At 38.9% G+C, this 72,089-nt stretch overlaps 2 protein-coding genes across 6 annotated transcripts in view; both read left to right on the top strand.

Annotated features, from left to right (window-relative positions):
* The first annotated feature begins 27,606 nt into the window (after positions 1-27,606).
* LOC109031414 (glutamyl aminopeptidase) lies at positions 27,607-66,493 on the top strand. Of its 5 annotated transcripts, none has more exons than XM_019042907.2 (14): positions 27,607-27,836; positions 51,021-51,430; positions 53,521-53,668; positions 54,305-54,581; positions 55,038-55,208; positions 57,008-57,105; positions 58,030-58,164; positions 58,762-59,051; positions 59,535-59,635; positions 60,453-60,580; positions 61,126-61,329; positions 62,079-62,152; positions 63,075-63,220; positions 63,536-66,493. In XM_019042907.2, exons 1-14 carry the CDS (start codon positions 27,813-27,815, stop codon positions 64,033-64,035), a joined length of 2,706 nt encoding a protein of 901 aa, XP_018898452.2. In that variant the 5' UTR covers positions 27,607-27,812; the 3' UTR covers positions 64,036-66,493. The 5 variants fall into 5 exon arrangements, with proteins under 5 accessions (XP_018898452.2, XP_072158932.1, XP_018898449.2 ...); XM_072302831.1 differs by lacking the exon at positions 27,607-27,836 and adding an exon at positions 38,274-38,435; XM_019042904.2 differs by lacking the exon at positions 27,607-27,836 and adding an exon at positions 40,768-40,968.
* A 1,342-nt stretch (positions 66,494-67,835) lies between these two features.
* Positions 67,836-72,089, top strand: part of LOC109031416 (tetratricopeptide repeat protein 5) — a 10,206-nt gene continuing 5,952 nt past the window's right edge. The window contains exons 1-5 of the mRNA XM_019042908.2: positions 67,836-68,190; positions 68,677-68,813; positions 69,678-69,822; positions 70,664-70,881; positions 71,336-71,578. Coding sequence (XP_018898453.2) covers positions 68,736-68,813; positions 69,678-69,822; positions 70,664-70,881; positions 71,336-71,578 — 684 coding nt within the window. The 5' untranslated portion in view covers positions 67,836-68,190; positions 68,677-68,735. The remainder of the gene's footprint in view (positions 68,191-68,676; positions 68,814-69,677; positions 69,823-70,663; positions 70,882-71,335; positions 71,579-72,089) is intronic.

Here is a 72,089-nt window from a genome sequence, read left to right as displayed (position 1 = left end):
GATGACCAGGGCGTCTACGAGTCCGGAATTTTCTGAAAGTCCGGAAATAGTGCTGATTTTTCAAGGCCGGTCTGGAAGTACTGAAAAAGTGCTGAAATTTTACAAGACGGTCCGGAATTTTCCCCCTTTTTTGTCATTTTTGTCGCAAGTTGAGCAGGAAATTCGAATTTTTGAAAATTTCCGAATTCCGTCTTATTGAGGTACTGAAAAAGTACTAAATTTTTCTGTCAAGGACGTACTGAAATAATTGGGGATGGACTGAAAAAGTACTATGTATAAGTACTGATTTTTGGCCAGCCTGTCTTAGTAGACACCCTGATGACGTCGAAACCCGAGATTTCCAAAGTGCAATATCTCGTTTAATATTGAAGGTAGGAAGTTGCCGTTTGGACGGATGTCATTATTTTCAGCTAGTCTACAAGAATAAAGCACCAAAGCACGATTCTGTGACCTAGCAACCTGCCCCCGAATCGCGCGGAAACCCCTTACAATACACGTACTCATCTAAACTAACACCTCCACACATAACCCCAACCAGACCAACCAGGTGATCACTCCATTATCCCCTTGTGATTACTGTTGCCTAATCACTAGGACTTGAAAGTACATGAAACTATGGTCTCAAATCTAGCTCATTACGCGCTGATATACGATCCCCCTCGCACGGCTAGGGAGAGTAGTCAACGCTGAGACCTCATGTCCCTGAGCCTTATGGTGTCCTCCACCCGCCTCTGTCTCCTACCTCACCCCTCCTCACCCACCACTCAATATGCTGCTCCCATCACATTAGACATATGTCTCTTAGCCCACCCACTTCACTCAAGCGAGCTCAAGACGGTACACCACAAGACTTCATCTACAAGGCGACTTAACTCGTACCAGTGAGACTCACACATCGATCTCGCTGAAGAATCAGACTATACCGATGGTCCAGCACTCCTACTGCACACGCAACTCTAGACCCGCCACCTCACTCTGCTCGCACCCTAGCTCACACCACCCATGCACCTCACACTCACCCCCCAGCACGGTATCACGACCGCGCAACACCGCCCCCCGCACTCAATCACACACCCGCATCACTCGTGCTACCATCAAACTATCTCACCTGCCGCGTAGTCACAGCCCCCACTTCGCGCCCCCCACGAGCCCCTCCCTAGAGCCCAGTCCTTAGTGTTCAACACGGACAGCCCCACTACTCCATCGCTGAATCCGCACCGCCACGTCCACCTGCTATACAGACTGTTAACATCTCCATGCATATGTAATCGATATTCTCTACTGCATCACCGGCTGCCACGACCCCCTCTCGCCCCCCGACTACTAAGCACCCACGGCCAGTCCCTACCCACCCCAGCACAGCCCCCGACCTCCACACGCCGCCACCCCCGAGTCCGCTCACTCGTGATCGTGCCTAACTTCTACTCTCCTCGTTTCCTCTAGCTACTCACCTGTGCACACTCAAATACCAGCTAACACCGCCGTGATGCCTTCTCTACCTCGCCCCCCACCACCTACCCCAACCTACGCATATGCTGATCACGCTCCTCTACATCCCGTCCCTCACCCCACCTAGATATATAACCATCAAATCTCACGATGCATCCCTGCCACCACTAAGAATCTCTCTATACTCACCTTGAGCTCGCTCCACGCCCCCCCCCACCCCCGTAACTCCTCACATGACTCATGTCTACCAGAGAACGAGTCCATACATACCTACCTGTAGTAGATGATTAGACCTCCCACACAGAACAACCCACTACACACAACGATAATACCCCCTCAGTAATCCACTCTCTGATCTCTCTCACCTACCACGCGCTCTCACACATACACTCAGGTCTCATGGCCAACATAGAACTACGTCGTGACCTTCCCTCGATACACCACTGTAGAGAGATAATACACTCTCTCATCTCGTCTCGCGCCTTTAGACCGCACCCACCATAGCCACAGCGGGGTGGGAGTGGGCCCACCCCCGACTCGTATTTAGTGCAGAAGATACCGACGCTCTCGACCCTATTGCAGATATAACACACTGCGCACAACCCCAGGAGGTCCCCCATCAGTACCTTACTATATGCTCCCCCCGACATCCGACGCGCCCGCTCATCATCACGCGACGATCCGCTAGAATCCCGTCACTCGACGCCGCTCACCCGCTCACCCGCTTCGTGCAGAGACGCCCGGCTTACTCACCACCTCATCAACATCTCTCCATCCGAAGCCCTTAACTTGCCTCCCTAAAATAAACCTCTAAACCACAGAGTACATACACGCACCTCTCACGCACCACGCTACCGCCTCTACACTCCAGCTCCACACTCTCATACTACAGAATGGTGAGTACACGCAGTCACCAGTCTCAACCTAGAGCTTCCACACCTCAGAGATGCATTGACACCCCACAATAACTCTCGCACTGAACTTTTCCACACTCGTCCGACCTCTCAACCCCAGTTCGAATCGCGCTGAGCTAGTATTCCTCCGTCTCGACGCAAGGCGCCTTACGACAGAAACAGACCACGTCATAGTCTGGCCACGAGAACATCGAGACTTGCTCCCGCTACTAGATGAGGACATATCCGCGCACAAGTTCCTCCGCTGCCTCCCGCCACACTTCCGCCTACCCATATCCTCTCTACCCCACCACTTAAACCCGTCCCGCTAGACCGACACTCCTCCCATACTCCTCTAACCTCAAGCATAGACCTCAATACGCCCGCACCCCAGTACACTAGCAAGACTACAGAGTCCTACGCTCCAGTCTATGACCTTCTCACCCGCGGCAATACCTGTAGACCCAGAGACATCGCCTCCGATTCCAAGAACTTACTAGAAGCGTGTTCGCCCACCGCACCCACCCCCCCACCCCCCAGGACGAGCGTCAATGCCTCCTAAAAGAATTAAATACTAGTTGACCCTGCGACGAGCGCTGTGAAGCCCCCCCTACCGAAGAACTAACGTCCTTAAGAACCAACGACAGGAACTGTTCAGAGTTACTTTACAAGATGATCTACTCAGAGAGATATTTACCCACTCCCGCAACTCTACATGAGAGGCATAGAGTTCATTCCAGTCTCCTCTGCGATGCATAGAGACCCTCTACACCTGACCTCCGCATCAACATGACGCCACCCGCTACGCTCAACCCCTAGCCATGACCTACATCGGAACGACCCGTAGAGAGTAGCCTGACAGACTGTCCCTCGGAGAAGCTCTGCGCACGACCTCCCCCAGAGACTCCCTCTCGTCACATCATGCCGATCCTCTGACTATGATTATACACCCCACATCCTAGTCACTCACATCTCCCCTCTTCTCGACCCGTAGTCAAGTACCTGTTGTAGTGTGTCTGCTCCTCTTCCCCGTTCTCAGCTAACTGGAGCCTATCACCCTATAAGTATCGCACCCTATCTCTCTCCTCATCTCATTAACACCCACAACAGCTCACTATGAAGCATAGAGGTGAGTGACTCTGACTATACCAGATGCGATATCGAGCAAACATTCATACGCGTCCCTCGTCAACAGACATGATAGATGCTCCAATGCACTACCACCACTGAAGCACTCCATTCTCCTACACCACAACAGCAAGATATGGGTCTTGCGAATTTCTGCTACATAGACAGCGCGAACTCGTGTACCATGGCGCAGCCCCTCCGAGAGTGCATCCTGATGTATATTGTAGGCCTACCATCTCACGCCCCACCAGAGCTCCGTTTGTTGACTTATTTAAACCGCCATCGGCCGACACATTCTAGTGTCCGTGAGTACCGCACTTACCTCTTAGAGTCCTCTGCCAGCAAGTCCCACGGTAACATCTCTGCAGACACGGGTGTATCTACTTGATATAGACCAAAACACATGAGTCTCGATGTCGTCTAGCCCACTACACTCGTTCAGAGATCAGCACAAACAGTTATCTATAAGACTACTCACGCGAGAGCTCTCTCATTGTCTTCCTACCCTCCTTCTCTCGTGATATTTCTTCTCCGTCCTGACTCACAAATCCTCTCTCTTCGCTCCGATCCGAATAATCTTCGTTTGAGTCCTATTCCAAATACCGTCACCTAGATTCTCCACCTATTCAATGTAAGCAGTCAATCTCTTCCCTGACCCGAAGTCTCCTCGTCACAGTAACTCCCATATGGATCTTTACATCATTTCCCACGTGTTGTCCAAGAGTCTAGTTCCAGATGACTTAAGCATCCATCATCTCACACGAATTCTCTACCATTGTTTGTGTTCTAGCCAGCACCTCTTCCTCCTCACCTAGTGATTATGTATGCCCAGTTACCTGAGAGCGCTAAGAAGACGCGCTCGTGTTTGTAGCGCGTCCACACACGTTGTGACCATGTGTTCAGTACTATCCCTGGAATGCATCAGAATTCAGATCTGCGCCCTCACCAGCCGATCGACAAGCGGCCATGAGAGACCGAGGCCGTCACACTCTATCTCTGCCCACTCCACGCTCCTCGACTCTGACGTTACTCCTTCTTGTGACGAGAGTCACTATGGATCGATAAGCACTGACTGATGTGTCATGCTATATACTAGCATTCTTACTCTGTTACTGTCTTCCCCGCCGTCCTGAGCGCTCCCCTCTGTCTACCCGCTCACTACATTGCTGAGACTCTTATAGTTCCGTCTGACTTTCGGAAACTAACATAAGGGTGAGGTAGCCCCAATTTATGTGAGAACCAATGGAAGTGCGGAAGAATAATAGAGTCAAGATGACTCTCAGGTGTGGAAGCATGAAACTATGTGTTGTGAGCGCAGAGGTGAATTCACACCTAGGACAACACTCATTAGAGTATTACCTGTACTTCCGTGATTCCCACGCAGTGAGTAATCTTCAAGTAGTAGAGATGATGAATGTATTGTAGTATTCCACGAAGTAATGTGGAGCTAACAGTGAACGGCGTGGTTGTCTGTCTCCTGAGTAATACTGTGTCTGTCTGGGCTGCTGTAGGACGGTGATGAGAGTTAGAAGGGTTGATTGGAGTGGAGGGAAGTGCGCTCTGGTACATGGTAGGACTCAAGTCGAAAAAACCATGAATAATGCCGCGTAACTTTCTAAAAATGCGTTCACGATTAATTAATGACAAGACTGCAGACTACTTGATTCGATTCAACCATAGAGTACTCTATGGATTAAACGGGAGAGACCGGGATGTGAGGGATACACAAACTCCTTGATCAGGTTAGTGTTGCCAAATGTCTTCAAAAAATATACTTTACTACGTTACTACTGTCTACTTTACATTGTTTTTCCGTAGAAATACAAGTATAATTTGCCCCAAGTGGCGGCACTAGCCTAGTGGTGCGTAAAAATTGCGACGATCTTTATCATTAATTCATGCATCGTACCCTTAACGCTCGAAGAAAAAAAAAATCATTAAATCATTCAAATCAGATTTTTAAGCATCGCAACCGAGGTACGCATGTTTGCAGTTTCACCGTCGACATGTAAAATTGTATCCGTAGTAAGTCCAATCATTGTCCGTTTATATGTTTCCTTTATATGTTGCACGGCAATTACCAAGCCATCAGTGAATAAGTAGAAAAGAATAGATTTCAGAAATATAGGAACAAGATCAAAGTACTGATTATTTTGTCTTTAATGAGAGTGGACATTTTTCCCTCCATAAAAGATTGGTTGCAACTGACGAGAGCGTGTGGTGGAAGCCATGACCTCAGTTGGGTTCAGTTGGGTCACGCAACTAAACAAACACCGTGACAAAGCGTTGAGTATCACAAAAAATGAAGGCGCTCTGAGACGAGATCATGCTTTTGAAGGCTTTAACCCATCAGGTCTTCATTAGGCTGATTCGCATCGAAAAAAATGTGAACGCTTGCAAATTGCCGACGATTGGTAATTGCCTGCGACATATGCAATAGACCCACAAAATGGAAGATAAGAAAAATATGAGAAATTTGAAGGATGTTGAAGAAAAAAAGAAGGGTACGATAGGGAAGCACAAAATATGAATAATGAGATGTGAGAAAACGGGGAGGAAGCGGCACACGTTGCTACTGTCACGGTGATCTTGTCGTCGCCTACCTGGCACAAGAGCGTAACTGCACTCTGCAATGAACCCTGTCTTCCATACAATTCAATGCTTTTCCGGGCTCATCTCGATGTGTAGTTACGCCCTTATGACGACGTTGCCAAGCGACGTTGTGCGACGACTCGAAATCCTGCGAGTATCAAAATCATTTGGTGAGGATTGATGGATGATGAATCGCGGTTGCCTGTGCCCTTTGGATTTTATTCATAAAATTGCCGCCCTCCTCTCAACGTTTTTCATCAAATAACGCGTTGAGCCATCACGTGGTGTGTCGAGTTTGCAAACCGCGACACCCCGCGCCACTATCACCCCTTCAGTGTCAAAGTTATGCTCCGAAATCAAAGCTTAGATTCGCCGAATGATGGCCAATGACCAATGTTTAGGGTCATTTTCTCACCAAACCTACTCTAATTCGCAAAAAATCGCCTGGCAAAGAAACACCCTGGCATTCATTAGTCATCCTAAGGCGAACTATTTGTTCGGTTTCAGGGCATTTCGTCAGCCATTTTTGTCCGCGCACCTGTTCTGTCCAGTAGTTTACGTCCACGCGTAAAATAAGCAACAGTGACAACAGTGGACAGTCCAAGCGTTACCTATATTTTAGTCCGTATGTAAGATTACATTGACAAAATCAAAATGAGAAATTTAGAGAGAAAGACGTGTTGTTTTGGTAAATCATCTTTTGAATGAAACGTTACTTTCTTCTTTTGATTCATCTTTACAAATTGTCATGGGTGAATATATTTGGTTTTATTCCTATCCTCAAAATTTTCGATTTACAATATACCGTATGTATACCTTTTTTTCTTCTTTTTTTTCTCTCTTTTTTTTATTACTACTTCAAATAGCCCCAATAGCTAATCCTGCGCTTTTAGTCTCGACCCCCCTCCGACCCTACTGAATTACCAGAATAAATCCTTAAATATAAGTCCTAAGTCCTATAAGTCCTTTAATAAATGAAAATATTAGTTTATTAAAAATATTTACATTTTTAGAACGTGCCAAATATTTATAAAACCTTTTCAAAGCGATGGCATCAATATGAATCTCAGTGAGCCATAGTTATGTTGAAAGAAACTATACAAAAATGAATAAAAGAGGGAAAAACCAAGAAGCGCGCGATCTTTGGTTTTAATCCATTCGTACATCGATCTTTTAGAGTCAAATACGTCAAATTTTGAGCGTTTGGTTGCGCGCACACCACGCTGCAGCACAGGACTTGAGTATGCTAGGTTTTTCAGTAAATTCTCAGTGCAAAAAGAGCAAAAGAAAAATGGTGAAAAATGTGATAAAAATTTCAGAAAACCTCGGGACTTAGGAATCGATTCTTTGCCAGGGAGGAGAGGGAGCTGTTACGCATTGAAAATTCTCAAGGTCTTTTTCAGATTTGCTCTAAAGTGAAGATGCGTATTCGTAAGTCCTCAGCGGCCTTGTTTTTATGCACGCATAGATCTTCGCGACACAGTTTCTCATGACAGCTCCCAGCTATCATGATACCCTAAAGTAGGGCCTCCGCTCCAAGGTCCTCTTTAATATTAAATTTAATGGAGCCCCCTCGCAAATCCTGCAGTACTGAGGAAAAATGCCGTATGAACATTCAAGCATTGCCAGATCTCCTTCGATAAAATGTTTATTTTTATGGAAATTGATGCATATTTCTCCTTGAACTTTTCACATGTTTTAGAGTATATCATGAACAAAATTCGTCTAAAAAATTCGATGTAGAATATTCACAAAGTTCCAGGTAAATTCGGTTTTTATTGAATGAAACATGGCAACATTTGGAGGGACCCAGGGCGTTTTTCCTTGGCACGGTAGAGTAGCAATATTCTATGATGTTGCGCAAGTTTTGTCATAGGGTTGACTTTTCCTACAGGAAATTCGGATCGTCTCAGAAAATGTGAAGCTGGAATTTTCCTGATCATGATTATGCGTAGTCCTTTCGGTTTCTACGCGTTGATTCGCAAGAAAATTTTTCCTCTCCTCGAAAAATATCCGTGAAGCAGTTGCGTGACGATTGTTTCGATTGATCTGTCATTTAAACCTATGGAAAAGGATCGATAATAGAATATCCTAATAATCGATTCTTAACCGTAGCTTCAAATGGGGGAAAACTCGATAGTAGATCATTCACGCCTCGCCACTGCTGCGAAGGAAACTATGAAAAAACGCTCCACCCATCTAGTAAATTTCTGGCCTTTTAATCCATAGATGAGACTTCTAGCATCGAAACCTGCGCTGAAACTCCGCAACGTCCTGATATTTTCTGCAGCAGTCCAATCTAGTTAGCAGTTTTCTAGTACAAAGATCGAATGGACATAATTTCTTCAAGAGAAGTCTGTTCATAAGACCATAACACATCATTATTTAACTCAGCAATAAGAGCTCGCAAGTTTTCTCATTTTCTTTCCAAAGTAAAATTGCAACAGAGTAAGGGAATGGGTGAGGTAATGGAGTCCTGGGGAGTGTGGAAATTTAAATGTCGCAGTGCAGTGAAAATAATTGGTTTTGGGCAACAAATGTTGATTTCCCATTTATCTATGCTGAACACTTTCTCGTACTTTTGAGAGAATTGAGACAAAGTTTCAAGTTATAATTTGCATTATTAAAGATGCTGGAATCGTTTGAATAGAATCGTTCCTAAGACTGGCAACAGCGCAGGGAAACTTTATCTCAGGATCTCTCGGAATCCCCAATTTCCCACTCAAACTTTGAATCGCTTTCGAAGGATCAAGTTTTAGAATTTTTCCTTTTTCCTCCCTCCCTCTGCGTAAAAAAAACTCTACGTGACTTGTGACTACGTTGGCAAGTAATCGCTCCAAGAGATTCCGAGAGGTGTGGTGAATGTTTTGAAGGTTTGTATTCTGGCAGTTACTTGTTTGGTGTGAGATTACAATTCAAAAAATTGCTCTCTCCTCCTTTGACAGGAACATCAATCTTTGTTGTACCTTAACATACCGAATACGTACGCTTTCATAACTACCTTAGGTATTTCAGCAATAAGTTTCTCGTTTTTTTAAATGGCTTTTTTGTTAATGATAAGTTGAATCAAGTTATTTCAAAATTAGCAACAGAGGAAAAGTAAGACGTGAAGAGTGATATAAAAAGAAACACTAGTTTTAAGGATAATTTAAACAAAAACAAAACGTTCCAAAACAGAGAATATGAACAATTAATCCGAGTAAAAATTTTGTGTGAAGTTGAAGATGAAGAGAAAACATAATTACTAAACTTATTTCAATAGGAAGCCCATATAACTGAAAGTAAACAAAGTACTTACTCCCACAAAAGTTGAGATAGTTATCATCATTCAAATCTCTTCACATCTGAAATACGTATTTCAATACTACTTATTCATCTATTTATTTTATTTAATATTATTTTAAAGGTCCGCATTAGTGAGCTCTTCATGTCACTTCGATCAAAGAATACCACAGCCGCCAGACGTATCAAAGATGTCGAGGCCGAGGCCTCTTTCTGCTATGTATTTTCCGTGTCTTTTTTAGCGCCTTCAAAATGCAAGCATGCAATCGATCTAGCAATTCTCTTAGGCAGGATCAGATGTGCCTTCAGCAGGGTAGTGGAGGATTATACCTCGTTTGCTCGCTTTTTTCGGCACTGTTAAAGGGAAATAGTTTCTTTCCTCCGAATTTAGTGGTGTTTAATCGTTGATTATGTATATTGTGTGGTGCGTTCGGCTTACAAATAGTTCTGTCACTCGAAGGATTTTGGATCTGCCGAAAATTTTCTTCCGAGAGCATTAGGGAGCCACCAAATGGTGACACTAGGTATTGTCCTCAGATATAATGCTGTAAGAATTCTCGAACGTTCCTACATTTCCCCAAAAACATTAATTTGCTGGAAAACTTTTTAACTTTTTCTTTTGAAAATGCTAGAAGATTTTGCTCGCAATTTTATCGGATACATCTGAAAACTCACGGAAGAACTATTTTTAAATTTTGGTATATCTGGGAATTTTTGGTAGTATTCGAATGTTCACACGTATGAATGCTGTGTTCCACGGTTAGGCAATATTCTCTGGACGGGGATCAATGCTTGGAATTCGAAAATGCAGGCTTTCATCATAAAGGAACTTTCTAACACGAATAGAGAAAATCTTGGAAATTATCGGACATCACGACCGTTGCCACCAAATTAGCGAAACTGAAATGTACCCAAAAGCCCAAAATTCAGGACCGAATGATAACCATTTTGCACAACGCTTGTGAATGGCAGTTTTACCAGGAGCGGCAAACTTTCCTGAAACATTTTCTGAATTCTAACAATGGGTTGCTTATCTATCCATGAAGGTCTTCTAATTCTTCATTCGACCGTGATTAACTCCTCTGCTCGTCCTTCTGTCGTTTTGACTATAGTGCAGTGTCCATGAAGTCTGTTTCATATAAAGATTTACTGTCTCTCTATAAACTTGATATGTTTAAATTCATTTACTCAAGCTTTCTTAACACAACCCTCCTCTTGTCCAAGTTCAAACGACGCAATCCACTTCTTCCTTTTCCCAAACTGTAAAAATTGTTTTTCGCGGCGAGGAATATATTGTGAGGCAAAAACGCAAATACTTGACCTTCTCCGCTTTTCTTGCGACAAAGCATCGAACCCGCGACTTTCGCGACAACCGATGCAGTCGTCGCCCACATGATGAAGTCGGTCTCCTTGCATTGATATGTCTGCTAAAGCTTACATCGTAGTGGTCATTTCTGTCGCGCAACGCAAAAACGCCGTAAACGCCTTTTTACATTTTTTGGAAACAATGTATCATCGCAGAAGAACTTGTGTACCTTGGGACAATGTTTTTACAGAATCCTTTTGCAAATACTATTAAGGTTTTAACCTGAAAATTTGAGATGCATGGGTAAAATAGTTTATATTTTATAAAGTGTTAAGTTCCAAAAAACGAGGGAAAATCTTGATGGATTTACGGCGTTTTTGTTCAGCACGGCAGAATTGAGATGCTTTGATTTAGCTTTGGGTCATTACCATCCTTCACATTAAAAATAAAAATTTAGCCTTTCTTTTAGCTTAGTGCGGCTTTTACCAGAATGTTCAAGCACAGCACGCCTTATTCAACAAAGACCACTGTTCATTAGCTACCAACTTAACTAACATTTTTTATTGAAGCAATTTCGCAATAATTGTTCTTAGCTTGCAGGGCCGGATTTACCTACTTGCCGCCCATGGGCCGCCTGTATTTTCCCGTCCCCCTTCTCATTCGTTTTGAAACATCAATATAGATCGTATTCGACAATGGGTCGATGTATCGTTTGGTTCAAAACAATAGAACATAACCTCAAACAAAAAATTTAGGATTTAATTCGGAAACGCTGAAAATGATAAAATTCCTAACAATTTTACTTTTCATTGTCATTTGGTATTCGAGGGAATAACAATTCGATCACATAAGACCCGTTACCTCAGATTTCTAAATCGACTTTTGAGGCTGTGGTTACATATTGAACCAGTCGATATCAATATAATCTCACCTGTGTGATCTGTCGAATACGATCTATGAAAACCATCAAGTGAACGTGCCGGTAGAGAAGGGGTGTATGAGACGCGTTTACTCGTTTTGGCCACATTTTTTGTGAAAGCCCTGTAAACACTAACAAAAGTTCAGTTCCGTAAATCCATCCCTGTTTGACAAGGCCTTCCATTTATAAAAAACGAACGAAAAAATTATGAAAGAACAAACATAAACGTGGTTAGTAATTTTAACTTCCGCCGCTGCCCAACCGCACTGTGTTGGCGCAATGCGTGAAGTATTCACGCAGTCTTGTAGGCGCTATGCGTTTCAGGCCGACTGCTGGTGACCGCAGTGTGTTTGACGCAATGCGTGAAGTATTCATCCAGTCTTGTAGGCGCTATGCGTTTCATGCCGACCGCCACGCGCTGCGCCGCACCGCTCCGTTCCAGGTCAAATTGCGTGTTTGGTTTCTCTCTTAACTCGACTAATTGAAGGTGTTGCCTCTTGTATCAATCACCGAAAGTCGACAAAATTAGAAATTACTATACTTTCACTCTCAAGAAATGAGAGATTTTGTCGCCTTTTTCTCGTTTGTAATTTATTTTCTGAATCCGATTCTTCTCTCTCTTTTTTGATACCTACATTCAAAAAGATTGCAAAATTTGCCGCCCCCTACATTTTGCCGCCATGGGCCGCGGTCCATGTGGTCACCCCTTTAATCCGGCCCTGTTAGCTTCTCAGTAATAATGCATTGATCCTTTTCATTACAGACTACTTCGTGGATGAGAGGCGAGGTTTCTACGATTTCTCTGTCAGCGAAATCGCCAAACCTTGTGTTGAAAGGAACATTCAAAACATCCAACTCTTTCAAAATGCTAGGTGAGTAAAGTGAAATGTTTTTTTATTCATGTCAACCTGCAAAATGCCAGCATCTAGGAACTCTGATAGAGTACGGAAAGTAACCAGTTAAAAGCAGATTATAATTTGGTCCGTCTTAAAATAAAAAAAATCACCACTCGGGAACTCAAGGGCTCGCGTCTGCAGAAATAGCCCTGTCGATTTCTCTCGATTTTGGACGGGGGAACAATTATCAGTATCTCAATTCGTGTTAAATAATCTCGTAACTGTTTTTTCCGTTATACCTCCCCCTTCATATACGTCTCCTAAAATAGGTCAGTGCCACTCATTTTTTTTAAAATTTACCTCTTGAAAGTAAGGAGCGAGCTTACAGTCTCTTTGAATTTTCCAATTTTTTTGCAAAATCCCATACGGCAAAAAAACCCCGTTTCGAAAATGCCAAAAATGAGACCCACTTGAAATGATATTTTTGGCGTTTGCTATAAGACTTGCTGAACTCGCGAGCAGATCTAGGCGACGGTCGGCTTTCGGTAAGCTTTTTATCCCCGTAGACAAGGTTTTTTGAACTATTTGGCTTTTTCCTCGAAATTTTACCTAGGAACAAACATACTACGTATAACCCTGCAATGATTCCTTACCACTGCCCACCATGAGACGACTCAAAATGAATGCTTTTTCTTGTTCGCTCCTATCTTCCTCTCATTTTCTGTAGTATGTCAGTTTTTCGTTTACCACTTTGCTTTCCTCCGTTTCTCAATCCCTCTTTCGTTTTTCTTCTATTTTACTTGTTCATGTGGCGAAAGCTGGCTTTTACGCGAAAAGCCAATCTTGTCGGAACGCATAGAGAAATAATGCGTCTTTTTAACGTCATCCGAGAGGCAGATAGCTCGTCGCCCGTTTGAAATAAGAGCTTATCTCATCTTCCACGTGAGCCCTGTTTTACATATAAATCTATGCTTTTTAGAGCTCATGAATACGCCTCTACGAGCTTAACCACGGCAACGGCAGAGAACCAACGTGCATAGCAACCACATGGGGCCGGCTTGTTTCACGTTTTTCACACGTTTACGGGAGAAGCTTCTCGGGCCAGGAGGATTCTCTCCACCGGCGCACGGTGGATCGAGTCCATTAGAGAGGTCGGACACGAAATTTTTTACTTAAACTGCAAATTTTGCTATTTATTTTTTCACATTTTAAATTTTAAAGGGTGTCGCTGGAAGGAAATTTCACGAGGAAACCAATAAAACCAAGGCAGGCAGTACTGTCCGATATGTTTGTATACAATGTGTCTATATTTCCAAATACACTTCATTAAAAAATTTCGAAGATGACAAAATTGCAAAATGAAATTAGCTGTGAGCAAGTTCCTGCCATGCCGCAAAGACACGTGTTTCATTTACGAAGTTGATTTTTTGTTATTGATTTTATTTCATCAATTACTCAAATCGCCATATATTTGTGCAACAACGACTTGGGACTGCAAGAATATGCCATATTCCGTTGTCACGAGTTGATTAAACTGACGACGACGCGGATATCCTTATCGCAATGGCTGGATACAACTATTCGTGCTCTTGGGATGTCCTCGTTGCATACACAAAAAATGGCAGGCGTTCTGCTGTGGTTTTCTTAACCACGGCGCACAGTATATCGAGTCAATTAGAGAGGTCGGACATGAAATTGTTTACTAAAACTGCAAATGTTGATGTTTATCTTGTCACTTTTAAATCTCAAGGGGTGTTTTTAGAAGAAAATATCACGAGGAAACAAGTAAAACCACTTTTAGAACCTCAAAGATTTGTATAAACGGAGTTTTAAGCGTTTAAAGCTCCCACATTTTGCCCGACCTCTACTCCTACTGACTCGATCTACTGCCGTGCTAAAGAAGAACGCCGTATGAACATCCGAGAGTTGCCAAATTTCCTATAATAATGTATTTATTTTTGTGGAACATTTTGAGTTTTTTTCCTTGAAAGTTTCAGGAATTTCAGGTGAGATTGCGAACAAAATTATCTGAAAAATCGGAAGGAAAATTTTCACAGTTTTACCAGGAAAATCGTGTTTTATCAAAGGAAATTTAGCATCGCCTGAAGGTTCATACGGCGTTTTTCCTTGGCATGGCAGCACTGTGCGGCGGCGCGGCGCTTATGACTGAGAGGCAAGGGTGTGGCAAGGGGACGGTAAAAAGTGGGGGGCGTGGGTGATGCCGCCCAAGGTGACCTTTTTCGAAGACGGCGCCCGAAATTTAGTCGCGGCGTTTTCCCGGCTGTCTCTGCCCCTTCCCTCTTCTTCGTCCTCCCCTCATTCCCTCCATTGCCTCCTTTCTTCGCGGTCGCAACATGAAAAAGTTCAAGACGATCTTTTACTTTGATCTAACAGAAATGGCGCACAGTAGATCGAGTAAATTACAAAGGTCGGGCATGACATTTTTGACTAAAACTGCAAATTTTTATGTTTATTTCGTCACATTTTAAATTTTCAGGAGTGCAGTAGAGGAAAATTTTACGAGGAAACTAATAGAACCATTTTTTGAACCACAGAGTTTGGTACAAACGGAGTTATAAAGTTCAAAGTTTCCAAATTTTGTCTGACTTCCTCCATTGACTCGATCCACCGTGTGGCGGGTTGGAGAAGACGAAAATGATCTGGGTAAGGAGATCATTTTTTTGTCGGAGCTGACACTTTTTGTATTTTCCAACATATCACCAGGTTTTGCTCAAACGTACCTTCGACGGTAATTTTACGATAATTTAAACCATGTTAAATTACTTTTGATTTTTTTATCTTATTGACTGCAATTGAATCGGGATGTGAGAAAATCGTTGATGTCCATTTTTCCGGTCTTAAGTTATTTTGAGTTCATAATACTTCTAAAAGTTGATTTTAGATTTTTTTTGGATGAACGCCCTATGAACCTTCAGGTCAGGCGTTGCCAAATTTCCATTAATAAAAGACGAATTTCCTGGTAAACTAATGAATATTTTCCTTCCAATTTTTCAGATAATGTTGCTTGCAATTTCACCTAAAGTTCCTGAAAATTTCAAGGAAAAACATTCAACTTTTTCCTAAAAAATAAACATTTTATTGAGGGAAATTTGGCAACTTTCGATTGTTCATACGGCGTTCTTCCTTAGTACAGCAGTACAGCACTTTCATTTATTTTTGCCACATTTACGTTTTCACGCCGGAAAGAACTTCCAAGTTACGTTCCATACAATCATCAATTCTGTGCTTTAGTTTCCCCTCAATTTTTTGTACCAAAATTCGAACTTAGCGCGTGTGGCCGCACAAGCAGATTTACTTTCTTTCGCTTTTCTAAATAAAGCAGTGATATGATGTTTCTGCCTTCATCACACTTTTATTATATGGTCAGTTAATTTTCTGAAAAATGTGGCACCAATGTTTTGCTGTGACTTTGATGCTCCAATTCCAATGTCATTTTTCCGCATTACGTCATGAGGAGCACACCATCCCACAGATTCGTCTCTGAATTTATCATCAAATATTGAAAGGAAAGGGAAGGATAGTGCATATATATCACCAAAAATCGTAGTTTGGTGAGGTGTTTAATCAGGACTCGACCGCTGTGGCGTGGGGATACTCAGGGCGGACAAAATATGGATATGGGGAGCATCATTCATATGAATGAGGTTGGGTTTCGACGGGGATGCCTTTATCAGCGGCGGGTTGTAACAATTCATCCCCTTGTAAAAGTCGACGAAGGTAATGCAATAGTCGCAATGGGTGAGTTACGCTGGTCACAGAATCGAGTTTTAGCGCTTAGTTAGTAGCTAAGTGTAAGTAGCTTAGTGTAAAGTAGCTAAAAACAATAAGATCTGTCCAAACAGCAACTTTCTACGCTCAATATTAATAGAGATGACGCGCTTTGAAAAATTCGGGTTATGACGTCATCCACCACGGTAGTGACATCCTTGGTTTCCTCCACCTTGCTTTTATCTATCAGTGAGAAGCACATTTTTACTGGTTAATCAATGTGAAAGTTGTATGGAAGGAAGGCGGAAGAAACCAAGGACGTGTCAATACCGCGGTGGATGACGTCATTAACGGAATTTTTTCAATTTTTTTCAATTTTCCAAAGCTCTATATCCTCTCTATTTAAATAAAATATAGTTTAATATTGGACGAAGAAAGTTGCCGTTTGACAAATCATATTGTCTTTTGCTAGTTTACGAGACTCAAGCACTGGTATATTGTCAAGAAAATCTTCACAGTGGTATATAGGGGTTATGACAATTTTCGAATAGACATGCTGTAAAAACTGCTGAAATAAAAAAATTACCAAAATACCTCAATCGATGATACCCAGATATTTATTTATTCAAAGCATTACTGCCTTGCTAGATACGGACGCCGTACGAGCCCTCCAACATTGCCAAATTTCATATGATAAAACACCAATTTTCTAAGAAAGTCGAGGATCATTTCTTCAATTTCAAAAGTGTCTGGGAAATGTCAGGGAATTGTAAGAGTCAAGGTAAACCAGGAAATGTTAGGGAAAATGACAAAAGTGCCAGGGAAAAATTTTTGAGACACCTTTGTTTGCTTTCTAGAATGGGCTTGACGCACGAACAACAAATTTCGCCTGAAACCAATTTCTAATTATGTCTTTTTGACTTTCTGGCATAACTTTAATCGCCAGGGAACTTTACCAAAATGTGTTAGGGAAATTATGGTAATATCAGGGAAATTCATTTTTTTAAATTCTGTGGCAACCCTGATGATTACGGCCCTGAAGTTTCTCCGATTTTCTTCCTTGCCTGCACTTTTACTTTCGCTTGATTCTGTTCGAAGCCGGAGACGACCCAAGGCTTACTCTCTTTGCTACCGATGTCACACAAGCTCTCGGTGAATCATAGATCATGGATCAGAGTTTCATTCAAATCTTCGCTCCTCCGACGCGAAGGCGTATCTGTTTTTCGAGGTTAGCCCTATTTTTCATATAACTCCGTGTATTTCAGGGCTCACGTGGAAATCACGTCAAAAGAGCGACAAAACGGTCCGGAGGCCTGCCCAGCCCAGCACGTGTTTCTCATGTAAATGCATCCAGGCTGACGTCATATGTTGCCACCCTCGATGAATCAAACCTCCGATGCGGCTTCAGACTTCGCGCGATACATCGAGCGAATCGATTACAAACTATCGATCTATCGATTCCATCGGCGACCGGACCCGGACCTGTCGCCCCGGTAACGACCGTCGATTTTTTACCAAAATATGAGGACGACCGCGAATGATATGGATGTCCCGTCATTTCGGACCCGTTACACGGAGAGAGCTCGAGCCTTCCATCGTGAGAATAATTTTCCCGATCCAACGCAAGAAGTTTCCAACCCTAATAGAGAAATCGATTTTAGTCTCTCTGAAAAGAATACTGAAACTACCTGGAAGCTGTTATTCTTAGGTATTCAGGGTGTCTACCGGTCCCCAAAAGCCCCCAATGTCCCCGATTTTGGAAGGGTATCCCGATATCCCCGAAAGTCCCCAATTTTCTTGTTCAGACCACCAAAAAATGACAAAAATCGTCCTAAACAGCGGTATTTTCAAATTTTCCCGCCAGCCGCGGCGGCATGATATAACCAGGGATAAAAAAACTGAAGTGTTGCTTGGTTTTCTTGTGTGTTCATCGGTTCAACATGACTTGTAAAATTAGTTGTATAAAATATGCCTTTTGACGCTCTAACTTCTCCTTTTCTCTTACTATTTCGGGGGAAAAAGCCCCAGATTTTCTTGAAAAAACTCCCTTAAAAGTCCCCGAAAGTCCCCAATTTTGGTTTTTCACAACTGGTAGACACCCTGGTATTAGAAAAGTGGTCAGTGCGGGTTTACCGGAAAAATCGTGGGTAATTTTTTTTATAATCAAAGATTTTTGAAAAAAAAGAGATTGAAGTAATCGACTAATGAATATGTCTGAAGACCATAGAACAAACTTTGCCATAGACGTTAGCAAGCCGGTATGTAGCATTAAAAAAGGCCAATTTTTCCAAACTTCGAATCAAATAGAGAACGATAAGAAGTGTCCGGGCGAAAGAAAAGGTCCTTATTTTTTCGATAGCTGGACATGAGGAAACCACGCTATACATTTCAGAAAGATGAATTTTGGGAGTGTCGTCTATTTTCTCCGTTATACAAATTAGAAGCATTTATAAAATGTTATTATAATAACGGAGAAAAAAAACAGGGTTGTTCCATAGTTACCACGGTAATAATGTCACACGGTAATAGAGCCGTGGGTTTTGATTATTGCAATGATGAGCACGGTGATGCTACCGTGTCTACCGTGGTATTACTGTGAGCACAATAATTCTGCCGTGCTAAGGGATAATGCCGTATGAGCATTCGATAGTTACCAAATTTCCTTCGATAAAATGTTTATTTTTGAGGGGAATTATACATTTTTTCCTTTGAAAATTGCAGACGTTTTAGATCAAATTACAAACAAAATTATCTGAGAAATTGGTAGAAAAATATTCAAAAATGTTCCTATAAATTAGTGATTTGCCTGAGGAAATTTGGCAACACCTGAAGGCTCATACGGCGTTTTTCCTTAGCACGGCAGAATTCTACTAGGAGCATGGTTATGCAACTATGCTCATCAATGATCTTACCAAAGTCCACGGTTCTACTACCGTGGAATCCTGTGTGACATTACGACCGCGTGACGTTAGGATAACTGTGTTTTTTTCTTGTGCGAGCAATTTCTCACTCGTTTTTCAAGATTTTGATCTTAAAAAGTCGTTAGTTTTGAAAAAAGACACCAGCACGTGAACATAATGTTGAGTGTGAGAGAAGAAGTTGATACATTTTTTGGGAATCGACCCTGAACCGAAAACGAGTCCCATGGCATCCAATCGTTTATCAGCGTCCAAGTAAATCGGCAACCGACAGACTCTTGCACTCTCTCTCTCTCTCTTTCCATGCCATTCATCACACTCTTTCAAGTCTTTCCCTGTCCTTTTTTTATTATTTTTTCTTTTTCCTGTGACACAAACAACAAACAGTCATCTGTTATCTGCTCCAGAGGTGCTCGACTTTTTAAAACTTTTCGAAGATCACGTGTCATTTTATACGAGAAAATGCCACAAGACAAATGCGCTGAGTAGCCTTCCTCACCCCCCCCCCCACCCTTCTGCAATTTCTATCAAAGGAAAGTAGTCAAATTTAAATGGAGAAGATCTGCAACTAGAAATACAACGTGACGCACATCTATTCCTATACATACGAGGGTGGTTACATTAGCATTTTTATATTGTGAAATCTACATTGAAACATGTTGGACACTTGTCTTGACTACAAAATTGTTAAATCAGCAATTTCATTTTTCCGTAAGAGATAAGCGAGGGGAGAGAAGTGGGGAAAGAACAAAATTAAGGGGGAAAAGGGACAAAAAAAAGGGAAAAATGCAAAATTTTAAGGTACAGTTCGTTTGTAGTATCTTCAGAATTGAAGGGGCTATGTAATTTTGTGTCGACATCTCTTTTTTAACATTTTTAATTTTTTTTCTTTGCATACAAGAAAGCTGTTATTTACCAATTATTTATTTTCGTTGGATTATGTATGGTTTTTGGAAGTTAACGCATTTAACTTTCAGTTTCGTTTTTTCGGCGTAAAGTATGATATTTTTACTCTACGCATATGCCCGAATACGCATCATAACGACGGTGAAACTACCAAACCACGTATCTCGTTTGCGGTGTTTAAAAATCTCCGCTCACATTTTATTTTTTTGAAGTAGACCAAATCAATATCATTCCTTGAAATTTTCACAGAATTTTCTCCGCACGAAGAGGAAAAATCACGGAAATTTTCAAGACTGGACGTTAAGTAGCTTTTCATTTAAAAAATAAAGTATGACAGGAAGTCTGCGACGTCGCAAACCGAGATACGTGGTTTGGTAGTTTCACCGTCGATAAGTGACCTATGTGCTTCCTAAGTTGCCATTTTTTTCATTCAAATAGATGTAACCGAAATGTTAGATGTGTACTACCTATACTACTTTCATGTCATTGCTTTATTTATTTATTTACTTTTTGCGTAGGTATAAATTGTTATTTTTTGCTGAATTTTGGAGAAAATATTGCTTTAAGAACGTGGAATGTAAATTAATTTTATTGAAAAAAGAAAATACCATCATTAATTTGGGCGAACAGAGAAAATATACATCAATATTTGGGTCAACATCTCCCTGATTATATAAAGGATGAATATATTAGTATTTCTGTATCAAAAAACTTAGCTTTTGTCTTCAGAGATACGATGATTCTAGTCCCAGTCAATTTGTTTTATTGAAAAAACAAAAAAACAAAAAATAAATAAAAAAAAAAAAAAAAACAACTGAAATGTTAGACATACTATTTTCATGTCTTTCTATTTGTATCAATAGGTACTTTTTGCTTAACTTACGAACGTTGAATGCAAATTAACTTTATTGAAAAAAGAAAATAACGTCATTAATTTGGGGGAACATGTGGCTGATTATATGAAGGAGGTATATTCCAGTATTTTTGTTTAACATATTAACTCACGAGAAAATGTTCGTACATTTATCATCTACTATTAATTATTTTTTGATGATTAGTCTAAAACATTCAATACAACCATTAAAAAGTAGTTCCCATCGTCGGGTATCGAACTCCCGATCGCCGGGTGCCCGCACCTAATCAAAAATACGAGGCGGTTTAGTCAACTAGGCTATAACGGATCCACGTGGGCGAGAGTAAAAATAGCATTTAAAAGACTCGGGCAATGGGCGGGACTTATCACAAGAGACCTTGACTGCTTTTGAAGCGCATTGCTGTAGGAGCCATGGTTCGCACTGTTTTAATGCGTCTCGAGGTTCATCCCAACATGCATTCCGATCGCGGCAGTTGAGCTAAGGCAATATTTGCGTATCCATGAATTAAATCAATCAATCACATAATAAAATAAAATCAAACAAAGAGGCTCCACCCGACATAATGGCCAAGTGTCATTAGCGGGTGTTTTATTTTCTTTCTTTTTTTTCACCTATTTGTCTATAAGGTTTCTATACCTCTGTACTAAAACGAAAATAAACTCAATCCAATTCAATATTCAATTTTTTAGGAGACAAACCTGTACAATCCTTTTTTTGCTGCGGTCTGTGCTCTGCTGTTAGTGGTGACTCAAACGACAGGGTAGAAAAGATGCTCATCAGAACTTCAGAAGTTTAGGTGCTGCATCTTCAAAATTTCACGATCGCTCGATTATTGGACTGCATTTTGCAATTTGGAACTATGAATTCTGGCTCATCTGAAACAACACTTGTGTGCATAGGGAAACTAATGACACTAAGTTGTTTTTAGGTCAGACCAAAATTTATAGCTCCAAATTGCAAAATGCAGTCCTATTGAGATACACGAAAGTATTAGAACTCGTTTTATATTAATGGCAGAAATCCGGTTTCTTTATAAAAAAATATCTTTTACCACGCTTTTAAAAAAGTAACAACCGTTTCGGATCACGTCACGCGCCAGCAAGTGCTGCCGTGCTAAGGAAGAAGACCGTATGAACATTAGAGAGTTGCCAAATTGCCCTCGATAACACGTGTATTTTTGACGCAATCCAAGCATATTTCCTTGAAATGTTCTGATATTTTAGATTACATTTTGTACGAAATCGTCTGAAAATTTTTGGGGAATATACTTACAATTTTCTCAGTAAATTCGGCAACGTCTGAAGGCTCATACGGCGTTCTTCCTTAGCACGACAGAGTGGACCCCTCCGTAATTCACATTGACTCATGGGCCTCTTTGCTCCGCGCACTTAGGAATACGAGTAGTTTGACCTAGAGTACCTGTATAGCGAGAGTATAGACAGATGTGAAACTATCCGAAAATCCATTAGGCCTTCACCGATGCCTCTGCGAATAAAGTTAGGGCCCAGAAATGCAGCCAACCTATGAATTTCAATTATTCAGTGCAATTCATTAATACAATTGTTACGAACCATCGTTTATAAAGCGCGTATTTGACTTAGTTTTTGCATAAATTTACTCATTTTTGCGGAAGAACGCTCATTTATGTACATCCTTAGCCATCTTGGTTAGAATTGAAATCTGCAGACTGGCAGTGAAATTTTGTGCGTTAAAAGTTGGTTAGAAGGGTGGCTGCACTTTTGGGCCCTAAGCCCTCCATGAAGCGATTTGTCCATACTCTCGCTATACAGGTACTCTAGTTTGACCATGTGAACTGAACGTTTGGTGTTCAATATCAATCTAATGGTCTATTATCAAACGGAACTTTTAACTACACGATCAGACGTTCAGCTTAAAGAATCAAACCGAAAAAAGAAATTCAGTCAAAAGCACAGGAATTTTTGGTCACGCAAATCCTCCCTGAAATATAAAATAGTCGTAAAGTTTCTGGAACGCCGCAACTGAGGTTTGCCTTCTTTACACTGGCGTGTTAAGTAAAAACGCCGCATGAGCATTCGAATATCAACACAATTCCTCTCAAATGATACTGATTTTTGAAGAAACTTATGAATATTTTCCAGGTACACGGACTTTATGTCCACTTTTTTTACGTCCACAGACTTTTCGTCCACAATTTTTATGTCCACAGTTCTAAAGCCCACACTATTGTTAAGTCCGTTACTTAAACGTCCACTAACTTAAGTCCGCAAATGTAAAGTCCACTAAAATCAAATTCAAGCGTCATATTTTAGTCCGTGTGTAAAAGTATATTGACAATATCGAAATGAGAAAATTAAGAGAGAATGAGGTGTTGTTATCGTAACTCATATTTTAAATGAAATGTTAATTTCTTCTTCTGATTCATCTTTTCAAATTGTCTTTGGTAAATACTTGGTTTCATTTCGATCCTTGAAATTTCCGATTTAAAATATGCCTTAAATGTACATTCTTTTTTTTAATGAAATTGATTGCTTCATTTTAAAAACATTTACATTTTTAAAACGTGGTAAATATTTGTAAAACCTTTTCCAAGCAATGGCATCGATATGAATCTCAATGAGCCGTAGTTGTGATGAAAGAAACTATACAAAAATTAATAAAAGAGGAAAAAACTAAGAAGCACGCAATTTTTTGTTTTTAACTTATTTGTACATCGACCTCCTTGAGTCAAATACGTCCAATCTTGAGCGTTTGGTCGCGCTTACACCACGCTGCAGCACAGTAAAAGCCCAAAACATAAAAGAATAAATTTGAATGCTTTGGAAATCATTAAAGATACGGAACCACTATTATATTTACAAAAAACACATTATATTTTCCAGTAGTACATATTTCTTTTTCATCAGTTTGAAAGGTAATAATCAATGCAGAGAGTGCAACAATTTCAAAATCATGAGTTGAAAAACGCTGACTCCGCGAGTTTAAATATTAGAGCCTAACACTGAGCGGAGCGGCGTGTTAGCAGCGCAGAACGCGCACTGGCGCCTACAAACCTAACGGGATACTTCACGCTTTGCGCAACGCGTGAAGTATCCCGTTAGGTTTGTAGGCGCCTATGCGCGTGTCACGCTGGTTGCCTGCCGCGCCGCAACGCTTTAAGCAACTATTTCGCGTCAGAGGCGTTGCACAGTATCCTACAAGATTGAAGGCGTACGAAATAACTAGTTAAAGAGGACTTTTTAAAGAGGACTTTCAATTTTTATTGCATCTGTTACTGAAAAATGTTTAATTTGGTATTGGAGCGTTTCCTAGACTCCCGCTTTGGTTTTCATCTTATCATATCCGTACAGTGTACACATGAACATATGTTTTTATCTGCTCTTAGAGTCTATTCTTTTTCATGACTTGATTCATGAATGAAATGTTTTTGAGAATGAAGGTAGTAGTAGTAGTAGTATGCATTTATTTTTGAGGTGGTTCCTGTCATTTAAATGAGAAGAAAAAAATGTGGACATAACATGTCCACAAAGGACATATTCATGGTTGGGCATTAAATCATGTGGACTTAATAAAGACTGGACTTAACGTTTAGTGGACATAAATAGCGGTGGACATTTATTTAATGGACGAAAGGTAGGTGGACATAAAGTTCTGGAAGCATTTTGCATTGACATTTTCAGACTTCATACATCAAATCTAGTACAAAAACCTCTGAAAATTCGGAAAAGATATACACGCATCTTTTCCTGAAAGTGTGTATAATTTATTGAAGGAAATTTGGCAACGCCTGAGGGCTCATACGATGGTCTTCTTTAGCACGGCAGCATATCCAATACCCGTTTATTATAAAACTAGAAACATTGTCAGGAAAACATCATAAAAGATGAAGCTTTTGATCTTAGATTCTATTAAAACTGTAATATGATTTCATTTTTTCTGTAGTATTGAAGGTTTTCGTGACTAAGAATGAAAGTAAAACTCAAAGGTCCTTAATGGAATCCTAGGATTTTTTTGGTACGGATGAATGATCGTGGCTCACCAAAAATCAGATAGATTCAAGAGAATTTAGATCTTTAGTTGTGCCGATACCGATAACGATATATTCGACTTCAATTTATTCTTGAATGAATAATATCGTGACCCTCATATTCTTTGAGCACCCGCAATTAGAATACTAGACATACCGTTAAAATGTAAATGCACCGCTCTTTACTGTTACTGGCCTCATTTCGCGCATTGTCCGAAGTCCAGCCAAAGATGGCATGCCCATTGTTGTCAACGCATTGACATTTTTGCCATAATTTCTCAATGAAAGCAAGTAAATAAGGATCATTTTTCGGACAGCATTGACATCAGTTGGTCTGTGAGAATGCGTTTCTTGCTTTGCAACGATTGCTGCAAACTGCCTGTCATGTTTTATTTTCTAAGTGGAAAAATACTCAATATAATTTTTTTTAAAACACCCCCTGGCTTTCATGTCGGAACTTAATATTAACTTGGATGAGATTATTAAAAATGTAAATTTCTTAAATATCAAGAAATTTAAAGCTTATTCTTTTTTTCGCAAGCTTTCACGATCCTTTCTTCACAGTATTTCATTAGGGTTTCGACTCCATCCTGTTTGCCTACGAGGTGAGTTCATTCTTTATCAAAGATTAATGCAACCTTGCTGAAATATATATGATTGAAGTTAGCATCAGCTTGATGAACCAGCCAAACATAGCAAAATCAAAAAAAAAGTATCCTAGTGGAATTTAAAAAAAGTATCAAGGTATACACGCAAAGAATGAAATTGTTGATCATACAAGTTTGCAGTTGAAAAAATTTTTCGATATGTTTCAACGTAGATTTAAAAAAAAATGCTAATTTAACCACTCCCGCGGTTTACATTTGTAAATTTTACATTTGAAGCATGTTGGACATATTTTTTACACTGGAAAAAAAACACATTGGATCTAGAGTCCAGACTCTTAAAAACATCGACAAGAAAAAATACTCTTGATTCAATCAGATTTAAGCTTAATTCAAGAACCAAACCTCTTAATTTGAGCGGATTTCCTTTTGATTTAAGCTTAAATCTGATGGAATCAAGAGTCCTTTTTCTTGTCAATGTTTTCAAGAGTCTGGACTCTAGATCGTATGTTTATTTTCCAGTGAACAAATATAATTGTTAAATCAGCAATACATGTTTTCCGTATAATATTTTCGATCGGATAATTTCAGAGACAATACTGAAAAATACTATAGTACACCCATATTGTCTCCGCGTAAAATTGGTTTGATCCGGCATCTTCGGAGAGTAAACGTAAGGTGACCGCGTAGTAATTCACGAGTACCGCTAGTGTCGGAATAATTGATCTACTTCTCGCCGCGCCCGACCTATTTATTCGAGACCGGAACTGATGAATTAGGTCAAACCCCGCGAAACGAGTAGGTGGAGTCCAAATTTCACCCCATAAGACTCTGAGGGATCATTTGCTAAAATGGAGATGTTGCATGTGTGAGGAATTTGCAATTTGACTAGTGATTCTTATGTGAAAGTTCGCGAGAAACCCGATGGTGCCACTGGTTTTCTCTGAAATCGACTTTCAAGCTCGAAAAAAGCTCTCAAGTCGAGGTCAAAATGGAGAGGATATCCCACGCTATCGTGAGAGCCCACGTCTACATCAAGACAAACTCTCCATGCAAAGATAGGGAGCAAATACATTGACAGGGCTGCCACTTTATTTGGGGACTCTAAAACTGAAAACACGGCAACCCTGCTAATGTATTTGCTCTCTATCTTAGCATGGAGAGTTTGTCTTGATGTAGAGGTGGACTCTCAGGATAGCGTGGGATATCCCCTCCATTTTGGCTTCGACTTGAGAGCTTTTTTTGAGCTTTGGAGTTGATTTCCGAGAAAACCCGTGGCACTATCGTGTTTCTCGCGAACTTTTACATTAGAATCACTAGTCGAATCGCAAATTCCTCACACATGCAACATCTCCATTTCGCCTCCTGAAAGATTCCTTTTAGTAGGGCGGATTAGCCAGCAAAATTCCCAGGATCATGCATTTCCGGATACAAGCTTGAAACTTTCAGGAAATCTTCTACACCTGTGAAGAAACAAATTTAGCCTGGGTGCCCAGTTTTGTAGGGCCTCACGGAGGCTGACGGAGGGGAGAGGGGGGCTAAAATCATATAGTTCAGGTTTTTTGTGAGAATTTTCGTGCACAAGTCGATAAAACTGACTGAATTTGCAGAATTTACCACTGTAAAGCCTTGAATTATTTAACTTTCAAAGAAATCCTGTCACACTTTCCATTATGATCGTGATTGCTGAGGTCAAGAGAAAGAGAAGTGGAGGAAAGTGGAGGAAGACATTTTGGAGCTTAACAAAGGCTCAAATCAAAAGATTATAATATTTAAATGATTAAATGAATGAGAGTCTAAAAATGACTTCATGATTTTATGCAGAAGGCATTTACAAAATATAATAGGATAATGAATATGCAGAGCATATGAAAATAAAATGTTCCTGCAAAGGAAAGGAAAGATTAGGAAGGCTCATGGCAAGAGCTGAGGAGTGAGGGTTCCCACCGGCCGAGGCATCCGGAGGTTGCCCAGCAAGTTGACTCTTGCTCTGTAGCTGTAGAACTGTTACTCTAAAACGAAAAATAAGATGCTCGAGAAGCGAGGCTTTTGATAAGGGCGATAAAGCGCTATTAAAATTAATGACTGAAGTTGCAAGAGATTAAAGATTGTAACTTAGATTGTGTTTTGACTGAAAATGATCAAGCTTGTAAGAAGAATGGAAAAATAGAACAGGGATCGTGAACATCACAGTGCTGATATACTAATAATTTGAAAAATATATATCATTAAATCGCTTCAAGTTTCCACAGCAAGAGGTGTACTTTTTTGTTCAGAATAATTATTAAGTCGTGAAATTCTCCATCGTGCGGTTTGAGACGTTAGAATTAACGGACGGACAGCGTTCACAAAACAGAGTCAACTTCCCATGGCTTTTTTCAGAAGTACGCAAGTAAGTGCGATAGATTTCTCTATAATGATAGACACTTTTAGTCTCCGCGGCATTCATTCCGCGTACTCAATCAATGAATTTTTGAATGTAAATGAATGAATTTAAGACGAATTGTATGTGAATATGTTTATATCAGTACCTTTATTTAGAAAATGACGTTTTTGTGAAGCCAAATGTGCAAAAAGCAAAAGAATAAATAAATAAAAAATAATAATAATAATAAAAAAAATAGATTGTGCTATGGAGGTGGAGATACACTCGTGATTTGTGACCGTATAGCTGCCTTCGTTTTCCTTCAATCAACGAGCTATGCAACTTGATGAACGTCTTGCGGGAAGTCGGGACGCGTGCTGTGCGACTGATCTCCTTCGAGTGAAAAATCCCAAAGCAAGAACTTCTTCAATCGGATAAAATATGAACTGTCTTGCCTTGCTAACTTTTACTTAAAATGCTTAATTACAGGCTGAATTCACTATAATTAGTAACCTACTGAAAAAAGTTGGAGACATAAGTGCCTTTCTTTGATAACATTCATCAGACAGTGCTACGAACACGCCGAAATTAAAATTCCCTCTCGGTAACAGGCTTCTAATCTAATTCGACTGCGTCGTGAATAAATCAATTTTCAATTAGCAAACATTATTTTTAACTTCTTATACATGTTTGCATGGCAATGATCTTCAAAATAAGAACAAGTAGGTAAAACTGAGAGGAACTATCCAATAATTTACTGATGCCAATTTTTTGCCAAAAGCATTAAAACTAGAGAGATAGTGCTCGGGTCAAGAGTGCGTGACGGAGTAGGGATGACATGAGCACAATACAATGATAGACATACAGATCAACGCCTTTCTTTCAAATTCAAAATATTTTTTCTCAACTTCAGATTTTTGATAGGAGCAAATCTGCGGCCAGTCAAGCTAAACACTATATTTTTTAACTCATTATTTTCCAAATAATTTAGTTCCTCTCTTTTTAATTGGTTTCAAATCTTACAGCACTCGACGGCACAATTTGCGATGAGTGCGAATTCACAAAGTCAGAGAAAGGAGCTGATTTTTTTTTAGGATAAATCTGCAGTGAATATATACACACATAGAGATACAGATTTTGCCAAATCACTGGTTTCACTGTGAAGTTTTGGCCGGAAAAGAACACATTAGGTCTGGATGTAGATTTCAGTCATTTTACTCTTAAGAATCTGTGCTGTGTTGTAACTTCTGAATTAAAACAGGGAGTACCCGAACGCGAAATATTGTGTTACGTACAATTTTTAAAATTAGTCAAATGGAACGATTCATTTGAGTGCTCGAACACTGTTGGCAGTAATTAAAGTTTTATGAGAAAGATTTTTTGAGGAATATTAGGTTTGTAGATGTAATGGACTAATGAATCTCTCTTGCAAAAAATGTCAGCAAATTTTGCAAAAAACAGCAATTTTGCAATTATTGCAATTTTACAATCCGTTCGATATCTCGATTGTTTTACTCTTGCTGTAGATTAATCCTAATGAAGGCAAGGCGTCCCGTACTTTTTCTGGACCGTTTTCGGGGACTGGATCAAAGTGGCGTTTTGTGACGAGAAAAGAGGGTGTTTGAAATACTAAATTAATTTGTTGCAAACTTTTGACAGAGCAAGAAGGAGAGTTGGTGCGAAGAGTGCATGGTTCAAAAATTACATCACGATAAGTGCGTTGGAGAGGTCTGAAAGTTCCTAACTTCACAATCTGCGTATAAACTTTCACAATTTCGAGTTTTCTCTTCTAAAATTACACCACGGCATTACAGGGCTTTAGGAATTTTGAATTTTGCAGGGAGTTTTGGAAGTGGAGCCACTGACCCGTATCAAAATATGTGTTCGCAATAGTACAGTTTGTGCGGTTGGTAGCTCAGAAAAATAATTAGGTTAATCTGAGGTTAGGTTGAGAAGTGCGGCTCACCTCCTGGTATACAGATCATTTTAATGGACCCCCTCCCCCATCCCCACTACACCCCCTGACTACTTTGCAGTCCGATCCCTCGAAGCGCTTCGCGCCTCTGGTGGTATGCGTTACGCGTTATTCTCACGATCTTATAATACTTCTTCAGTAATCGAGGAGTTGGTTGCAGAAACGGCTTTTCTCGGTTGCGGTGTTTCAGAATCTCCAGCGCTATTTTAGGCTTTTAGGGAGGCAACTATTGGGTGAATCCTCTGAAATTTTACGTTTCCTGCATTGTAAAAATATTCAGCAAAAGTTACAAAAAATCTCATAAATTTGCTTTAATCATAACGGATGAACGTCATTCCGCGGAGATTTTGAGACACCGCAATCAAGAAACGCCCTATCTGCACGCAGTGCTTCAATTTGCCGCAAGAGACAGCTCTGACGTGTTAAGGAAAAACGACGTATGAACCTTCAGGCGTTGCCAAATTCCCTTTGCTAAACGCGAATTTCCTGGTAAACTTATGAATATTTTCCTCCCAATTTTTCAGATAATTTTGCTCGCTATTTGACCTAAGGATTCTGAAAATTTTAAGGAAAAAGATTTCTTCAAAATTAAACATTTTATCGAAGGAAATTTGGCAATTCTCGAATGTTCATACGGCGTTCTTCCTTAGGACGGCAGAGCTTCTTCTTCTCGCAAGCAAAAGTTTGCAACCTGTCCACTCCAACAAGAGGAGACCGCGGTTCCCCTATAATCTACGATGATGTATAAATTCCAGACCACCATTTGATGAGCCGAGGACAGTGGCGTGGCGTGAATTGCGATATATCGATTGTTATGCCATTTAAACCTATGGTAAAGAATCGATTATTAAGATGTTCGCTGCGAACACCCTGTTTATCGATCCTTTTCCATAGGTTGATATGGCATAACAATCGATATATCGCAATTCACGCCGCGCCACTGGCCGGGGAAAATCTATCCGTCTCCTAAATCCTGAGTTCGCGCGTCACTCACCGAGCAACTGCGCGTTAACGCCGCACAGTGGATCGAGCTAGTAGAAGAGGTTGGACAAGACATTTTTGGCGAAAATTTCAAATTTGGATGTTTACTTTGTCACATTTTAAATTTTGAGGGGTGCTTCTAAAAGAAAATTTCACGAGGAAAACTAATGGAACCACTTTTAGCACCTCAAAGTTTTGTATGAACAAAGTTGAAAGCTTTTAAAGTTTCTGAATTTTGTCCAATCTCTTCTATCGACTCGATCACCGTGCGGCGGCGCGGCCGCTATGGCGCTAATCCCGGCGGCGCGAGGCGCCTCCGGGCGCCACCAAATCGACTCATCGCACCGCCGCCCTAAGTTGGAGCCGCTTAACCCCTCACGAAAACCCCGCGCAGATAAGCTGTATTTACTTCTCTCGGCAGCGTACTTTTCCAAAACCCCCACGCTACTCTTGTTTACTGCGCACGAAGTGGTGGGACATAAAAACACCAAAAACCTCTTTACTGTCTCACCCAGTGCCTCGAGTCGCCTCTCGCCCTCAAAATCTAACGGTTTAAAGTCAGGAGAATTGGTAACGCAACCTAATCGCGATCGGGAATTTTATTTCCTTGTCACTAAGCGTTTCAGCCTGGAACATAAATCGATTTTGTTTCGGTAGTAAAAAACTTTTTTTATTTAATACTCAAGCGCAAGGATCTCGCTGAACTGTGATGAAGCGTTTTATCGTGGACCATAAACAGCTTTGTTCTAAGAGTATCTCTCAATCCACACTCACTTACACATATTTCCATCCCTTTTCCGGCACCTAACCTAACGTCATCCTTTTTCTCGATCTTTTTAAAAAGCCGAAACTCCGTATATTGTGCTGATTTACCCGGCATTTGAGGTTCTTTGGTGTGCACGGTATCCTGTATATGGGATATTTTTTAAAATCCAACATAAAAGGTACCTTTACACTCATGGAAATAGTGTATTAAACTGAGATTCGAATCAAAGGTTAATCGAAATAATAAACGAATATCCGTATGGCAATTTGACAATTGTATTTGTACAATTATACTCTATTATTATGCAAAAGGAACCAACATTTCTAGCTTTTCCCTGGTAGCTGTGATGGCAAGAAGTTGCAATTTTGATCGGAGAATGCGCGAATTTGGCGACGTCGATTTATTGCCATATTATCGGATAAAAAATCGCTATAAATTGCGATTTCATCGTCTGAATTCGAAATAAATGTCAATGCAATCGACGGCGATATATCGCAATATTATTGAACGAAAAATCGTGATAAATTGAGATATAAAATTCGATTCTATCGAACGCGATTTTACAGAGATAAAATTGCAAGAAGATCGAGGATACTCCCTCAGATGTTGCTGATCCTCGCGATTTTATCGCAAAAAAATGGTAAAAAAATAGCAACTAAATCTTAAAAAATCACGATTTTTCCGTCCAAAAATGCTTCTCGGGTTATTAGAGACAAGGTAAGTGTCATTATTTATCCAATCTAGATTGATGCTTCAATGGATGAGCTAGAAATAGTGGTTTCACGTGAGACTTACAAGCAAATTATTGAGTATCTATCAATGGCTTATCGAATAACCTTGATCGACGAATTACTATCATTCTAGATAAGGCTTTCGCATAGATTCAAGTAAATTAGTGCCAAAGCCAAACAGACCGAGCTTATCCAGTCCACGTACCGTTCTGTCCGTTGTAAAAGACGCAGATTAAAAATGTCAAGACTGGACGCAGCAGATAAAATTTAATATCACCAGGAATTTTCTTATAATTAGTCGTGACACTTTCAGGTTCAAACCACGAAAGAGACACAAGACTGCGTGTACATTGTATGCATACACGTATACATCAGAAAAAAATTATGAAAAATATTTCGAACTCAGCTCATTAAGTTCTCTCAATTGAGGCAATAAAACTTTTATGTGCAAATTCTCCATTTGGGGTCCAAAAATGAGATTCCCTGAGGACGAGCAGCGAAAATAATCTTCTATACTATGGATCCGTTTTCTTGCTAAAAATTTAATGAGGAACCAGTTCATTAAATAAATATCCACATCTCGATGTTCTCACTCCAGCTATTAATTCACCTCTCTGTCAGTCGTAAAAGCATCAACTGACAGCACCGTAAATCACGGACGAGGTAACTGTACTGCATGTGCTAAGTAAAAACGCCGCATGAGCATTCGAATGTTGCCAAGCTTCCTCTCAGAGAATATTTATTATCGAGGAAAGTAATAAATATTTTTGCTTGATATTTTCAGAATTTTCGGATCAAATTACGAATGAAATCCTCCGAGGTGTTGGAAGTGAGATTGTCAAAAATTGTCTTGAAAATTCGTGATTTGTCGGAGGAAATTTGGCAACACCTGATGGCTCATACGGCGTTCTCTAAGCACGGCAGTTTAGTCGTTCCGCGCAGCGGTGAAAGTCATTAATTGAGGAAACGCCCTGATCATCAAATCGAAGTGCCAATCGTTGCTTCTCCTCACCCTCACCTCGCTCTATGGTCTACTACAGTTGCAATACGGGAGTCGCACAGTGCGTTGAATGGTGACAAAAATCCCCCCTAAACATGAAAGCCGAAATTTTCCAAACATTATGTGGTGAACGTTAAGTGGTATATCTGGCAACACTATTGTCAGCGATAGTATCGATTTTTATCGATACCTAGTGCCCGCACAGGTGGTCGTTTTCAGCCAGTTCTGAGCTCCTGATTAGAAGCCGATTGCAGATGACAACAATGAGGAGCATCCTGATCAACAGGCTTCAGTGCCATTCTATTATTCCTGGCAGCTTCATTCCTACTGGTAAGCACTATTTATTTTTGGTTTTTCCAATTTTTAAATCATTTTCTTTGTGGCGAATATTGCATTTTGAAATACTGCTCATTTTTAACCCTTGTTTCCACTTTCATGGAGTGCCAAAAAAAAAAAGCACCGTCAAACTTCGAACTTTTGTGCACGTGGATTTATTCAGTGGTATGTGTAATTTCAGAAATCAACAGTTTATCTGCCCGATGTTGCCCGTTCGGACGGAAATCACGATTTTCTGGGAAAATTTGGCCATTTTTCAGGTGCTTTTGGGCTTTCATTTGACTTTGATTCAGGGTTCACAAATTCACCTCCAATTTTCAAGACATTGTGCACAGACACAAATAGATAATACTAAAAATGATGAAAAGAAATGGTAAAATTCCATTTTTAAGTATCACATGATGCCAGCTCGCTCTAAAAATAGTACATTTCTTAAGTATTTGCATCCACGTATATGTACGTATATATATGAACTGGAATTTGGCAACAATGAGCTATTTTAGTTTCCAATTTTCCCTATTTTACATGCCATTAAATGTATTCATATCAATATCTTTTGGAAAATAGATTGAAGTAATCGGAATAAGTTCATATACATACGTACATATACGTGGATGCAAATACTTAAGAAATGTACTATTTTTTAGAGCGAGCTGGCATCATGTGATACTTAAAAATGAATTTTACCATTTCTTTTCATCATTTTTAGTATTATCTATTTGTGTCTGTGCACAATGTCTTGAAAATTGGAGGTGAATTTGTGAACCCTGAATCAAAGTCAAATGAAAGCCCAAAAGCACCTGAAAAATGGCCAAATTTTCCCAGAAAATCGTGATTTCCATCCGAACGGGCAACATCGGGCAGATAAACTGTTGATTTTCTGAAAGTACACATACCACTGAATAAATCCACGTGCACCAAAGTTCGGTGTTCGACGGTGCTTTTTTTTGGCACTCCATGAAAGTGGAAACAAGGGTTAAAAATGAGCAGTATTTCAAAATGCAATATTCGCCACAAGAAAAGGATTTAAAAATTGGAAAAATCAAAATAAATAGTGCTTACCAGTAGGCATGGCGTGAATTGCGATGTATCGATTGTTATGCCATTTAAACCTTTGCAAAAGGATCGATAAACAGGGTTTTCGCAGCGAACACCTTAATAATCGATTCTTTACCATAGGTTTAAATGGCATAACAATCGATTCATCGCAATTCACGCCACGCCACTGGCAATGTGTGACCACCAAGACCCGCCCCCTGGTCATTTTCGGTTCAAATATGTATGTTCATCCCTGACGCGTAAAAGTGCGTCCTCAAACGTTCCAAACCCTCCCTGAAGGAATTGCGCCCTCCTATGCGGCGTTGCCAAGTTACGTGTTCGGTAACACAGGAGACCGGTGTGTTTGTTTTCGTCGGATATCGTGACGTCAGTCGAGTGATCATTGACCAAGTGACCCCGTGATTCTACTCGGCTCTTATCGCCTCTCGAATCTCACCCGCTCTCTGCCAGACAGCACGCGGCAGCTAGCTCCGCACTGTCTCGCCCCATAAAAAAAACTCATCAACATCGAACGGGTTCGATAATCGTTTTTCCGGCTCCAGTCTCGTTTTCCGCCGCCTCGCGTCGCAAGGGCTCGCGTTCCTTGCTTACGTTTCTTCGAGAGGGTTTTCGACCCTTCGTCTTATGGGACACTGACCCTAGAGCGTCTATCGAAATTTTTGGAATTCCGGTGTCTTCGCAAGCCCTAAGTTGATTCTGTGGCCATTTTTATCAAGAGCTAACGATTCCTGAGTGAGTTACGGTTTTCTTAAGTGCTTTGCGGAAGGTTGATCGAATTTATAAACGTAGGTGACCTTAAAGTGACCGCGAAGTTTCCAGTTTTTTCGAAAGCACAGTGTTCAATGGGGCAATGAAATTTAAGACAATTTTGGACTGTTAGTGGAGTTTAGTGTCTTGTTTGCTATCGATCCCTTGGAGTCGGAATATTGGACCCTCTGTGTTTGTTGTACTTGCTTGGCTGAAAAATTACGTAAAATTAAACACCGGGTAAAATATGGGCTGTTTGACGCATTGCTCCGTAGATATTCATGTGATATCAAAACATTTTAGGCCTTGTCTCCACGGGACGTTTTCATGGGATTTGTCCCAAGTTCAAATCGCAGGAATGAAACTTCTGGGATTTTTCCCAGTTACCGTCTCCACGGGACGGGGCTCATACAGTCCTGCGACTAGTTTGTGCGGGAAGATGAATTAGTTAAAGTTGAGTATTTAACCGGGATTAAAATAATAATTGCACTCAATTGACAATTAGACACATTATTTTAACTAAACAAACATGAACAATGTAGTAATGAATAAATTATCGCACAATTCGTTTTCACTTCTTCTTCTTCTCTCAGTGGGTCCTAGTACCATACTTGGTACTGGGAAAAATATTGATTAACTCAATATTTTTCCCAACTTCGTAAGTGGGATTTTTCCCTGGGACAAATCTTGTGAAACGGCTCGTGGAGACAAGGCCATAAATATTTAACTTCTGAAGACCTTCAATTTTTGGGAAAAATTCAGTGTAGTTTACAGAATGACGGAAACTGACTATAGCATACCATAACTCTATTCTAAATATCCGTTTGAACCATTCAGAGCCGATTTTGCACAAATCAAACAAGAAAATTGTAGCTTTGTGTATTTTGCGACAGCACAGACGTCACGTTATGATTCATCCGAGAGGAAGAGAGGGAAGAGGGAAAAAGTGTTTGTTGAAAACCACGCGCGGTTGGTAGGAAAACTCGGGCGGTTAGTCTATACTGAAAGTTCCTGTCGTTAAGGAGTGTATACCAAAGCACCTAAGGTGAAACTAAAAACTAAAATTGGGATCATATGGATTAATTCGGACAACAGCCATCAATTCAGAATTTAATAAAAACTAAGAATGAGTTATTATATCTTACAGCATGTGGACAGCGTTTACAATAAGAATAATTTGCTTTATTCAAACTGACTTAAAAACAATAATTGCCTATTCTTCAGTAGTTCACATAACATTAGTATTTGCAACAATTACATTGAAGAAAACAAAAAGTATAATAGGAAGTAGGTATATACATTATAATTGGTCATGGGATATGCTCAGCAGGCTTATTCTACATAGCAAAGATTGGTCCGCATTGATGCGGTCTTTTTCTGCCTGGTCTAGAATTATCTAAATAATAACCATGTCAAGTAGTAAAAAATGTGAGGCTTATATTTTCAGGAATGCAGAGATTGAGTAATGTACAGCTCAAGAATTTCTCGAACTCCCTGTTGTAAATTGCGTCTTTGTAGTCCAATTTAAAAGAAAAGTGTCGGGGGAGCAACCGCAGAACTCCCTTACTCTATGGGCTGATTATTGACGTCGTCAGACAAAAAGATAGACAAAGAAGACAAAAATGATATGACGGGAAGCGGGTGGTTGCAATGGACAAAGGAGGTAGGCAACAGACTAACTAACGACAACCCTCGAGAAACTCGATAGTGGTACATCATTTACCCCCGTAGTTTATGAGAACCACCAATTTCAACCAATAGGATCGCTCTATACTCCTTATGTCTTCTTTGTCTATGGCTTTGTCTATAAATTTCAATAATCGGCCTGCTGGAGAGACCACCTGAATCCCATCTTTTGAACCTCCACCTCCAAAATACGATCGCAGCCTAACCAAAAAGAAGTCAGTCCGTCTATCTGCCAATCTTATTTCCTTTTTTGGTATATTCACCATCAGTTGGGGGCACTGGATAATCTAAATCGGGACAAGTACAGTAAAGTTTACAATCTCCGCACGTACTCCAATTTTTAGAGATCAAATTGCGGTCAAGCTCTTTAAATGTGCACCCATCAGTTCAATTTTATCGGATGACTTTACGTGTATCTTTGACTTTTCACTTAAAATTATGCGTATGGTTTTCGAACTTAAGACGGAGGGAACATCAAACTGTGACTGTGAGTTAATCTTTGGTTTTGAAACTGCAAGTGCACAGGCTGAACTTATTGTCAGTCTGGAACTCACCACTCAAAGACGTATTCTGTACCTACGTCATCCAAAAATAGTTATACTGCAAATACCAAAGGACAGGTTTTGTCAGGGTATTCTTCGATTTTAATATTTAAAGTGCGCAAAAACAGTCTCAGGCAAAACAGGCAAATTCTTCTTTTTATCTTCCTTGCTATAAAATTCCGACCCACTTCCTAAGTTGCATCGCATGATAAACATAGTATCGAATTTTCAACGTTGAGTTTGACGGGAAATAGGCAAAAAAGATTAATTTTTCGATGCATATGCTGCAATTCGAAAGGTGGCTCAAAGTCGTTTGTTTCTTTTGAAAACGATATTAAATGCACCATAAGGAATAATGGTATGAAATTCATCAAAAGCCAATTTTGAGCTCACAATCTTGTCGCAGCAAATGCAAGGGAAAAGTTGTCATTACTCATTAGCAGAATCTTGAGTCCAGATCCTCTGGGCTTCGCAAGACACCTGAAACCATTACCTAAGATATTTTGTGTTGTAAACAATGTTTAAAATAGTGCGTGTTTAACTTTCATTTCAGTAAAAAAAATTCGATCAAATCTAAAAAGCATAACTCTAAAATTTTAATAATGCATAGAGTGACGCGAGCGCCTTTGCGGCCCAAAACCGATACAAGATTGCGCCTTTCACCCAAGAATCTCTTTAGCACTGTTGTCTTGTCTTCTTGTGCCGTATTTTTTGCCTTCGTTTTTTGCGCGTCAAGTGTGAATGCCGCAGGAAAAATCGGCCCTAAAAAAATGAACTGCACGGATGGCTTCAATCGCTCGGAAGTAAGTATACAATTTATGCATCAGCAACAGTGGCGATGATTCTTGAGTTTGAAAAAACCCTAGTAGCAGAACAAATTTTTGTTTTTCTTAAAAAAGTATAAAAAAAAACATATCTGTTATCTAAGTGGTAGTTTTATATAAAAAACGTGTAACGCTTATAAAAAAAAAATCAAAGTTCAGACCAGACCACAATAAATGAAAAATGATAAAAGCTAGATAAGGTAATTTGTTTTGTAGACAATTTTTTAATTTTTTTATGTAACGCATGAATACGAAAGTGTTGAAAGTGAAAATTTTTATGTATCTAGGTATTATATAAAAAAAAGGTCATCATTTTCGTGAGCTTTTCCCGAACTGGAAGAGTTTTTAGTATGTTTGCGAAAAGCTCACGAAAATTATGCCTCTTTTTATATAATGGTTACATAAAAATGTTCACTTTTAACACTTTCGTCTGCATGCTTTACTACAAAGAAAATTAACTTTCGTACATAATCGTTATCTTTTTCTTCTATGGTTCTGCTACTAGGGTGGAGGAAAAATAGCATTGCCAACTTTCAATTAACACCACTGATCGACCAGGATCAGCCTAACAACACGATACGTAACCTAATTTCTTCTCATGTTTTATTTTTTCCACCAGAAAACTAAGCAACTTCTTAACGTGAAATTTTGTAAGTGTGTTCTTCATAATCTGAAGAAAATTTGGAGAGAGTTTCGTCACGTTGTTTAATTCTCTGTTCAATAATGAAACATGAGAGGAAGTCAGGAATCGCGAAATGCAGTTAGGTTGATTCTGCAGTGAAATGTATTTAATTTCAGCTCATAACATTCTGATTGCGTATTTTGAGCAAACTTAACCAAATCTTAACACATTTCAAAAGTAAGAGTCATACTAGATGGATGTCCTGCATAAGAAAATTTTAAGACTCGATGGCGTGAGTCGTGAGGCATGAACTCGCAATGCTCTGCTCTATGCTGCTAGTGAGAGTTGGGAAAAAAGTTAAAAACGAGGCCGGATCACTTCTTTCCTATCTTCGGCTGGGTTGCTCACATAGCCCTCGAAGCAGCACTACAAATGAGACAAACGGAACCAACGCAACATGGAAACAGAGCAAGGGAAAAGGATGCGCGTTGACGACGGCGCAAAGATACGACTATTCGTGCTTGATGGATATCCGTGCTGTATCAGCGAAATTGAAGGCGCGATGACGCGAGGCGTGAACTCGCAATGCTCCGCTATATGGTGTCAATGAGGTGTCGCTCAGATTCGGGAGCAAATTTACAAAACGAGGCCGGCTTACGTCTCTCCTATCTTTGGCTGTGTTGCTCATATATCCCTTGAAGCAGCGCTTAACAATTGAGACAAACGAAATCAACTTATGGAAATTGAGCAAGGGAAAAGATACGGGTCGACGACGGCGCAAAGATACGACTATTCGTGCTTGATGGATATCCGTGCTGTATCAGCGAAATTGAAGGCGCGATGACGCGAGGCGTGAACTCGCAATGCTCCGCTATATGGTGTCAATGAGGTGTCGCTCAGATTCGGGAGAAAATTTACAAAACGAGGCCAGATTACGTTTCTCCTATCCTCGGCTGTGTTACTCACATAGCCCTTGAAGCAGCACTACAATAATTGAGACAAACAAAATCAACACAATATGGAAATTGAGCAAGGGAAAAGATACACGCCGACGACGCGACGGCGCAGGGATACAACTATTCGTGCTTGATGGACGTCCTCGCTGCATCTGAAAAATTGAAGGCGCGATGACGCGAGGTGTGAACTCAGTGAACTCGCAACTCGCGCTCACTCGCACTGCAAAAATTTAGTTTCACTAATAAAAATTTTGGCCTAAAAATTTCATTTTTTCTTAAAATAAAACGTAATGCTTGGATCTACAGTAATTAAAAAAAAAGGGGGGGGGGGTCAGTCGAGCCTTACGTAATTTTTAGAAGGGATGCCTTACGGTGCCTTACGAGAGGGGTAGGTGGGTCTAAAAATGGGGAAACGTGCCTTACGTAATTTATGGATGGCCCCTTCTCACTGGAAATGATAAGGAGGAATTTTGTGCATTTACATAAAAAATTCTTAAAAGTAAAACCTAAAAAAACCTAACTGGAGGTTCGCATTTTTCGACCAAATAGTTAAGAAGTTGCCATAATAATTTATATCTAAGGTGTGTGGATTGTAGTGCTATTTGGCTTTCGTGCATCTACACACTGCCTCAAAGTGAAAGAGAGTTGAAGTTGCATCACTGCTACGTTGTTTACATTCTTTTTGAGGTTAGTTTTGATAACAATATCGCGAATTCATCGCCGGCTCTTTTGTCTCTTCTTTTCCTTATTTGTCTCCTTGATTTGCCACATGTTTAGCAGTGGCCTTCAGTTGCGTAGTTTTACCGTTTTTTCAAGTTTCCTTAGATTAAAAATAGTGCATCCATTCTCCAAAGCTCGGTGTCTTCAAACGTTTCCTTCAAAATTCTCTAATTGCGGGACTCTCAACTCGGCGACAATGGAAGTTGATCAAACTGTGAGTTACTTAAAATTAAACGTGCTCTTTATAAATTCTACCCGTAGTAAGTCTTTAAGTATGATTTACCATATCAAGTTAGTGAGAGAAGTCAAGTTTGCATATGCCACCGACGTATGAATCTCACAGTTACTTATTGCGTTTGCATTGCAAGTCAAGAAAATATTTGATTCTCCAGTCAGCCAAAATTATCACCATATTACATACATACATTACATACATGCATGTAGACATGTAGATAATGTGGACGACTTTTGTCTCAACATTTAATGAAAAAGGTCCAGTACTTCTCAAATCCTTCCATCGCAGTAGAATGCATTCTTATTCCGGAGAATCTTCAACACTTTGTTACCGCAGCTGCATTGTCGAAGTAAATTGTTTGGGACTGGTTGGAAAAGGGATTACCCAATTCCAAACAGTTGCCATCATTGGTTTTTTGTTTACATACAAAAGCCTAACGTTTCTACCAAACGCTCAACAATCTCAGGAGGTCGACAGGACTGTTTGGTTGCTTTTGGCAAAAGGAGAACCAAACAGAATTGGACAAGTTTACTTCTACCATGCATCTACTATTATTCTCTGATTATTGGTATGGACAATGTCTAACATTACTCGTAACCCAATCTAAAAGGCTGTCCTTAAAGTGCATAGTGTTATTTTTCTCATTCTCTAACATCTTTTCCCACCCCTTGTAATGCAAGTTCAGATATCCTCCAGCAACACTTTCCTCGGTATGTCCTTTTTCTCCTGAAATTCCAAAATAAGATTAGGCACAGCCTGCTCCAACGGGCAAGGCTTTAGATGGGATCTAAATATAATTTAAGAGAATGATTATTTGAAGTGCCTGTTAAAACAAGAGAATGAAAGGAACAAACCAGAAAAAGAAAAGGGAAATACCTAAAGCAAAATAAGTACTTACCTACTTAATGTTACATAATTATGAACTCATACCCCTCTCCGTCCACACCTCATATTGCTCTGTGCTCCGTCACACAATCATGAAGACCCCTCTACTCCCTTACGTAAGCATTACATAATTTATGGAAAGCCCTTAAGTGGAGGTCAAATAATATAGAGTGAATGAAATACTTGATACATTGATAGATGAGGAAGTCAGATATCTGTATTATCCCGATTTTTAGGAAGTCATCTCTCACAAAGTGATTTTTTCTTTTAAATAAAAAAATCGTGTCACTTTGATATATCACTCAAATATGCCTCTCTTTGACGATACCTTAATGAATTTGTTAGAAAATTCTGCATTTGTAGAAATGAAACATTGCAAAATATTTGGAATAAACCGCAGTGTATATTTTGGGGGGAGTTTGTGGAAGTACCTTTACGACCCATACCTAGTCTATGCTCGTTGTCACTATGTTGTTGCATATGCACATTTTTTTAAAATTTTATTGGTACTACACAAATTATCAAATTATTTGATTAACTTAAAACTTTTTTTGAAAACCGATTACATAGTAACCGACTATATAATCGGTTTTCAAAAAAGTTTTAAGTTAATCAAATAATATGATCGTTGTGTCACATAGTTGATGGATCCTCTTAGTAATTGTGTTGCCTGGCCCAAAAAATCACTGAGCCGTTGAAAATTACCCCGCCCGTGTTGTCAATTTGTAAACCATCCCAACTCTTCGGACTGCTGCACGACATGCACATTTTTTCATTTTACAAGCCAAACCAAGAACTTGGTTTGCCACGGTTCAGTGAATGAAGCAGTCATTGGGTCATGATCAATCCTCAGAAAAAAATTGCCAGATCGCATAGGACTTTTCTATTAAAAAAATACTATATTAAAAGTGAAAGAGCATTTTTAGGTCTCTTCAAAAATACGCAATTTTTTGGGTGGTGACTCCTTTCACCAATCCTCAGGACGTCATTCAAAATGTTCAAAAATTAGGGAACAAGCAGTGGGTCACATAAAACAGAGTGTCTAGCATAAGGATTTTCCTGATTTTCCCGATTCTATCAGGATCTGAGGTCTATCAAGACTTAATCCCGATTTCATTAGGATTTGAAGAAAAATCTGTCGTAAAATCAGGATTTGAGAAAAGTTGTCCGTCTGCTTATTTTCCGTTAATTATCCGCTATCCGTCCGACAATTTTTCTCCGCAAAAAGTCAGGATTTGGAAAAAATATGAAATCAGGATTTAGCGGTTAAAAATCAGGAAAAATCAGGATTTCTCAAAGTGGAAAATGAAAAAAACTAGACACCTTGTAAAACATTTGAAAATGTGGAAAAGGTGAAATCGGAGGGAAGTTATTTTAGTGGCCCTCAAATTTAAAGGTTCTCTGTCTCTCTCTTGTAAGTACCTAGAGGTCCGGAATTATTGTCCTTCAATCACGCGATATGCAATTGTTCATGCACTTGAGGCTCGAAAGCGAACTGGACTCATTGCCAGGAGTATTTTGGAGGGGAAAGCTCGGTAACTGTAACGAAGAAGGCGCGGAGGCCACTTTAGAAAACTGATGAGTTGTAGTTAGTACAGCAATAAATCTCTCATCAACAGCTTGTCAGGGAGTTGGCGCACTTGTGTGAGTTGATGAAGAGGTGCAGCGATATTGCGCACCGCGGGCAGCATCGACATTGAAAGGAACGTGATAGGTTTTAAAATGTATTAAACCTCACTCAATTCTTTGACTGTTACGTTGAGGATTGGGTCAAAACTTCTGTCGAGAAATATGATGACACTTTTTTGTTGACTGTCCATGAAAAAAGGGACCCTATAGTCTACGGAAGCAAAATTTTCAGTTGTGCGATTTCTATCAAGCTGGATTGAAACATCTGATTTTGAGCATTAGGCGTAGACGTCTCTATAGATTTTTTTCTAAAGTTTACGTTGCGAACGGCCTAGTCCATTTGGACGTCATTTTGCGATTTGGAACTACAATTTCTTGCTCATCTGTAAAAACACTTTTGTACGTACAAAAACTAATGGTACGTACGTTGTTTCTAAATTGAGTCAGAAATTGTAGTTCCTACTTTCAAAAGTCTGTAAGAAATTTAAAAGAGACTACTTTTCTGCACGTATAAATTGCTGGATTTTGCGAGAAACACGTGATTTTAACCGTGATTTTAACCGCTATTTTACTAAAAACATTGACGCACTTTGGTCCGGAAACGCGTGCCGGCTTTCCCATCTCAAAACACCGTCTTCGAGGCCTTCCCATTTTCACACGCGACCGATCTCGACTCGCCCGATTGCGTGGTCGAGATTTTTGCACCAGGTAAAAAATTGGCGATAATTGATTTTAAATGAATTAAGGGAGTGCCAACTCCCTGAAGGGCTGTGGAGGACAGGGCGCAGTAGCAGTTAGGCGTTATACAGCGCCAGAAAGCGATGTAAAAGCGGCTTTTACGTACGCACGTTCACCGAAAGTTCAAAAACCCACTAAATAAAAACCCTCGAAACTTACAATTAGATAAAACGCACTTTGTACAATAACGATACTTCATTATTCCAGAGACCAACACCAGACCTTTTTATTGCCGTGAAACTCTAAAATCGTGTAGGTAACTATAGAATTAACCCAGAAATGGCAGGGAGGGATTACGCAGAGATATTGTACACTAACGCAATTCAAATAGAATGTGAATTTAGAGTGAATCCTGAGCTCACATCGATACTCGTTTACCTGGTATTGCCGCACCTATCGATAAATATAATTTTTCAGCCGAAGATACCTTCTGCTTAGAGTCGATAGGTCAGTTTCGAAAATAGTAAAATTTACTTAAAATATCAAATAAATGTCTCTTACATGCAATTATGAACGCGAACCACTGAATTTCGTTTTGCTTTATTTTCTCTCTGTCTATAATTTCTATTGGATCAGTAGTGGAGCTGCCGTATTGCGGCAACATCGGCGCAGTGTTTACTATAAATCGCAGTCAAGGTCACAAGAATCACGGTCTCGCTGTGGATCTACGGGTTAACAACTAAAACAATCATTCCACTTTCCAGCAATGTTCAGTGAAGCGAGTGACTTTCAGGAAACGAATAAAAATCAGCGGCTTCATATTCCTCATTTACTTTCGCTCAAACTCAGGGGCCGTTCAAGTAGTACGTAACGCACTTAGACGAGAAGGGGCGGTTTGAGCCAGCGTTACGTTGCGTCATAAGGGGGGGAGGGGGGGGGTCAAGCCCAGGGTTTCGTAACAAATCCGAGTCCGGGGGGGGGGGGGGACTTCGAAAAAAACTTGCGCAAAGAATTGAAAATTCCGCCCCTCCCGAATGAATATTTTTTCTTGATTTTTTGAGATGGGGGTTGGGGGGTCACGGATGCGTTAGAAGGGGGAGGGAGCAGGGGTCAAAAAAGGGAAAAAGTGCTTTAAGTAATACTTTGACGAAACATTCAGGAGATGTCCAGCTGCCTGTCGCTATCGAGGGGGGGGGGGGGGGGGGGCAAAAATGCCGAAAAAGTGTATTACGTATACTTTTATGGACGGCCCCTATATCTGGGTGCTGTGCGCCCAGGGTCGGACCGCGAAGCGGCCAGGAGGCGTATATACCATTTAATTCGTGACATCGTCCCCGCCATGGACAAAGCTATCGGGAGCTCCGCGCGCTCTGATAGATAAACACACCGCGGGCGAGTAGCGAGTGTCCCGCGGCACAGTGGATCGAGTCAATAGGAGAGGTCGGACAAACTTTGGAAACTTTAAGCGCTGATAACTCCGTCTCTATCAACTTTTTAGGTTTTGAAAGTAGTGTCATTGGTTTCCTAGTAAAATTTCCTTCCAGAAACACCCATTATAATTTACAATACGACGAAATAAACATCAAAATTCGCTGTTGCAGTCAAGAAGTTCATGTCCGACCGCTTTGATTGGCTGGATCCACTGTGCGCGGGCCCGCGAATCACGGGCGAGTCGCGCGCTGAACCGCGGGAATTCCTAGCGATATCGTCCTCAGTGCGTGCGCGTCCCTCCCGTCAACGCCGCGTCCAGTCGGGCGCGTCAAGAGCGAGCCGCGGAATTTTTCGTCCCAAGTATAGCCCGCGGAAAAGCTCGTAAAAACCGCGAAAACAGCGCAAAAAAAGAAAGAAACCGTCAAATAATCGAAGGAAAAGCGCTACGCAGAGAGAGGTTTTTCCGCGTGAAGTTTTGCTAACGCGCTTTTTAGGATCGTAAAGGGTGCGTTACGCGAAGTTTTCCCGACTAATCTGAAGCGGTTTTCCTGCTCGCCAATTTCGGAATAAATTTCAGATAAAAAATGACCTTCGGCTTGCGGACCTGTGCGTGGGGCGTCGGTATTGTGCTGGGCTTCGCGTCGCTGGCCATCATTCTGGGGCTCTACATGCTCTATGACGTCACGCACCGCGGCCATGTGAGTGCAGTCGATTTTTTCGGCCTTATTTTTCGATTTTCACTCTGCAAGTTTCAGTCCGATAGGTTTTTTTTATATGATTTTGTCTTTTTTGGCTCAAGTGGATCTGCGTGTTTTTTTCAACTTCGGTCTTTTTTAAAATTTTTGGAATCTTTGACGAAGTTTTGAGATGACTCTCCATTCCTGTTTTAACCTCAGCTCGTGTGTTTGCCTTGTGCTCCTGAGTGTGTCGATACTCTGTGTTTTTTACGGTCTGTCGTCGCTCTTCTACGGCGTAAGTTGTGAGGGCTTCTCGTTTGAATTAAGGAGAGCGAGGAAACCATTAAGGGCCGCACAGTAGATCGAGTTATTTAGAGAGGTCGGACATGAAATTTTTGACAAAAACTGCAAATTTTGATGTTTATTTCGTCTTATTTCAAAGTTCAAGGGGTGCTTCTAGAATGAAAATTTTACGAGAAAATCAATGGAACCACTTTTAGAACCTCAAAGTTTGGCATAAACGGAGTTATGAGCGTTTAAAGTTTCCAAATTTTGTCCGACCTCTCTTATTGACTGTATCCACTGTGGGCCGGTTATAAATACAGAACGCTCTCAAGGGGGGGGGGGGGGGCTGGATTACGGGTTCATCATAGGAAGAGGAGGGGGTACAGAGCTGTGTCACGTAACGCTGTTTGCGCCGATTGGAGGGGGTGGTTCGGGTCGTACAGAACATTACGTACTTTCCTAGTTTTTTTAGGGGCTGCAGAGGCATACCTAAGTAAGGGGGTTCACGGACAGTAGGTCTACAAGAAAAATGGCTACAAAAACAAAGGCTACCTTTCTTGGCCTACAGTCAAAATGTCTACATGAAAATGCCTATTAAAATAATGTCTATAGCAAAATATGTCTTCGGTATTAAAATGTCTACGGTTTGACTGCCTACTCCAAAAATGTCAAAGTACGTATTTATGTCGGCTAATAAGAATCTCATTTGAACTGTCAAATGTTTGAACAGTTATTGATTCAAAATTGGGCGTTACGGCAGAATAATTTTTACAAGCGTTGAGGAAGGAAAACTTGTTAGTCACATTTCGCGAATAATTGATCCTATAAACATCAGCAAGTATATTTTATTTATTTTTTTTATTTTATAAATATATTTTAAATATTTTCAGTGGCCAACATCAATATTTTGACATTTTCTAAGTGGGCAAACAAACTGTAGAAATTTTAATGGCGTAGACATATTTGACTGTCTGTAGACATAATTGTAGTAGGCATTTAAATGTAGACGTTTTGACTGTAGACTTAAAAAGGTAGCCCTTTTTTTTGTAGCCTTTTTTTCTGTAGACGCACTGTCTGCATACCAGTAAGGGTACGTTACGGGGAGGATAATGGAGTGAATTCGGTTTTCAGTGTTACGCGTTTGGCCACGTGTTGGTCAAATCGTCGTTCCTGAACGAAAAAACGGAAAAACATTTCATGCATGCAAATTAACGTACGCAAAGTAAGGGGCTTGGATGACAAGACGCATAAGTGCAGTTTTTGCTATTTCAAGAAATACGTGTTCAGAGTTTCAAAATTACATAGAGCCTTTATGACAGAGAAGAAGTTTAAACTCACTTTTTGATGCTTTAAAGTTGGATTTTAGTCGTGATTTTTTCACAGAATATACTTTCAAACTAGTTTTAGCTGAGTTCCTGAATATCTCAATTTTTTTAAATACTGCACTTATGCGCCTTGTCCTCCAAGCCCCTCAATTGTAATTTTACCAGGACGCTACCAGGCATTTCTAACTGAAAGTTTTCACCTGAAAGTTCCTCTGATCACGCGAAAAACTCAGTAAAACCGTGGACTATTAAAGCACAATTAAATTCCCTTAAAAATGTCATTGTTTGGAACAATTTTGCAACCTCTGAATGGAGTTACATTCAAACATTTTACAAGAAGGAACGACGAATGCGATCAGGGTTTAAAAGGTGACCCGTTAAAATGTCAAAATTCGATCGCTTGAGCCATTTCAAGTAAAATCGCCTGGCTCGAAATTTTCTGCCCTTGGAACGATCCCTTTTTCCTTGGAAAGTCTTATTGAATTCCAAAGCCGAAAACTTCCGCGCGCGCACATATATTTATCATAATTTATGAACATCCAAAGACACTTCAAGGTTGATACATATATTTTTGCGTGTGCGAAGCATGCAAGTGTTCAGATTATATGACGCGAACCACGAGCATCATACTTTCCGTACCAGTGTCAGGATGTGGCTTGTGTATATTTAAAAGACGCTCAACTGCTAGCGGCAAATTAGCGATTGTTAGCTTTCACGGGTGGACTGCCAAGTCGTCTCGCCTAAGTTGGAGGGACGAGTTGGTTTGAAAGCTGTGCCGTTCTCTGAAATGCGCTCGCAATTTTGACGTTTCCTCTCTTTTCTCTACTCTGAAAGATCCTAGATTCAAAAATCTCAGAACTCCAATCTAGCCCCATCAACCGAGGTGTTAGCATCGATTTAAATGACTTTTCAAGAACGTCCCCGAATAATTTTATATAAAAATACTCGTTGGCCTTTCATGTCGTTTGTACTTATTTATAATTTTCCCCCCGAAAACGTGAAATAATTGTAAAAATTTTGTGAGTCCACATTTGATATTGATATGCGTGTTCTAATAGTTCTATCCTAATTTCATGAATTCTCCTATGAAAACAATGAATGTCTAATTTCTCATAGTCCGCTTTGGTATAACGCGTTTTGCTGGAACAACTCGCAAAATGTTTTGAAGTGCGATTGTTACTCGAATCAAATAAATTACCCAGAGATAAGATTAAGACTTTAAAGTAGCTTTGTACTCTAGTATGTTAAGTGTGTTTGAAAGCATTGGGGAATCCAAGGTTCGTGTTGAGAAACTTGCTCAAAAATTTCGTCTCGTGTAATAAGGATTTTATTGTTAGGTAACCTATTGATATTAAAGTTTTCTCTAGTCCTCGGATGTCGATTTTTTATTTTATTTTTTCGATTGGGCGTGCGAAAAGAAATTTGAAATTTGCGAAACTTGAAAAGAAATGCCACATTACTGCTCAATTTCACCGCATGTTGCGGTGTCTAGAGAATAGGGCCGGATTTACCTACTTGCCGCCCATGGGCCGCCTGTATTTTGCCACCCCCTCCTCATTCGTTTTGAAACATCAAAAATAAACTATCAAGTGAACGTGTCGGAGGAGGAGGGGTGCATAAGACGCTTTTACCTACGCGTGTTGGATACATTTTTTGCGAAAACCCTGTCAACAATACTAGCGAAATTTCACGGAACTTTGCGCAAAAGTTAAGTTCCGTAAACCTATCTCTGTGTGGACAAGGTCCTCCATTTATAAGAAATGAACCAAAAAATTATGAAAGAACAAACATAAAATGGTTTAATAATTCTAACTTCCGCCGCTGCGCCGCGCTGATCGCACTGTGTTTGGCGCAATGCGTGAAGTATTCCTGCAGTCTTGTAGGCGCTATGCGTTTCACGCCAACCGCCCCTGACCGCACTGTGTTTGACGCGATGCGTGAAGTATTCATGCAATCTGGTAGGCGCTAATATGTGGCACAGGCCGACCGCCGCGCCGAGGGCTTGTCTTTTTCATCTCAAGTCCTCGTCATCATTTCTCTCTGCGCTGAGCTCCAGGTCAAATTGCGTGTTTGGTTTCCCTCTTAACTCGACTAATTAAAGGTGTTGTCTCTTGTATCACCGAAAAACGACAAAATTAGAAATTACTGCACTCTCAGGAAAGAGAGATTTTGTCCCCTTTTCTCATTGATAATTTTTTTTCTGAATCCGATTTTTTTTTATACCTAAGTTCAACAAAATTGCAAAATTGGCCGCCCCCTAACTTTGCCGCCATGGGCCGCGGCCCATGTGGCCAGTGAGGTCGCTAAACATATGCATTCGCAAGGTTACTGATTTCTTGTCGTATTTTATCGATTCAAAGGATAATAACAAGCTTCATTTTTTTTTATTTTGATTGAAATTTTGCATAACTTATGGAATATCTTATGAATATCTCTAAGAATGAATTCATGAAATGAACAATTTCCTTTTGTTCCATCTTCCAATATTCATTTTGTATATATCATGTTTAAAATGAAATTACTAAAAGAACTGAGCACAAGGATAACCAGATAAGCATCAGCACGCAAAAGGAAATTTCGAAATTGCAATCGGAAGTGATCGAAACAGCGACGGGATAAGGGAATAATCGAAGTATTTCATTGGAAATACCAATTTTTGGCCATTTCAAGGGAAACGGGTGACCATCCGATTTTGCTGTTTTCTTTTTTCGGTTCAGTATACCTTGTACCAGCAAGTTCTATAAATATTCAAGCGTTATTCGGGTAAAAAAAAATACATTTTTCAGGGCAGACTATGAAAAATCTTTATCTGAAAGTCGGCGAGAACGAAAACACACCACCTTGGAAATTTTTAAACGCTTAATTCTCTGTCATCAAACATGATGTATCGATATCAACTTGGTGCTTTACAAAGTCTCTGAATACTTGTCCTTTGGCACCAAAAAGGTTTTTCTTAAACTAACTTCTTCGCCCGCTGCGCAGTTTCAGGAGTTTCCTGAGCAATTTTTTTTTTCCGAGTTGGTGTGTTTTCGAACTCACTGATTCATTTGGCACGTTGGCGCCTGTGGGTTTCGAACACTGATGGAAAGTCTAACGAGCGCTTTTATTCGTCTGTTTCCAGAATGCGTGCGGGGAGGAGTACGAGTGCAACCACCGGCTCTCCTCGGACGTGGTGCCGAGCTCCTACCACATCCTCCTCCACCCCAACCTGGCCGAGGGCACGTTCACCGGGAGGGTGACGATCGAGCTGGAGACACTCCAGCCGCGCAAGAACCTCTTCCTCCACTCCAAGGGCCTGGCCGTCAACCGGACGGAGATCGCCCCGCGGCTCCAGGCCTCCGGGCAGGGTCAACCCCTGGGCATCGCCCGGACGTTCGAGTACCCTAAGAACGAGTTCTGGGTCATCAAGCCCACCGCCGAGATCCCGGCCGGGAAGTATGCCCTCACCCTCGAGTTCAGCGGAAAGCTCACCGGCAAGATCATCGGATTCTACCGCAGTGTCTATACAGACAAGGCAACTGGCAAGGAAGTGTAAGTAAAAAAATACTTAAGAGGGGTGAAATGGATTGCATTTTGCAAAAAGGAACCACTAGCATTGCAATGATGCTAAGATTGTGCAACTTCATCCTTTGCAATAAAATTGCGGAAATCGTGAAAAACTATGAAATTTAGATAGTAATTTTTGTCTTAAATTTACAGTTTTTAGCAAGTAAAATAGAAACTATTAATGGATAATCGAGTTTTTCCTCCAAGACAAAAGAAGTTGCACAATCTTAGCAACATTGCAATGTTAGTAATTCCTTTTTGCAAAATGCAATCCAAATAAACGTCTTCTTTCTCAAACTTAGGGCTTTTTTCTTGGAGAATGCATTCTACCATGTTGACGACCTCTCAAATCTTTAGCCTTTATCCATCGCTTCTTAGTCATTTTCTTATTTTGCTTTGTCATTATCTTATTTTGTTCTTACATTGCCTAATTTAAATCATTTGTACGATCTGTATCTGATTCATTTGTACGACTTGTACGATCCCTTAAAGGGAGTTTATGTACCAACTTTAAAATAAATAAAAATAAATAAATAAATAAATAAGTATCCCACCTTCAAGGGGTACGTCCAACCCTGGCACAGGGATTGAGTCAATAGGAGAGGTCGGACAAAATTTGGGAACTTTAAAAGCTTATAACTCCGTTTAGACAAAACTTTGAAGTTCTAAAAGTGGTTTCATCGGTTTCCTCGTGAAACTCTCTTCAAAAAGCACCCCTTACAGTATAAAATGTGGCGAAATAAACATGAAAATGTGCGGTTTTAGTAAAAAATTTCATATCCGACCTCTCTAATTGACTCGATCCTCTGTGCGTCGGAGGGGTGCAAATTATTCTAGGCCTCCAAAATTTTCTGCAACGCCCTGGGTTTTCGCATTAAGATCAACACAACGTGCTAATTAAATTGTTGTCGAATATTTTGTTCATTTTAGAATGAGTGCCAAAGTCGCATTACCCCACAAGAGTTGAAAATCTGGAAACTGAACAATCTGTAAAAATAGGGTGCTTACTACAAGTCCAGAATTCCCGGAAAGTCCTGAAATAGTATTGATTTTTTTAGGGCGGTCCAGCAGTACTGAAATAGTGCGGAAATTATGCAAGAAGGTCCGGAATTGGTTCCCATTTTTTGTCATTATTGACGCAATTTGAGCGAGAAATTCAAATTTCTGAAATTTTTGAAATTTCGTCAATTGGAGGCACTGAGAGGTACTGGATTTTTTGGAAATGTACTGAAAAAGTACTGATTTTTGGCCAGCCTGTTTTAGTTGACACCCTGAAAAAAAAATAAAAAATTTCAGCCCTCACAATTTTTAAAGCAGCTCCAAAATTTTTAAATTTTTAAATTTGCACCCCTGGACGCTTTGTGCCTTTTAAGTACCGCGTCATATTTAAACATTTCAAAATACCCAGCGGACTCATTCGGAGGTCTATTGGGCGTTAGCCCTTAAAAAACATTTAAATGGTCCCAGTGGATCTCCAGAGTGAACTGTGACGAAAGATGAAAATCTACATCGTTAAAATTGGAAAATTCACGATTTCATCGCATAAGATTTTAAATCTTATGCGACCCAGGTTTCTTAGAAACCTGGGTCGTATTCCTAAAATTCAAAGAAAGCAAACTTGTCTAAATATTGTAACCTGTTGATAACCGCAAAAATCATGAACATTGGCTTGGTAGAACTCTAAAACTAAGCGTCACAAGAAATGAAAATTTAGGAGGATTGAGAGCTTGTAGCATACATAATGGCAAAGCTGTGGTTGATCATACTTTAAAAACAGATTCTGAGGAAAAAATAAATCAGGAGCTGATCAAAAAAAGATCCGGGTGAGCAGACGAGCAATTTTTTTGCAAAGCAAATAGAGTTAAATTGCGACTTGTTTCTTTAATATTGGTAAATTATTTATACATCCTTTCCTTTTTGCCTTGAAATTATTAGTCATCGATTTTTTAGTCCCTGCTAGGGAGAAAACATTAGAAAGCTTTGTCAATCTCGTCATGGTTCAATTTTTCTTATCATGAGCATTTTTAAAACAAGAGAATCAGGTTTAACTTATCATTTTTTATTTTTCATTCCAGCCCAATTGCAACCTCCAAATTTGAGCCAACCTTTGCTCGCCAAGCATTTCCATGTATGGATGAACCTGCGTTCAAGGCAAAATTCTCAATTCAGCTCGTCAGACCCTCAGATAAGAACTACATTGCTCTATCGAACATGAATCAAGTGGTAGGTCCGCCGCTAAGGTTAATCCACTCAAGACCTAATAAGTAGTGAAGTGCTCATAAATTAATTATGTTTATTTTTTGATAGCTTGTACCTACGCTTTTCTAAGTTCAATGATCAGGTTTAATGCAATCAACAAAATTATCGATCACTCTCAGGTGGTTTTCTGGCACCTCTAAAGTTAATAATTGCTAAAGTGTAGGCTACTTCTCCTCTGTGCCTCTCTAAATTCCCCTTTTGTCTCGAACATATTGAACTATATGCAACAGAATGCGAACAAACAAATCTAACAGAATTTGGAACATCATCAATACTAATTCCCTACAATTATCTCCAGTCCTCTGTAAAGAATTTAATTAAAGAGGAAGGTTTGTGCAGATCCAGCTATCATCTGACTTTTACTTCTTGACAAAAAATTTAAAAATTCGTCAAAACATCTTTGTTTAGTAGTTAGATAGCCAATAAAATCATCTAGGTATATTTTTGTAGAATTAAATAGAATTGTGATAGTTGAAATTAAGATTCCACTATGACTACCATTCTGAAGAATTTTACCCCTACAACTTAGAATTTTTGTCAATTTGTCTCTCTATAATACCTAGAAATGCAATGCTTAAAGTATTTTAATTTTTTTCTCAGGGAACAGAAGAAGATAAACCATCTGCAGGCCTAACGACAGTTACCTTTGCAGAAAGTGTGCCAATGTCAACTTACCTAGCCTGTTTCATCGTTTGTGACTTCAAGCGTTTTCCAGCAGACAACACTTCCGTCTCTGCTCCGAAAGCCTCAGTGCCTATCAATGCATATGCTCGACCGGGTCAAGAGATGTTCATGAAGTATGCACATTTTGTCGGGGTCAATGTTATAGATTTTTACGTGAAATATTTCAACATTGATTATCCTTTACCGAAACTTGGTAATTCTTTGTGTTTCATATATTCCTTTTTTTCTTGTTATAAAGATGTATTTTGATTGTATTTTACCTATTGACTTAGTCAATGACAGACATTGTTTCCCTAAAAATTTGAATGGCAGTCTGCCGTACGTTGACCATGATCTATTTTTGGCGATTTGAAGAAGAGCCTTTCTATTCGTACACTGGAGGAAAATCAAGCTACTTATAGAGATGCTCTCCATCAGTATTGTGATTCTAGTCAGTCAAAATTACCAAAAATTATGGTCGTTTTTGTAGACACCATTCAATAGACTGATTTAATGGTTCCTTCATCACTTTATATTGTAGTTCAGTCTTCTCATTAATTAACTTAAGTTTAATTTTCTTGCTTTTCCGAGGATACTCCCCTTGTATTGGTAGGAGAAGACATATTTCTATCAAGATTTTGTTTAAGAAATTTGTTTCTTTATTTTTCAGATATCATTGGAATCCCTGATTTTGTCAGTGGAGCTATGGAACATTGGGGATTGGTAACGTTCCGTGAGACGAGTGTGTTGTACACTCCAAATGAGAGTTCACTATCTAATAAAAAGAGGATCTCATTGACAGTTGCTCATGAGCTAGCTCATATGTGGTTCGGGAATCTAGGTAAGCAGAGAAGAGATAAGGTTGAATACCTTTATCTTTGAAAGTTTAGCACGAATGAAAAGCTTACTTGCAAATTTGCTGACAAGGGGAACTTCCCAAGCTGCCGCCTCCGATCGGGCTGAAAAAATTCGTACGAACTCTTTGGATGAATTTATTTGACCCGTATTTTTTTGTTTTTTCCAATGACCCCTAGAAACACCCCAAAAAAATTCCGAAAAGTCTTGCTTTGAGCGCTCGAGTCTATATTCGCAGTATAGCAGCTTCCGCTACTCCATAGGTGGTGGCTCTGCGGTAGCGCGCTCGCCCAGTGATCCGGCGGGCCCGGGTTCGATTCCCGGGCGCCGCGCCAAATTTTTACGACCGAATTTTATATTCTCACACATTTTCACATCGATTCCCATTTGATACATTAGAACTTAAAACATCAATTAATTTACAACCATCAACGATCAATAACTTCTTCAATTTGAAGTGTAGATTTTTTTTTGGGAGGGGGGAGGGGTCACGCGCGCGATATTCTCGCCAATCACTGTACTTTCACATTAGCAGACGACCCGCTCCGCCCCTCACATCGACATATTTCTCCCGATCACCCGTATGAGTCATGATTTTTCCCATCATTATCCAGAAAATGATAATGAAAAATTGTAGCATTTTTAATTTGAATGTTCGAAGTAATTTTTCATTATCATTTTCTGGATAATGATGGGAAAAATCATGACGCATACGGGTGATCGGGAGAAATATGTCGATGTGAGGGGGCGGAGCGGGTCGTCTGCTAATGTGAAAGTACAGTGATTGGCGAGAATATCGCGCGCGTGACCCCTCCCCCCTCCCAAAAAAAAATCTACACTTCAAATTGAAGAAGTTATTGATCGTTGATGGTTGTAAATTAATTGATGTTTTAAGTTCTAATGTATCAAATGGGAATCGATGTGAAAATGTGTGAGAATATAAAATTCGGTCGTAAAAATTTGGCGCGGCGCCCGGGAATCGAACCCGGGCCCGCCGGATCACTGGGCGAGCGCGCTACCGCAGAGCCACCACTTGACGGTAGGTGAGCTGCTATACTGCGTATATAGACTCAAGCGCTCAAAGCAAAACTTTCCGGAATTTTTTTGGGGTGTTTCTGGGGGGCATTGGAAAAAACAAAAAAATACGGGTCAAATAAATTCATCCAAAGAGTTCGTACGAATTTTTTCAGCCGGATCGGAGGCGGCAGCTTGGGAAGTTCCCCTTGTGAGTGTTGACTCAAAAATGGATGGGTTCAAACAATCAGAATGTATTTCAATCAACAGTTTTGAAGAGAGACCTTTTTGTTGTGGACTGCTAAGACTGCTAAGACTGCTAATGTATGTCAGATAGGGATGTGTCTGAAATGATACTTTATCAGCAACAAAAGAAACAAGGAGCACTTGCGAAATCTACTAAAGGCTTTTAATTCCATAGCCATTTAGGTGTTTTCAATCCTGCTAGAGATGTATCCCATTTTCTTTGATCAGTCTCGGCCTGCACACTCTTTAGCAACAAGAACTTATCTGTAAAAATAAGGGAGTGCCTGTGTTTGTTATCAACTGCCTTAATTAAATTGATAGCAAGGACACTCAAATGGCTCACATTTTTTCAAAAATAGTTTTACTAATGGTGTAATATAATATATTTTAGTGAAATTTTGCTAAGCTTGGAAGGAAAACAATCAGTGCCTCATTTGACTCTCTACCTTTACGTAGGAAATGTACAATGATTTTTCATTATTAATTATTTGTGTCTCCATTTTGTTTTTGTTTTTTAAACTAAAGTCACAATGAAATGGTGGAATGATCTGTGGTTGAATGAAGGGTTTGCATCATACATAGAATACAAGGGTGTCAATTCTGTTCATCCAGACTGGGATATTGTAAGTATCACTTTTTGCTTAGCTTTGTTATGAATGCAACTATGTTTCTCTCAAATCCCTGCTCTTATTCTAAAATGTGAAGCCAACATTGTCTAGCGTTAATGACACTTTCCTACGCCGCGCCGCAGAAGTTGACGGCCGGCCGCCATGCGGAATCAAAGCTCGACCCTCGGAAAAAGCTGCATGCCACCGATGAATGGTGCTCTCCCCAAGTCGATTTTCTCCATAAGCAACTGACATCTCTTTCACGGTATCAGAGACAGTTAAACCTCGGCAAACACAGTAACGGATGGCATAGCGTTTCTCTTGTTTCAGCTCCGCGGGCGAATTCATTGCACCAAACGAGAACACGTGTCATTAACGCCAAACAATGTTGGCTTCACTGAGCTGGAAAGTTGAAGAAAACTCTGATATGCAATGACAGCACATGCAAACATGTTAGAACTTGCATCTAGATCAGTGCCAACGTGATCTGCAAAGTTGCGATCAACTACGCGACTCTCAGAACAACAGTTCAGACAAGGAAAAAAATACTCAAAAATCCTGTAGGGTTATTTTTTACGCGCCTCCGAAAAATTGCTATAACTCAGCGAAATTTTGACCAAATGAGCTAATCTAGAGCTCGTTGGATAGCTAAGGATATGAGCTACAACCTCCCACAAACCGCGTTTCAATATCTATTATTGTTTCTGAAATACAGACTTACTCTCAGTTGTTTTGGGACAGCCTATGTATTTTAAGATCGTCTTTGATTTATGCATAAAAAATAGGAAAAAAAGAACGAAAAGATAAAAAGCTGCAAGACGTAAGGTGGTTTATCTTGAAGACGTATTTTCTAGTTTAACATGTACAATAAAGAGCAATGACCAATGAGATTATTGTAGTAGACTAACACTTATATTTTTCATTTTCTCATCCCTCCAGGACACTCAATTTTTACATGAAGAGCTTTTCGGGGTGCTAACTTTGGACTGTCAACTCAGCTCTCATCCCATTGTTCAGAATGTTAACCATCCTGATCAGATAACAGAAATATTCGATTTTATTTCGTATTCAAAGGTTGGTGGTTCTGCTTATGTCTTATTTTTCACTAAGACTGCCCTTCTAGTGCTCTCTGATTGATGTGCAGTGAAATCCTATTTCGAGTCTTCAGAAAAATCTACCATATTCCGATAAATGGGCCAGTTAATCTTCAAAAGGATTGACTTGCAATGATAAGTACCAAAACTTTCAAAAAGGTTTGCTAAATCTTACTTTTGGGGGCTTTAAAATTATGACACAAGTGTTAGCCCATTTTTTACCCGAAAACTTTTCTAAAAACTAGGGCATAAGAAAGAGGAAATTGCTAAATATTCACCATTGGGAGAATGAAAAAAGGGGAGATTTGACGAATTCAACACAGGGCTCTTTTTTCGCGCATTACTTCTCAATTTTTTCACAGTGAACTGTTGTTTTTTGTATGGGATGGAAATTTAGGTGTGTATTCTTCCACCATGGAATCCAAATTCATTGTAACTTAGGCTTTTGATTGAAGTAGGTGAACAGTTAAAAACGCTTTGTAGCTTTCGTGGCCATATCTTTTTTGCACTCAAGTACAACTTCTCTCTGTAATGCTGTGACTAAAACCAATTTTAACTTATTAAAAATATATTTCAGGGCTCCTCTGTCATAAGAATGCTAGAAGCTTTCATGGGTGAGCAACCATTTCAACAAGGAGTGGTCTCTTACCTGACCAGCAACAAATACGGTAATGCAGAAACCAAGGACTTGTGGGACCATTTACAGAAGTTTGCTGGTGATGTCAAAGTTGCTGATGTGATGGGTACTTGGACAAAACAGATGGGATATCCTGTTGTCAATGTTAAACGAAGTGGCAACAAACTTACCTTGAGCCAAAAAAGATTTCTGCCAGACAAGTCAGAGTCCACCACCGAAATGGCTAAAAAGTAAGAAAATAATTGCTCAGTCTTCAGTTATCAACAACTAATTTTGACTTAGTGTTTTGATTTTTGTAAGCATGAAGGAGTTACATTAATGAAGTAAATTGTGGATAAAACATGATGTCAGTATTATGCATTTGCATGCACAGACTTTGCTAGCATTAGGCCTTTGATAAGACTTAAGAGTAGGTGGATGTGAATTTCAAAAAATTCTCAAATTAGGTATTTTAATTGAATTGCCTATCAGTATGCAAATATCATCCCATGCAAGTAACAGGAAATTACTTCTTTGTTGGCAGGGGATGTATCAAAACATCTGAAGTTTTTGCTCTAAATTAAAATTTTGTCCTGCAAAGAAGAGTAGGTATACAGCAAAATTTTGTTCAAAATCAATTTTTCAAGCTTTTCTAAAGTTGATTTTTTAATTTCCTTTTCAACATCAGATCTTGTTTTTTTTAAAAAAACCATTTTGTTCTAAATTTTTTGCAGCATGAAATTAGCAGATAGTAAATGGGATGTACCAATAATGTATTACACCTCTGCTGATCCTAAAGTAAAACTAGCGTGGCTTCCGAACAACCAAGATTCCAGTAAGTTTGGTTTTTTCTCAATTCTCAGTTCTCATAACCTCTCTCACAACTGCTGCCAATAAACTGTTCAGTGTCTTATGTTTGAAAAGTGTGAATGAAGTTCTTAAATTTTCAATGCCTCTCTAAACTAGACTCTAAATCGCTCAATTATTTGGTTAAATTTTTGAATTCTTTGCTCCCCTTTTAGATGCTCTCAAGTATAAATTAATTTAATAAAATATTTTCTCAATACCCGAAAAAAAAAGACTGGTGTAGGCAAAAAATCTAGAAAGGAGGGCAGAAAAAAATATCAGCGGCTAGTAAAAATACATCACTCTAGCATACTATTTCTGAAAGATTCAGGGACAATAGGGGCCGTCCATAAATTACGTCACTCAAGTCCGGGGGGAGGGGGGTCTAGCAGTGGACGAAGGTGGGTGATGGGGAGGGAGGGGGGTCAAGCCAAGGGTGGCGTAAGCTGAAGGCAAAAAAGCTGAGAATGCTCGCTTGAAATTTAAGAGTACATGATGTTTGAACGCTGCAGACTATATATACGGATTTTTATCAATTTTCTGTGTTTTCCCCCAAAAATGAGAGAGGGTGTACACTAAGGATAATGTATATCTCAGGGGGTTCTAGCAGTGGATGATGGTTGGATATGGTGTTGGAGGTAGGGGTCCAAAGACTGTAAAAAATGGGTGACATAATTTATGGCCGGCCCAATACCTTGTCATTGTCCTTTGAAATACTCTGTAAAAGGCTGCTGAAAGAATAGAAAATATGTAGAAAGAAGAAAAAAGAATCTGAATCAAATGTATTTTTTTGTTTTTGTTTTTAGCAACAATTGATGTGGAACCTGGCACTAGTTGGGTAAAAATCAACTACAGAAATTATGGTTACTACCGAGTCAATTACGATGCCGATGCGTGGAGTCTTTTCAGTTCTACCCTTGATAGTAACCCTCATGTAAGATTTATTTTCTCTTTTTTAGTTTGATAAGTAAACACATCAGTGTGAACTGTTTCTAGGTTGTAAATTGCTGGGGTATTTAGAGACACTAAAATAATGTCATAGTCATGCCTTTTTAATAACAAGAGAAAACTAATCTAATCAAGTATTTAAGAAGGGCCTAGTTTTAACTTTTTAGCGTTGATTTTAGCAAAGGCTTACAAAACTTTTAATGTTGAGCTCTCATATCATGGGGAGAAAAGCTGTCGTTTGACTCATAATATTTTTCCATCTTAAATGTAATCGGAATAAAATTATAACAACTAGCACTGTAATCTTTTTGATCAAACTAGCATGAAAGTTTTAATTGCCTTTCAAATATTAATTTTAAGAAGATCAAAAGACTGGAGTCCTCAATCACGCAAGAATAGAAATGAAACTGATAGAAATGTACTCTTATGAATTTTTTTGCAGCTTTGTGGAGCGTTTTTTCTCGGCATTCAATTGTATGTTTTAAGAGATTCTCTCTTACTTCCGTAAATGTAGTCTCATACTTTTTTCAGATTTTTAATGCTGCAGACCGAGCTAGTCTCTTGAATGATGCTTTCAGCTTGGCAAAAGCAAGCCACCTCTCTTATTCTGTCCCGTTGAACCTGTGCAAATATATAAAGTCTGAAAACCACTCTGTGCCTATCGCCGTAGTCTTAGATAAATTTAAGGACATCAAAGAACTCTTGCGCGATACCCCTATTTATGATGAATTTTTAGTGAGTATCCTTCATCATTATTCTCCTTGGTTGATAAAAATGGTTCCGAATTTTTCATTTTTTTATCTTTAAATTTGAAGTGGTTATGTTGACCTCTACAAAAAAGGTCATGTTCATGAGAACATATATTTCTAATTGGGTATTTCTATTTTGGTAATATTTAATAATGTGACTGCGAATGTGAATGTAACTCTCAGGGCCTTTATTGGTATGAAAATATTTTGGTTTTTCCCATTCTACTATACAATAATAATGTATTTGGAAGAGATTGAATAATTTAGTGTATTCTATGTAGAAAATAAAGTATGACAGTAAAACTGCATCACTGCAAACCGAGGCACACATTTCTGCAGTTTTCCGATTGATTCGTGAATTTGATTGTGATTTGCGCACTGTTCAGTAGAAATCTGTCTTAACTTCATTTCAGGTTGGGTTTTGTGTACATTTGTATATTAGTGTCTTGAACTAGTCTTGAACACATACGGTTTTTGATGCCTGGTTTTAGGCAAAAGTACCCACTATGCTCTTGTATTTGAGGCAATTTCTTGATTCCTGCCGTTGGTTTCTGTGCTTTAAAGTGGAGCTAAATATAAACTTGATTAAAGAAAAATAAAAAACTTAGAACCAACGGAACGGTGATGATTAGACCGTGATTTTATTTCCTTAAATTACTGTAATTTGAAATTAGAGGAACATGGCTTTCTTGCAAAAGAGCTTTGAATTTATATGTCCTTTCCTGTTCATTTCAGGCTTTTGGGAGGAAAAATATCGTTCTTCCTGATGATGTATGGAATTTCACTGAAGACACAAGCTTTTTAGAAGGGTAAGTATTTCATAATTTTTGGAAACTGTGGTAATATTCTCAATTTCAAATAATATTTTCAGAGAGGTAAAGTTTTTCATATTTTTGAAATGATTAGATGAAATTCTCTTCATATAAAAAAAGTAGTATCTATTTTAACTATATTGTCGATAATGAGACTACAGTAAGACTTCGAAGTATCCCTTCATTCAACGGATTGATCCCTCCGTCCCTCCAAGGGCTTCAAACTACTCAATTTACCGGATTCTGCAATTTAATGGATCAATTCATCAGTTTCCTGAAATCTTATGAATCAAGGTCCTCCTGTATACCGCTTTACCTTCATACTGTGGAAAATAAAACAACTGCTTGATTATTTTACTTCTAACTGCAGATACTCAACACTTCTCAATAATAATTCATTCTCATATGTAACGGTCCTTTCTTTCATTTGAGAAAATAATGTTTGGGCTTGGAGGAACAAGCTCATTCACCATTTGACACCACTGATTATAAATGATTTGCGTAGAGGAACATAGTATATCATTCAACTCACAAAGAAATGCTCAGAGGAACATAGTACATCATTCAACTTACAAGGAAACGGAATCTAATCATTTCTGCTCAGTTGAATAGAATAGTCAATCCCTATGAGAATTATTTTTAGGTATACACATCAACCTATGTAATGATTCTTTTCATGATGGAGTAAGAAGACACATGAACAGGTCCTAGCCTTCATGATTTGAACAGTTCTCATCGATTCTCTAGCTTTTTGAGCTTTCAGATTCATTTAATCCTCTTCTCTTCCCTTGGTTACTGATATAAATGTAATATATATTACATACCACATAGATGATGAAAAATATCACTGAAGCAACCCTTTTTGTATTTGATGATAACTTAGCTGAATTGAATTATAATGGAATTTTTTTTTTTGTAGGGACTTCAAAAGCACTCTGTTGAATCTTGCTTGTTTGCTTGAAATTCCGGAGTGCACAAGCCAGGCTAGCAAAATTTTCCTGTCGTGGCTGACCAATAATGGCCCTAAACCTTATCCGGACCTTCGTTCTCTCGTTTATAATACAGGTAAATTATTATTACAGCTAATTCTCGGTCATTAAAAAGACTTGTTAAAAAGAGTGTTTCTTTGTTTAAAAAAACTTGCTGTAACTCCTTGGAAATTTTCTTTACAGCACAAATCTGTAACTTTTAGGAGGACTTTAAAGAATATTTTTAAACCAAGTCATCTTTTTTTACTATTTTTCGCTATTTGAAACACATTTTTTGATAAATTGATTATGTATTCAAGTTTTTGTCAATGAAAAAGGTCAGTCGGAATTTCTTCTAACTGTGCTTAGATAAGTTTCCTAGTTCTAAATTTGATTTATGTTTATTTGGCAGGAATGAGGGCGAACTCTACAGAAGAAGTGTGGTCAAAACTCTGGGAAAAATATCTCGCTGAAACCACACCGTCTGAAAAGCTGAAACTGATGGTCGCCTTGACTACCCCTCGAAACAAGCAGATCCTGGAAACATTGATTCAGAATATAAAGAATGAATCCTATGTTCGGTCACAGGACTACTTCATTGTTCTTAACCTGATCGGCAAAAACCCTGTAGGGACTGAGCTTGTGTGGGATTTCATGCGCAGTGAGTGGCAATACCTTGTTGACCGTTTCACGCTCAATGATCGGGCCTTCGGACGTCTGATTCCTAATGTATGCTCATCCTTCACAACAAAAGAGAGGCTCCAGGAGATGAAAGAATTCTTTGCAGGATATCCAGAGGCAGGAGCTGGAGCTGCCGGTAGAGCGCGAGCTCTGGAAACAGTCAATAACAATATCGAATGGTTGGCGACACACTATAAGTCAATTGAAAATTTCTTAAAGCAGAAGAAGTAAAAAAATCTATCTTAAAATTAAATAGGGCTTCCAGTCATATGTTTGATAACCATTTGCTTTTGGGAAATCTTCCCTTGCAAAATGATTACTATCACTTGAAACAAGCTTTAGTGCGATCTTACATGTTTATAAATGATTTTTCTCTTGAATGAATAAGATTGGAAATGAAAGTGCAAAGCCAGGTTGAATAAGGCACCATGTTAAACTTTAAGAGTATAATAAAAAGAAGAGACGATGTGGGAGAACGAGGTGGATAAATAATATTTGCAACACTAGATTCACAAGATGAAGATCACTAATTTTCACTTGATCACTTAAATAAGTGATACTTAGTTTCCAAAATACATATTATTAATAGATTAATTATCATTGAATATGTTTCTATCATAGTAATTATTTCAATAGTGATTTTTATTAAGGCAATAAGTTTAGAAAATCATAACGTGCTATATTTTATAATTTTACTAATTACAGAAAGAGTACTTGGTCTGTCTATTTTGATTAGTATAATTCGAACCCATGGAAATGATTTTACAAAATCTTCGACGGTACTATAAAAATAAATAAATATTTTGAGACGCAAGGATGTACTCTGTTTACGAAAGAGTTCGGAATTCAACATTTGGACTCTCATTTCAAAACTTCAGAAATTTTCTGATGCTAACAAATGTATTCTGTTAGTTTTCTCTCAAACTTTCTTTCCACCCTTTTCCATTTCATTGTTTTAAAGAATTGATAATGTGTAGAGAAATAATTTATGGTCCTAAGAAATTTGAAATCTCTGAAAATCCGTGATCAGCCGAGAATTTAATGTTTAAAGAATGATCAAAAAAACTTTCAATTTTTTTGTTGCTTTTTATGATTGTTAAAAGTGAAGAAACTGTCAATAATATAGCCTTGCATTTACTTTCACGGATAACTGTAATTTTGGTTTGTCAGTATGATTTAAAAGAGGCATAAGAAAGCTGTTACTTAAAGATGATCTTTTCTCCATGATTTTATTCATTTCCAGTTTTTACAAAGCTGAAAGTACTCTGCACCTTGAGGTCTCAGGGATATGCTTTTTTTTTTAGCATGCATTCAATGTGCTGTGATATAAATTTTAAATTTTCTATCTGTGTAAATTTCTTCTTGCTTTTTCAATCATGAGCTTGCATCTTGTACCATCGACCTATGATAAATTTCCTCTTGAATCATTTACATGAGCACTAATAATTTCTGTTAGAAGCAGTCAGTTAGTATCAGGGAACGTTCATCTTACTATCATTGCCCTTCTTCAACTGTTTTCCCTGCAAAACTACCACCCTGAGTATAGTTTTCAATGGAAGTTCAGAATCCTGTCAAACATAGTAATTCTTAATTTAATTAGTTTTACTCAATTTTTAAAGGCAATTTCAACTGTAATTCATTTCTTTACTCTCTGCAGCCTGATAGTTGAAACTTTGACTGGCTTTGTCTGCAAGATAAGGCAAGATATAACCCTACCTGCGCCGTGTAATATATCAATTTTCGATTCTTGTCGTGCCAACCTTAATTTCAACAATCAGGCTGCTGGTAGTCTACAATTCTCTAGTTTTTAATATCGGTCTTTAAAGCTAATGGAGTCTTTGAGTATGATACTACAACTGATTTTAATCTTAAGTTTTTATTTATTTTTTTAATCTATTCCTAAACTATTGAATTTATCAGCCTTGCTCACTTTTTTTCTTGCTACCAGTTTTTTGTCGTACGAATGAATCAGCTGCAAAACTATGATTTTAGATTATCTTTTGTACACATAAATTACCCATAGAATTCTGCTTAAAAATTTAATGAAACTTTGTATTTACTGATGAGACTAAATAAGACCGTGCTGAAACATATCGGCGGTGAAACTGCAGGAATGCCTATCTCGGCTTACAGTGCTGCAGACTTCCTGTTTAAAAGGAAAAATTCTCAACTTTTTTTTCTTGAGAACTCTCATTTTTTCCCTGTTTAAGGGGAATAATTCATGAAAATTGCAAGCGATAGCGTTGATGGTTTGTTCTCCTTTGATGAAATAAAAAAGGAGCGGAGATTTTGAAACATTGCAAATGAGATTCATTGTTCTGCAGTTTTACCATCAATGTTGGTCTCCTTAATTGGTTGGATCTCCTTCCTTCTGTTCTGTGTTCTTAATGAAGTCAGTAGCAAAAAGCTATTAGGTAACATCTTTTGAGATGCTGTTCAAATCACCAGCCCAACATTGTAAAAATACAAATGAAGACATCACTTATCGACCCAACCGTCAACACCATTCTTGCATAGTATTGTCATAATGTGGCAACATATACAAAATTTCATTAAGTAACCTACTGGTTTTGTTTTTTGTTTTAAAAAAGAGAGTAAAAATGTTAATGTACTTTAAGATGCTAAATAGGCCTTTTCAATTGTGATATTAGCCCTTAAGAATGAATAAAAATTTTAAATTGTTTTTAAATCATGGTAGTTTCTATTTTTTTTTTCTTATCTCGCCCTCCATTCTTCATTCTTTTCTTTCCTCTTAAAAAGCCATAATAACATCTCTGAGCTAACATCTCAAGACCGACTTTGAAAACTCCTTAATTTTTAATCTTCATGAAATTGCCTCGAGTAACTGCTTTTTTAAGGGAAGGATTAACTCATTCAATTTGCAGTTGAATGAATGGAAGTTCAGAAATGTTCGATATTAGTAATGTAGGTACCTGCGAATCTCCAACCTTGAAACTATGCAGAATACGCATCATCATCATGCCATCAAAATGATTTCTCAAGTTAAGTCATTTGTTCTTTTTTTCAAGAGGGGATAGAATGCATATTTCAATGCTCTGATTAAAGTCTAATACTTTGACGGTCCAACTGAGATTATGGAATGGGAGTTTTTTATGGATAGCAGTCACAAAATCGTCAAGACATGTTGTCAGGAAAAGAAATTATTAATCATAATGATTCGAAATTGGCCATTTTCAGTGGTCAAAGAGACTAAAATTACCTACCTAAATATTCTTCGTTCAACAATCAATATAGCATCTGTTGCTTAGTTGTCTCAGTGGCTCATATATTTTAAGTGCAATATAGATAAATGTCGCATATTGTGAGATTATGGACTTCACAAAATCAGGATTTTGCGGAGTGGTACCTACCTAAGGAACAGTGGTGATACCACAAAAATGCATAGATAGGTAGGTACCTCTCTTCGCAACCCTGCAGACTTCCTGTCATAATTATTACTTTTTCAATGAAAAAGTACATACTGAAAGTAATTTTTTGAAGATTCTCTTGAAGATTTCTCTTCTCTTTGTGAAGATTAGGTATCCTGTGAAAATTTCAAGCAGTAGGTAGTGCAGGCTCTTCTCCTTTGGTAGAGCACATAAGACGAGGACAAGATACTGCAAATGGGAAACATGTTCTTTATAGTTTTAAAGTGATACAGATTATTTTGGATCTATTAAAAGTCTTTAACCTCCCCAGTATAATGAAAATTGATTTTTGAAAAATAATTTAAAATTGAATTTAACAATTAACACTATTTATTGCAGATAGTTCTTTGCACAATTTTTTTTACATTATATTTTGAGGGTTTTAGAAACCTTACGTACTTTCGGGGATGCAATGAAAGAGTAGTATAAGACTCTAAGATGTATTTTACACCCAGGGAAATGTATAGAAGATTTTATTTCGAACAATTAAAAATAAAAATAAAAATTCAAAATAAAAAAAATGTAGAAATAAAAGAACATTATTTTCGTCCTCTTGGCAACACAGCACCGCTGGAAACAGTCAAAATCAAAACAAACAACATCAAAATATAACCTAAAAAACTTTTGCAATCTGTTTGGAAAATAATTTTCAGCAGTGTTGTGTTTTTACCACGAATTCAGGTACCCATACTCCGAAAGTTTTAGACAGAAACTTTATAAATTGATAGCACAATTCTGTGTCGACTTCCTAATGTCATATTTTCCATCTGGAGAGAACATGTGGACATCAGAACGAAAAAGACAGTAAGCAGCTGTGGGTGTTGATGTTCCTAATTTGCACATTATAACTTGTAGGCGTTTCTCGTTTATTTTATATTGATTTTCGTGTTCCAAATTTGTCTACAACTCTCAGAAGGCCCTCTGGAATCTGGCACTATCGTTCGTAATTTCTGACGAGGTAAGTGGCTGCAGGACACCAAATTATGTATCTGTGATGAAACCCATTCAACCATTACCAATGCATTACCTCAAATAATAAATGCATTAATTGTTTTTTTCATCTCATTTTCCTTCAGATTCAATTTGTCAGAAGTCCATCAAGGAATTAAAATTTTGTGGAGGATTCATAGACATTACATACGTAAATTACCTAAAGTAGAAGAGTGTGAAGAAGTTAGCCATTCTGCATAGCAAAATATGTTTCAAAATCAGCTAACCCAAGAAAAGATTAGCCCAATTATAGGAGTGCGGAGGGAGTTCCATTTTTTAGCTGCCAATCAGCCTGAGTAAGGAAGTTTAACCTCGTGTGCAAAGCAGTAAAATTCAATTTTTCATCCCGAATGGAATACCCTTAAATAGTTCTGACGATTTTTGTATTAATTGCCCCATGTAAAAAAGTTGCTCAACCTTTAATTAAATAACTGTTTCTCTCTTCACTATTCAGCATTGCAAGTGGAAATGCTTTTTGAAGATCTTTAACCTCTGTCAAGGAATTTATTCTCAATGGAGCCGACGAAAGGAAGCCAGAGCGGTGGAACCATTGATAAAGAAGCTGCAAACAAACTCATCGAGGATTTAAATGTAAGTTCCTTTCTTCTCTGCAGGTACCTTACTAATTGCCTCATGAATCAGTGAATTTCTGTAAAACCCCTGACTATCTGGTCCAAAGACATAAAGACGGAGCACTCGTTTCTAATAACACTGGGAAGAAGTGAAGCTGCCCTGGCGCTCTGTATGTGTGTGAGTGTGTAAGTAAGCGCGGGAATTCCTGGCAGCAAACACAAATTTGATTTGAACCTGTCCTTTTAATTTTTGCTCATTTCTTGCTCTAAAATCGTTTTAAATGCCTACAATGAGCAAATCAGTAATGTTGGGACGGCGACTTTTTATGATTAACCTACTTTGGCTGGGTAACAAGCGAGGATTTCAGACAAAGTTAGTTTTTCTGTTGCTCATGGTGGTCCTGCCGGTCCAAACAGGCGTTACAGTCCTAGATGATTGTTACTCCCAAATGAGATTAATCGGTCAATGATGGACCAAAAAATAATCTGAAGTTTAAGAAATATATGTGAGTAAGCAAATTTGCGCAAAAATCAACCCAGAATACTTTATTTATGCTATTTTATTCTGTTGCCGCTCTTTATTTGAATTTCAAACAAAGTAGTCAGATAAAAAGAGAAAAATGAAGTAAATACATGCAATGAAAAATATATGAATATGACATAGGTATATATTTATGAAACAATGAACTTTAAAACAAAACCTAACATGATCTTTAAAGTGAAGTAAAGTAAAACACCCATGAACTTAAAAATGTCCTGACTAAATAATTCTTCAGCAAGTCTCCTCTCTTTCATAACCTTCACATCTCTTGAATCTCATGCTTAAATGATTCCTGAGCTTATCTACTGATTTAGTCAACCAAACCTTCTTTTTATATTGCAGAAAGCAGTTACCGATTTGTATGAATTTGAAGAAAATTATTTTACGAATCATCCAATATCAGATGCACCCAAAAAAACTGACCATGTCCAAGAAAAACTCAACGAGACTCTCTCAAGGCTGAAATCAGAGTTTGATCAATTAAAAGGTAAGTTTTATTGTACTTATTTGGTGTTACATAGAAGATGCTCTTCTAATTTAAGTAATTTTAAGAGAAGAAGTTCCCAAAGTGATTTTATAACTCCTCAAAATAATGCTGAGTGTTATTGTTTAGAAAATTCTGAACCTTTCGGTCATACATTTCTGACTTCCACCTGCCTTTGACAGTACCTATATCGGTATTCCATAATTAATTTTAATGCATTCACATTGGTTCTTTGATGAATGAAAATATAAATTTATACTTCCCTTTGGAAATAAAAATTTACTCCAATTAAAATCATCCAAGGTACGGCATGTAAGACTTGAGTTATTCACTCTTAAGTCGGTGACTGATATCAGTGCAATGATTGGACAAAGGAACTTGATCATTTTTTTTTTTTGAATTATTGTTATGCTGTCAACTTGCGTAATGAACTTACGCGACTCAAGAGCCCTATCTCTATGTGTCCAATAGAATTTTCCTAACAGTATGCACTTTCCTTGTTGAGATCGTATTGCTAATGCGCTTTAAATTGAGTGATCTAGTGATAACATTTGGCTGTGAAATACTGATAGCCAAAGTTGAAAAATGCGCACATCAGAGTGTGATGTTGTAAGTCAGCACTCACTTTTTTTATTACTTAAAACAAAACTAACTGACAGTTTCAACTGAAATTTCCTGCGAATTTCCTCCACTCACTAAAAAAATATTACACAGAATTGCAAGGAAACATTTTGATTATTTTGCCTTGAAAAAAGAAAAATATAATCAAAGATGTCTAAACATTGCAATGGGGACATGCGTTTTTGTCATCGATTTAAATTCTGTTTGTTTGGTACTGTTAAAGATTTTCCAGAGTGCGAAGTGCGAGCTCAGTGTTACTACCTTCTAGGACGAGCACTGAATATACATCCTGCTTTCAATCCTGAGGCAGAGGAAGCTTTATCAAAAGCAATCAAGTTAGATCCAAGTCTGGTGAATGCCTGGAACGAGTTGGGTGAGTGTTTTTGGAAGAAGAATGACATGGAAGAGGCAAAAAATTGTTTCAATGGAGCTCTTAAACGGGTAAGTTTCTTTGTTTAGCTTTTTATTTCCCTTGTTACCTTGTTGAATGGTCCATTCGAGCATTTTGATATCTTCTACTGATGACAGTTGTAATGGTGTTATAGTTGTCAACATTGAAAAATAGACCATGAAAAATACGTCTTGGAGATCTCATTGAAATTTTAGTTAGTGAAACAATGCGTCTCTAGCAATTAGGTACATTAAGAATTTTTCAAAAAGAAAGAGATTGAGTCGATTTCATGGAGTTTCAAAAACCTTCATCAGTCAATTTTTCCTTATTTTTAGTTGTCGAAATCAACCTAAAAGCTCTTGCTCATCACTGACTATGCTGAGAATGAGAATCCATTTTCATTTAAAGTTGGTCACGATAGCTAGAAGCGAAACTTTCCCTGTTAGTTCGCACTCAGTATTATTGAGTTTTTTCAAATAGTGCTGTCTTTGTATGTTTTTTCAGAGTCATAACAAAGTTTCATTACGTAACTTATCTATGATATCTCGGCAAGAGGCAGCTAAGTCGACGAAGGAGTGTAAAGAGAAAATTGATATCGGTGTACAATATGCTAAGGATGCCCTGAGCTTGGATCCATGCGATGGATTATCTTGGTCTGTTTTGGGCAATGCACATCTGTCAGCATTTTTCAGTATTCAACAAAACCCTAGAACTTTGAAACAAGCCATGTCAGCATATTACCAAGCTGTAAGTTTGTCTTTTTTTGGGTTCTCTCCTCTCCCGAGGTCTTAATTTTTTTGTATTCAAGTTTACAGGAAGTTGACAGTATCTGTAGAACAGAATAATAGGCAATGTGTTGTTTGCATCGCCTGAAAATATGTCTTTCCATTTCTGAATTCCTAAAAAAAACTTAGGTGAAAGAACTCTTTGCAAACCATTTCCTCTAATCTCTTTAAAAATGTACGTACAAGATCGTTATCAAATTTCACAAATAAGCTAAAAACCCTAAAATATTTTCTATCAGCACAAGTAAATGGTACATCATGAGAATCAAATTTCACAAATAAGGTTCTAAAATCCCTCAAAATGTTTCCTTGGGGCACAAGTAAATGGTACATCATGAAAATAGTAGATTTGAACAAAACTGTACAGAGGCAGGAGATTGAATCAAGGAAAAAGTTTATATCTCATCGGTGAATAGGTCTGTAGCACGCAAGAGATATAAACTGATTAGTTTTTCTAAGAAGAAATTCGCTTA

The sequence above is a fragment of the Bemisia tabaci genome, chromosome 7, assembly GCF_918797505.1.
Source record: "Bemisia tabaci chromosome 7, PGI_BMITA_v3".
NCBI lineage: Eukaryota > Metazoa > Arthropoda > Insecta > Hemiptera > Aleyrodidae > Bemisia > Bemisia tabaci.
This window is presented reverse-complemented; position numbering and strand designations above follow the sequence as displayed.

Coding starts and splice junctions, on each gene's coding strand:
- LOC109031414 (XM_019042904.2), top strand. CDS start 40,804: ATGTTTAGCAGTGGCCTTCAGTTGCGTAGTTTTACCGTTTTTTCAAGT. Junction 55,209..57,007: donor TATGTGGTTCGGGAATCTAG/GTAAGCAGAGAA, acceptor TTTAAACTAAAG/TCACAATGAAATGGTGGAAT. Junction 61,330..62,078: donor CTATTTATGATGAATTTTTA/GTGAGTATCCTT, acceptor TGTTCATTTCAG/GCTTTTGGGAGGAAAAATAT.